The 65,916-nt window shown below is 57.7% G+C and overlaps 6 protein-coding genes across 9 annotated transcripts; 4 read left to right on the top strand and 2 right to left on the bottom strand.

Annotated features, from left to right (window-relative positions):
* Window positions 1–3,357: 3,357 nt before the first annotated feature.
* Window positions 3,358–31,634, bottom strand: Col11a2 (collagen type XI alpha 2 chain). Its single transcript, XM_051153582.1, has 66 exons — window positions 31,354–31,634; window positions 28,892–29,041; window positions 28,589–28,799; window positions 27,541–27,703; window positions 24,802–24,993; window positions 24,009–24,086; window positions 23,331–23,393; window positions 22,565–22,744; window positions 20,107–20,166; window positions 19,975–20,016; window positions 19,279–19,341; window positions 18,900–18,974; window positions 18,413–18,499; window positions 18,126–18,182; window positions 17,934–17,987; window positions 17,800–17,853; window positions 17,662–17,715; window positions 17,468–17,521; window positions 17,246–17,299; window positions 17,119–17,163; window positions 16,937–16,990; window positions 16,498–16,542; window positions 16,246–16,299; window positions 16,042–16,086; window positions 15,862–15,915; window positions 15,598–15,642; window positions 15,351–15,404; window positions 15,224–15,268; window positions 14,870–14,923; window positions 14,428–14,535; window positions 13,541–13,594; window positions 13,243–13,296; window positions 13,093–13,137; window positions 12,716–12,769; window positions 12,574–12,618; window positions 12,430–12,483; window positions 12,273–12,326; window positions 12,057–12,110; window positions 11,611–11,718; window positions 11,400–11,489; window positions 11,190–11,243; window positions 10,899–11,006; window positions 10,668–10,775; window positions 10,483–10,536; window positions 10,337–10,390; window positions 10,090–10,197; window positions 9,563–9,616; window positions 9,266–9,319; window positions 9,048–9,101; window positions 8,872–8,925; window positions 8,501–8,608; window positions 8,117–8,170; window positions 7,910–7,963; window positions 7,746–7,799; window positions 7,179–7,232; window positions 6,949–7,056; window positions 6,684–6,737; window positions 6,518–6,571; window positions 6,233–6,340; window positions 6,049–6,102; window positions 5,836–5,871; window positions 5,578–5,631; window positions 5,200–5,467; window positions 4,630–4,742; window positions 4,230–4,436; window positions 3,358–3,808 (listed from the first exon to the last, which is right to left on the bottom strand). Exons 1-66 carry the CDS (start codon window positions 31,433–31,435, stop codon window positions 3,668–3,670), a joined length of 5,211 nt encoding a protein of 1,736 aa, XP_051009539.1. The 5' UTR covers window positions 31,436–31,634; the 3' UTR covers window positions 3,358–3,667.
* A 1,872-nt stretch (window positions 31,635–33,506) lies between these two features.
* Rxrb (retinoid X receptor beta) lies at window positions 33,507–38,644 on the bottom strand. Of its 4 annotated transcripts, none has more exons than XM_051153584.1 (10): window positions 38,348–38,644; window positions 37,549–37,766; window positions 36,917–37,073; window positions 36,437–36,616; window positions 35,236–35,408; window positions 34,641–34,770; window positions 34,368–34,500; window positions 34,161–34,252; window positions 33,806–33,911; window positions 33,507–33,707 (listed from the first exon to the last, which is right to left on the bottom strand). In XM_051153584.1, exons 1-10 carry the CDS (start codon window positions 38,589–38,591, stop codon window positions 33,560–33,562), a joined length of 1,581 nt encoding a protein of 526 aa, XP_051009541.1. In that variant the 5' UTR covers window positions 38,592–38,644; the 3' UTR covers window positions 33,507–33,559. The 4 variants fall into 4 exon arrangements, with proteins under 4 accessions (XP_051009541.1, XP_051009540.1, XP_051009543.1 ...); XM_051153583.1 differs by having other exon boundaries at window positions 34,161–34,264; XM_051153586.1 differs by lacking the exon at window positions 38,348–38,644 and adding an exon at window positions 38,075–38,181 and having other exon boundaries at window positions 34,161–34,264.
* A 669-nt stretch (window positions 38,645–39,313) lies between these two features.
* Window positions 39,314–41,604, top strand: Slc39a7 (solute carrier family 39 member 7). Its single transcript, XM_051153587.1, has 7 exons — window positions 39,314–39,688; window positions 39,774–39,942; window positions 40,083–40,136; window positions 40,246–40,386; window positions 40,497–40,640; window positions 40,775–40,971; window positions 41,274–41,604. Exons 1-7 carry the CDS (start codon window positions 39,314–39,316, stop codon window positions 41,544–41,546), a joined length of 1,353 nt encoding a protein of 450 aa, XP_051009544.1. The 3' UTR covers window positions 41,547–41,604.
* Window positions 41,605–42,138: 534 nt separating this feature from the next.
* Window positions 42,139–44,157, top strand: Hsd17b8 (hydroxysteroid 17-beta dehydrogenase 8). Its single transcript, XM_051153589.1, has 9 exons — window positions 42,139–42,223; window positions 42,358–42,563; window positions 42,650–42,766; window positions 42,878–42,970; window positions 43,072–43,157; window positions 43,245–43,329; window positions 43,503–43,545; window positions 43,721–43,795; window positions 43,942–44,157. Exons 1-9 carry the CDS (start codon window positions 42,178–42,180, stop codon window positions 43,956–43,958), a joined length of 768 nt encoding a protein of 255 aa, XP_051009546.1. The 5' UTR covers window positions 42,139–42,177; the 3' UTR covers window positions 43,959–44,157.
* A 1,322-nt stretch (window positions 44,158–45,479) lies between these two features.
* Window positions 45,480–49,400, top strand: Ring1 (ring finger protein 1). Its single transcript, XM_051153588.1, has 7 exons — window positions 45,480–45,631; window positions 45,732–45,859; window positions 46,871–47,031; window positions 47,129–47,344; window positions 47,711–48,100; window positions 48,421–48,697; window positions 49,271–49,400. The coding sequence occupies exons 2-7, from the start codon at window positions 45,782–45,784 to the stop codon at window positions 49,370–49,372; spliced, it is 1,224 nt and encodes a 407-aa protein (XP_051009545.1). The 5' UTR covers window positions 45,480–45,631; window positions 45,732–45,781; the 3' UTR covers window positions 49,373–49,400.
* An 8,928-nt stretch (window positions 49,401–58,328) lies between these two features.
* LOC127195093 (H-2 class I histocompatibility antigen, Q10 alpha chain-like) lies at window positions 58,329–63,094 on the top strand. Its single transcript, XM_051152532.1, has 6 exons — window positions 58,329–58,480; window positions 58,683–58,952; window positions 59,302–59,577; window positions 62,273–62,548; window positions 62,674–62,916; window positions 62,982–63,094. The coding sequence occupies exons 1-6, from the start codon at window positions 58,408–58,410 to the stop codon at window positions 63,092–63,094; spliced, it is 1,251 nt and encodes a 416-aa protein (XP_051008489.1). The 5' UTR covers window positions 58,329–58,407.
* Window positions 63,095–65,916: the final 2,822 nt, after the last annotated feature.

Here is a 65,916-nt window from a genome sequence, read left to right on the forward strand (position 1 = left end):
GGGTGTGAAGACGAAGCTGTGAGGGTGTGAAGAAGCAGCTGTGAGGGTGTGAAGAAGCAGCTGTGAGAGTGTGAAGCAGCAGCTGTGAGAGTGTGAAGCAGCAGCTGTGAGGGTGTGAAGACGCAGCTGTGAGGGTGTGAAGCAGCAGCTGTGAGGGTGTGAGGCAGCAGCTGTGAGAGGGTGAAGACGCAGCTGTGAGGGTGTGAAGACGCAGCTGTGAGGGTGTGAAGAAGCAGCTGTGAGGGTGTGAAGCAGCAGCTGTGAGGATGTGAAGCAACAGCTGTGAGGGTGTGAAGACGCAGCTGTGAGGGTGTGAAGAAGCAGCTGTGAGGGTGTGAAGAAGCAGCTGTGAGAGTGTGAAGCAGCAGCTGTGAGGGTGTGAAGACGCAGCTGTGAGGGTGTGAAGACGCAGCTGTGAGGGTGTGAAGCAGCAGCTGTGAGGGTGTGAGGCAGCAGCTGTGAGGAGTGAAGCAGCAGCTGTGAGGGTGACAGGCAGGGGGGGCTTTCCCTGGGCAGGTTCCCTCCCCTCCTTGTCCCCCCTCCTCCTCTAAGCCCACAGGACAGTGGGTTGTGTCGACATCTTCTCCACAATTCTGTCCTATTCTTGCCTGTTCTGGTGACATGGATGCCTCCCTCTAATTTGAGGTTTCTGCTAAACTTGGAGTCTGAAATCTTTCTAGAACCGTCTCCTCCTACAGCAGCTGGTATGTTCTGTCCCAGTCAGACCCATTGTGGGGCCACAAAGCCTTTGATAACTTGCTCCTTTCTTTCCTAGTTCTCCTTCATCACACACACACACAAACACACACACACACACACACACACACACACACACGGAAACTTCTTCTGTCCTAAGCCATCAGAGCCGCCGCCATCACCCACATGCCTACATGCCAGGGCACCCATTCTCCCTGGCTCCACCTCACCTGAGAGCCAGACCCCAGGTTCCTAGAAAGGAGGGAAAGGTGCTGCAGGGCGGGGCTGTGAGCTTGCCACTTGGCTGCCACCTGGCAGGGTGGCTCGTGGACTCTTAGACCGTGTTGGTTGGCACAGTACTTTACTAGGCTGCTGTGGGTTGGCCTGGGGACCTAACTTCCAAATGTAAATATTATTTGAGTAACTGTGCGGCATCGTCTCCATGGAGAAAAGTGGTCTGAGCTGAAAGGAAAAGTGACCTTTGGGGACACTCCCTGTGTGCTCTCAGAGGGTGACCTCTGCAGTTTAGTACCAGCTGCAGAGAGGGCCCTAGCCAAGCCTCAGCCCTGGCCCAACCCTGCTGGGGATAAGTCTGGCTGGGGAGGGTGAATGTCTCTGAGGCCAGGGAGAGGAAGGGGAACTTGGCTAGAGACATGAAAAGGCACAGGGGACCCCCAAAAGTACATCCACTGTGACACTAGGTAGCTGAGATGATACCAGTGCAGGCACGCACACGCGTGCACACACACACACACACACACAGAGGCACACATGCACAGACATGCTTCAGCCCCTTAAAGCTTGAGTGAGGAGCAGGGAATAAGGAATTCCATGAGTAAATAAGGCAAAAAGATTTAGTGATATTGTAACGACTTCACTAGTCCGGGTAGTTGGTTCATTTTTGAGACAAGGTGTCTCTATGTAGCTCTGGATGTCATAGCATTTGTGTAGATCAAGCCGGCCTTGAATTCAGAGACTACTTGTCTTTGCCTCCCAGTGCTAAGATTTTAAAGGCCTGTGCTACCACGTCCCAGCCAGGGACAGGATTATTCCGAGTACTTTGTAATGATGAAGACACCTGCACCGAGTCTCCACCTGCACCGAGTCTCCACCTACACCGAGTCTCTGCCTGAACTGAATCTGCACCTGCACTGGGTCTCCACCTGCATGGAGGAGTCTGCAACTGCACTGAGGTCTTTACCTCCACTGAATCTGCACCTGTGCGGGGGTGGGAGGCTCCTGGGATCAGAAATGAGTGGGGTCCAAAGTCCTGAGGTTTTGCCCTTCAGGAGGAACTGCCTAGATGATCCAGCCTGGAACTCACAGAAGTGTGGGGATGCAGTGAGTGTCGGACACACACATCCATGTCCTCTTGTGGGGTACAGACAGGACTGGACACATAGTAAGGAAGGCGTCCCAGTTGGACAAGGCCCTGGAGTGACTCTCAAACCTCCACTTGACAGACAAGAGCAAGCAATGCTGTGTGAGGATGGGAAGGAAGGCCCCTGGGGTGCCCAAGGACCGCCTGACCAGAGCAGACCTGAGCGACTGCGCAAGCCCCGAGAAGAGCATCATGGGAAGGAAGGAGCCAACAGTCCCTAGACAGAAAAAATGGCGCCTATACACATACAACCCTTACAGAATAAAGATGTGTGCACGCATACGCATATATAAAAAAACGTGCAAATGTAGGCGGTCTGATTTCAGTTCTGGCTTTTGACAACACAGCATTGCAAGCCTGGGGATACAGTGTGTCTTGGAAAAGGTGCAGAAACCAACATCTTGGAAAGGAGTTCAGTTACCCACTTGCACAGAGTTTAGGCTGAACCCCCTCAGAGCTCCTTCTAACTTTGAGCCTGCAGGCAGCTGTATTTAAGCGGGAGATGGGGGCAGACTCGGGACCAGAGCGCTGGCATGACATCACCGAGCCATCCATTCGGGAGTCTGTCCTTGCCACCCTGGCTGTATAAACCATGGGACCCACTGGAGAATCCCTGTGTGCAGGATGGCGCCAGCCTTTTAGGGGACAGGAGCACTGTACGGAGCTTGGAGGAGAAGGAAATAACAACACGAGAACCAGCACGCACCCAGGAGGAGACAATCACATTGTTTAACCGTCAGTCAGGAGGGACTTGGGCACAGGGCTGGAGGGGTCCTGGGAGTCCCTTCTAGCCATAGGTTAGAAACTGGCTTTCTTTCCAGGTTCAGGGAAGGTGACAAGGTGCCCAGGGAGGAGCTGCGTGACCAGGGCAGTGCTGAGCGCCTCGAAGAACTTCAGTAACTCAATAACCAGCAGAGGTGGGTCCTGTATAGCCCTGTCTGGTCTCCCCTCCAGGGGCGGGGGGGGGGGGGCGCGGCCTGGTCTTAAGTGGCAGGACATTTCTGCCAGGGACAGATGGGTCACGGAACCTCCACCCTGGGGGCGGGGGGAGAAAGCTGGAGTCCTGAGGCAGGGGAGACCATGTATTCCAGCATTTGTAGTGCCCTAGGTGGACAGGAGAGGTTCATCCCACAAAGCCATACCCACAGGCACTAAGGAAAACCCTGAGGAGGGATGGGGTGCCAGCCCACCCCTGCAGCACCTGTCCCCAGTATCTGCTGGGGTTTTAGCAGTTCTCTCCTTCTTTGTTACTTTGGTTTTTTTTTTTTTTTTTTTTTTTTTTTTTTTTACTCTTTAAATAATTAATATAATTCTTTTTTTAAATACAAAATACACAGCATCCTTTCTCTTCCACTTATTTGGGGTGACAGGAAGTGTTTTAAATAAAAGTCTCAGCTCTCTAATGGATCATAAGTGGGAGAGCTGGAGGCCCAGGTATCACCCTTCCCCTGGATGTCCCAGCACCCCTGGTCTGCCCCACCCTTGGCTGCTGCCCCTGACTTGAGGCTCGAGGCACCCTGGCTCAGGACTCCCTAGATGACGAGAGGTCCTCGTGGGACCTGGTTTTGGTTGTCAGGGTCAGAGAAGGGCCTAGCCCATGAAGCAGACTGGCCCCAGCAGCACTCCTCCACGCCTTGTGGGGGCCCCCAGGTCCGAGAAAGAAGCGTCCAGCACAGGCAGCTGCTCCAGCACAGGCGTGCGCACCTCCAACACCGTCCGCCCTTGCTGTGTCTTCACAGGGGAACAGGGGAAGAGACACTGTGAGCATGGTGACACGGGCCTCTAACCTGAGCCCCAGGCTTGCCTCTCCTCTCAGAAACTTGACCATACCCAGGTTATTCTGGACGTGTGGACTAGCTAGGTCAGTGTGCGCCCACTCTCAGGGGCATGCGTATGTAATCTCTGTAGGTTATCTGGATGTCCACAGTCACATGAGCCTGTGTAACTCCACGTAACACAGGTGCATGTACACACAGGAGCCTATACCAGTTTGACTCCCATTTTTCCCACCCTCCTCAGTAGCCGGTTGAGCCCCCTCCCCTCAGGTACATCTGACACCAGCACGCTGGACTTTTCCCTGCTGTCCCTAGGCGCCCTGCTGAAAACCTCTTATCTCCTTCCTGCAGCCCAAACCCTGGGACCTGCCACCCACCTGACAGCCATCTCGGAACTCCTTGACGTAAGGGCTGGTCTCAGGGCTCAGTTCATCCTCATTGGCCCCCCGGAGTTTCAGGGGACCATCCTGGGGCACCACAGAGCATGGGTAGGAGATGTCCTGGTGGGCAGAGACGCTGAGCAGGCGCAGGAAGGTGAGCTGGACCACGCCCACTGGGGAGCCTTCAGAGTCCACATAGGAGAACTGGAGAGAGAAAAGAGTCAGGGGGGACACTGACAGCTCTGGGGAGCAGCCACAGGCGGGGTAAGGACCAGCAAGCTTCAGTCCTGGGATTCAAGGACAGATGATAACAGAAGCATCAAAGGTTGAAGGTCACACAATAAGGAAAGGAGGTCAGGATGGACAGAGGTGGGCATGAGAGCCAAACAGCTCACACCTGTGTGACGTCATCCCTGGGTGTGACACAGGTCTCGCCTCCTGCTGTAAAGTTGCAGAACACTCGGAAGGCATCCCGAGCACAGCCCTGGTTGGGGTCGACCCAGTACTCTCCTGTGGGTGAGGAACATGGAGGTCACGGGCACGGAGGCCCTTGGAACCAAGGGCCTTGATCCACACACTTCCTTCCTTCCCTCCACCCCAACGCCCACAGCAGACCCACAGCCCCGTGCTTCCCGACTCACGGCCCTGTCACGTCTCCAGCCTCAGTTTCCCTTATCACCTTGCAGCCCACCCCAATCTGTGGTTGGTGCCTGCATCTCCGTACTGACTCTGGGCTCCCCTGAGTGTGAAGTGCAGCAGTGATGTGTGTGTGAACACGCGTGTATGTGTGTCTACTCTCTTGGACACCAGGGCTAACGGACGGAGCCATGTCAGATGCCGGGACCCTTCTCGCCCAGCTGCGTAAGAGTCCCAGTTACGAACCACTTCATGGTCACCCCACTCCGCCGCCTTCCCTGGGATCCCCACTCCCAGCAGCCACTCTGCCTGCCCCCAGCCTGAGGCTGACCGTCAGGAAGCTCCGGGTGGCACAGCTTCAAGTCCTGGCAGGTGCGAGCAGGGCTGTCCTGGGTCCCGGCCGGCCTCCTCATCTGCTCTATCTCCTCCCGCAGAGAATCCAGTGAGCCGAAGATCTCCTCCAGCCCCCCAGGACTGCCGGGGGCACCCCCAGTGGGCCCAGCCTCATCATCCTGCACCAGCCGGCTTCCGTCCACAGAGCGGCGGGTCTTCTTGGGCATCTGGATGGGCAGCGGCTGGATCACCTCGCCTGGGGGGCCCTGGGTGGAGACAGAGAGGGTGCTGAGGGCATGGTGGGAGCGGAGCAGGGCAGCTCAGCAGGGTGCTGGGCAGCCAGAGCAGTGGGCACTGCCCCTCCGGCCGCACTCACCGGGTGTCCTGGAGGGCCCTGCACGCCCTTCTCCCCCTTGGGTCCAGCTGGGCCCTAAGGAAGGAATTGATGAGGTCAAGGAGGGACCAAGAGATCAAGCACAGGATCAGGTCAAAAAGGATCAAATTGTCAAATTGGTCTCTTGGCAGAAGTGGGGGGGGGTTCCCCACTGAGAAGGGGGACTGTGCAGTTGCCCTGGAGAGGCAGGGTTCCGGCCAGCTCAGGGAGGACAAAAGTCAAGGCTAAGAGATCACTCACTGTGGCTCCTTTGGCTCCTTTGGGGCCAGCGGGTCCCTGTAAATGAACAGAGGGGGTCAGCACAGGAGTGGGGGGACAAAGCCACAAGTCCATGGGACCCAGGGTTTCTATAGAAGCAACATGGAGACACAAGAGAGGGAGAGCTGTGGGGCACAACATGGAACTGGGAGGTCTGCAGGAGGGTTGAGGGATAAGAGGAGATGGGGCACTTACGGGCAGGCCAGGAGGCCCTCCAGGGCCGATGGGGCCCGACGCTCCTGGGATACCCTAGAACAGCACGGGAGAGGCTGGGTCCCTCCGTCCCTCTGTCCCTCCACCCCACGGCCAGTTCCCACCCCCACCTCCAGCATGAATCCCACCCCACGCCCGACCATGCTGAGCTGTGTCCTGTACCCACCGTCTCTCCCTTCTGTCCAGCGGAGCCCTGAGGGCCAGGGAGGCCCCGGTCGCCTTTCTCTCCCTGTTCGCCAGTCGGCCCAATCAGTCCAATGAGACCCGGGTGACCCTGGACCAGGGAAGAGGTGGTCGTAGGGATGCTCACAGAACTTCCACAGATGAAGAAGGGCAGGAAGACAGGGACAGGCAGAGGGTCTGGAGGAAGCCCCAGCTGGGGACCGGGTGATGGAGGCCTGAAGCAGAGCAGGGGGCTGGCCATCCCTGCATGGTCCTGTCTGTCACTCACCTTCTCTCCCTTGGCCCCAGCATCACCCCGGAGGCCAGGAAGTCCTGGGGGTCCCTGTGGGGAGACAGGAAGTCATTCTCCCCAGAGGTGGGTCCAAGTTCACCTGCTTCCTCCCAGCTCTGGCCACTCCAAGGTACCCACCCACCCACATAGTCCAGTCACTTACCACTGGACCTGGGGGCCCAGCCTGGCCTGTGGCTCCAGGACGGCCTTGCTGACCCTATAGATCAGACGGAACCCCGAGGATCAGGATTGTCCCCCCGTCACACACCCCTGGCCTTCACCCTCCTCCCAGGAACCCCGAGGATCAGGATTGTCCCCCGTCACACACCCATGGCCTTCACCCTCCTCCCAGGAACCCCGAGGATCAGGATTGTCCCCCGTCACACACCCATGGCCTTCACCCTCCTCCCAGATCCTTCACAACTCACCACTGAGCCTGGGAGCCCCCGGAGACCATCCGGGCCAGGCTTTCCCGCTGGGCCTGCAGGACCCACAGGGCCTGTCTTTCCTGGGGCCCCCACAGCACCAGGGTCCCCCTGAAACACACAGAAAGAACTTGTCCTCAAAGGCAGGGGAGGGGGGGTCTGAGGGTGGGAGGTGGGCATGGGGGATGCATCTGGAGGGGAGAGCCCCAGCGCCCGGGCGGCCTCTTCGTCACCTTGGCTCCCTTCTCCCCTTGCCGTCCCTCTGGACCAGGCGTGCCAGCAGGTCCCTGAAGAGGAGCAGGGAGGAAACTATAAGGTGGTAGGCAGCCCTATTCAACTCAGTCCTGCCCTCTTGCACATACACACACGTACGCACACACACACAAACGTGCACACATATGCACACGCAGAGAGGACCAGTCACAGATAGTGAAGACAGAAGCAGCCACATCCACAATTAAAACAGAGAACCTCTGTGCATGTGGTGACAAGCCACTGGGCCACTTTCCCTCATCCCACGGCTGCTCCAGCAAGCTAAGAGGTTAAGCCCAAACGGGGCCTGCGGAGAAGTCCCTCATCCTGTATCCATTTTGATAGTTAAGTAACTCAGGCCAAAGCCCAGGGACAAAGTCACCCAAGGTACCAAGCGTACCAAAGATGGACAGCTGCGTGCACCGTGCCCCTCGCCCAACCCCCAAAGATAGCCAGATTAACAGCATCTCCCGCCTATCACCTGCCTCTGCCCAGCCTCCATCCGCCCAACCCAAGCAATGCCAGGCAGCTGAGTCAACATCACTTACCCGCTTTCCAAGGGGTCCAGGGGGCCCATTCTCCCCAGTGGGGCCAGGGGATCCCTAAGCAGGGAAGATATGAGGATAAGTGGGTTCCAGCCAAGAGACCCCTGGGGACAGGTACAGCCCAAAGGGTTAGGCTCAGTAGGAAGAGGTGGGGGGGGGTCACTCACGGGCTGCCCTGGCTCGCCATCTTCTCCATGGTCTCCCTTAGCACCGTCCTGGCCCTGAAGGGGTATGACGAAGTCAGAGGAGGGCCAACCTCTGTCTGCTCACCCTGCCAAACCCCAGCTCCTCGAGACCCAGTCCCACCCGCTACACAGAGGCTAACCAACGAAACGCCACCATCTTGGCTCTACCCCTCCCTGGATAAGACTTACCCGTGGACCAGCTTCTCCAGGGGGGCCGGGGTCCCCAGGAAAGCCAACAGGACCCTAATCCAGAGGAAGAAGAAGCTCAGCACCCCGGAGCCCAAGGCTGGCCAGGGCCCCGTGATGTATGTCACACTCTCCTCAGCCTTAGCAGAGGGTCTCCTGCGCCCTCTTCCCTGCCTCGTCCCTTCATCATCTTTACACACCCTACTGTGGGTGATCTCTCACTTCCCTCGTTCCCAGGAGACCACATTCCACAGCCTCCCTCTGAGGCATCACCCCATCCTTGGGCTCTCCACATTACAAGGTGTTCTTGTCCCCCTATCCCCCGCCCCCGCTTGTGCTCCAGGGTCTCCCGTTCCCAGAGCCCCTCCCTTCACTCCCCAGACTCACAGGGTTCCCCTTGGGGCCGTCGTCGCCTGTGGGGCCTTTAGGCCCTGGTGGTCCAGCCTCCCCTGCTTGCCCAGCCTCCCCTTTCTCACCACGCTCTCCACGTGGACCCTGCAAAGCGAGTGGAGAGAACAGACCTGACAGTCAGGGAGACGGTCCCTTCCCTCAAGACAGCCTCAGCTGCCCCTCAGTCACTTGGTGACAATGGGACCATCAGAGGCAGGGAGTGTCCTGGTCCCTCCACCCTTCAAGGAAATGAAGGCTGGGTTCCTTCAGGACAGAGATAGAGCCAGGGGCAGACAAGAGACAGGAAAGGTGAGAGACTAGTTGAGGGTGAGGGGATTAGAGAGCAGAGCTTCAGGACCACCACTCACCTTGACACCCGGCTCACCCTGGACTCCTGGAGTCCCTGACTCGCCTGGTTCACCCTGGGAAGAGATGAGCATTGATCCCTGCCCCTCCCCCGACCCTGACAATCCCATGTGTCAGTCAAAAACAGGGAGAAATCTAACCCTTCCCCCCCAAGACTGGTGCATCCCTCCCCAGTTACCTTCTCTCCAGGGGGACCCAAGTTCCCAACACCTCCAGGGGGGCCTTGTGGGCCCTGGAAGAGGAAGAGGAAGAGAAGCATTATTAGGGGAGACAGAGGCCTGGCCGGGAGCCCAGCAAGGCGGCAGCGGTCCCAGGGCCATGGGCTGCTCTTGGTACCTGAGATGGGACCAGAGTTTATGGGCTAGGGGCTGGGGGGCAGAGGGCGAGGTGACTCACGTCAGCACCGTTGGGTCCAGCGGGGCCTCGAGGTCCTGGAGGGCCAGGTGGTCCCTGTGTGGGTGAGATATAAAGTTATCAGGATGGGGAAGAAAGAAGGAAGGGACAGAAGGCGCTCTCCTGAGGTCTACAGTGGCCTGTCAGGCTGGGGATGACTGTGTGCGAGCCATGAGGTCTGCGGTGGCCTGTCAGGCTGGAGACGACTGTGTGCAAGCCGTGAGGTCTGCAGTGGCCTGTCAGGCTGGGGCCTGGCTGGGTAGCAGGTGGGCTTGGGCAGGTGAGGGCGGCCACACTCACCATAGGTCCTACGTCTCCTGCTTCTCCCTTCTCCCCAGAAGGTCCTGGCAGGCCCTGTGCAGGTACAGAAAGCACAGACCCAGGTGATCACCTCATCAAACACCCAGCCCACAGCACCCAGCCCTCAGCACTCAGCCCACAGCACCCAGCCCTCAGCACCCAGCCCTCAGCACCCAGCACTCAGCACTCAGCCCTCAGCACCCAGCCCACAGCACCCAGCCTTCAGCACCCAGCCTTCAGCACCCAGCCCACAGCACCCAGCCCTCAGCACCCAGCCCACAGCACCTAGCCCTCAGCACCTAGCCCTCAGCACCCAGCCCACAGCACCCAGCCCACAGCACCCAGCCCTCAGCACCCAGCCCACAGCACCCAGCCCTCAGCACCCAGCCCACAGCACCCAGCCCACAGCACCCAGCCCACAGCAGGGCGCCAGTCCTCAGTTACTGCCTCCCAGTAATCAGCAGCAGGTGACTGGCAGTTGCTCACCCTGAACCTACCTCTCAGGCCCTGCCCCACGCCATGCTCACCTGTAGGCCGATGGGTCCCGGGGGCCCATTGAATCCTCTTGTTCCTTCATCACCTTTGGCTCCAAAGTGTCCCTGGGGCCCCCGAGCTCCAGGCTCCCCATCAGCTCCCTAAGCAGGGACAAGGATGCAATGATCAGGTGCCCTCCATCTATAAACTCACAGACCGGAGCACCAGGCACAAGGGCGGGGGGGAACTGAGGCAGGCTAGAGCCTGTGGGGGCCTCAGTGGAGACCCAGGGACACTCACGGCGGCTCCGGGCTGCCCCACAGGACCGATGGGACCAGGAGGTCCAGGAGGGCCCTAGGGAGGAAAGGAAGGTCAGAGAGACGTCAGGGAAAACAGGTGGGGGGAAGAGATACAGGGTAGGTGAGGGTAAAAGCCAGGAGACTTACATGTTCACCTTTGCTCCCCTTGGCCCCCTTCTGTCCGGGGTCTCCTAACTCACCCTGCAGGGGAAGGTAGTAAGAAGATATGCAAATTAGATAGAGGTCACAAGGTCAGCAGAGAGAGGCCAGGACACACCTGTAGAAGGTCAGCAGAGAGGACAGGACACACCTGTGGGTGCAGGTCCCCTTACCTTGTCTCCATCCTCTCCAGCCACCCCTGGGGGGCCCGCAGGACCGGGAAGCCCCACAGGACCCTGCACCCCATCACGGCCAGTGGGACCAATGGGGCCCTTCTCACCCTGCAGGAAACAAGGGAAGAGGTAACAGCTTGGGCGCAGCCTCACCTTCAAGCCCCTCCACAAAATGCCTCCGTAGTTGGTAGCCACCACCCCTCAGTTCCCAGCCTCCTGCCCCATGCTCACCGGAACGCCTTTCTCTCCGGCTGCTCCAGGGGGCCCCTGTGGGCCTGGACGCCCCGGCGGACCAATGGGGCCCCCTGATCCTGCTGCACCTCGCTCCCCAGGGGAGCCCTGAGAGAGAGAAGCAGTCAGGCCCTCCAGGAAGGAGGACCCCAGGAGCCCTGACCATGGATCTCAGGACAACAGAAAGTGGATGCATCTGGCTTACCCCAAATTCCCTTTGACTAGGCCCAGGGCTCCTCCCTCACCCTTTCCTGGTTCCTGCCCACTGCCTCCTGGGGACCCCAGACTCACAGCAGGGCCTGGAGGGCCGGCTGGGCCTTCATTTCCCTTTAAGCCAGGTCCACCCTGTGAACAAGATTTAGGGTAACAGGTAAGACTCCAGCTGGGAGGTGTGGGTGTTGGGGAGAGAGTAGCTTGGCGAGATGAAACAGAAAGTAATAGTGTCAAGGGGATCAGGAGGTGAGTGACCATAAAGGCCAGTGGCTTTGGGGTCACACTCACAGCAGTGCCCGGGAGGCCTCTCTCTCCTGGGAAGCCCCTCAGACCAGCAGGACCATCCTTCCCTGGGGCCCCAGGAGGACCAGGATCACCCTGAAATAGAAGGAAGGGTGATACACCATAGCTTGAGCAGAGGTCTCTAGCCCCTCGGATCCACACTGGCCCAGTCCTTGCAGCCCCCTCTCCCCCTTCTCTCTGCTGGCCCCTCACTGACCTTGGTCCCTTCCTTTCCAGCTGTTCCAGGCAGTCCTTGCTCTCCAGGAGGTCCTGGCGGGCCAGGGTGACCTCTCTCACCCATGGGACCACTTTCCCCAGCTGATCCCTGGGGAAAGACACAGTCTAAGCTCAGCGTTGTCCACCCTGGGACCACACTCTGCATCTCCTAAAGTGCCAAACTAGAACCCCTTAGTCTCCCCCAAAGCCACAGGGAAATTGCTGACCATTGTGGGGCAGGGGTGGGGGCTGACCATCCTCAGGATGGAGTGACGACCTTATGCCACAGCCAGGACACCTCTCAAAGAAAGAGCCACCCAGGAAGGAGCTGAGATTCGGGATGGCAGCCCAAGGTCCCCAGCCAGGCAAACAGTCCTCAAGGCTGCATTACTGGGGAGGAGGCCCTGACTCCAGGTCTGAGGTGCATCCTCTCCCAGGGGAACCTACCTGAGGTCCTACCACTCCAGGGGGTCCTGGGGGGCCGGTCTTCCCTTGGAATCCCTGGGGAGAAAGTCACAGAGTGAGGTCAGACAAGGAGCGGACAAGGTGGGTGGCAGTGGGGCAGGCCCCAAGTGCCAGACTCCCAGGGGAAGACCAGAGCCAGGGCAGCCGTCTCAGCGGGATCCAAGTCCCTCCTCACCCCACAGCCCTGGGGTCACTTACCACCTCGCCTCTCTGGCCTGGGTGCCCTGGCAGCCCATCCTTCCCTGCCGGGCCCTGGAAGGGGTTTGAGGTCATATGAACTCTTGACAGGAAAGGGGAACGGGGTGGGGGCGGGGAGGAGGAAGTGAGGTGGATCACAAGTCAGTGGTGAACTCACTGGAGGGCCTTTGGGACCAGGAAATCCATTGGGGCCTTGAGGTCCCGGAAGACCCTGGAGACAGAGGTGGGATAAGTGAAGGGCAGGGAATGGACAAGGGGCGACAACAATGCACGGAGACCAGAGCAATCAAGCCATACTCACCCTCTCTCCAGGTGGCCCGTGGGGACCATCACCACCTGATGTTCCCTGTGAGGGAAACCAAGTCAGGGAGTGAGATAGGGAAGGACGGAGAGGCTCGAGGCCCAGCATCGGGAGACAGAGCCAGGCCCAAGAGTCCACTCACCTTGGCTCCAGACTTCCCGGTGGCACCTCGAGGTCCCCGCTGACCCCTTGGGCCCTAGGTAGGCAGAAGGGGAATCTCTCACCGTGTGGCTGAGGATGGCCTTGAACATCTGATCTTCCTGATTCTAGCAGATTCTACATGGCCACACTCAACTGATGCAGCACTGGGGGTGGGACCCGGGGCTTGTGTACACTGTGTAGCACTGGGGGTGGGACCCGGCGCTTGTGCACACCCCAAAGCACTGGGAGTGGGACCCGGCGCTTGTGCACAGGGTGGGACCCGGGGCTTGTGCACGCCATGCACAACTGAGCCACCTGCACAGGCCAGCTCTTGGCTCTTGAGCCACTTGGGAACGGGTGTCTGCCCACAGCACTCACCGTGGGGCCCCGTTCTCCCCGAGGTCCTGATTTCCCAGACAGGCCCTGGTGAAAATAAAGTCAAGCCAACATCGTCCAAGGCGAGACGCCCCCCAGCGGCCCCTCCAACCCGCAGCTCCTCCCTGGGCGCCCTCCCCTCCCCCAGCTTACCCGAGCTCCTTTCTCTCCACTGGCCCCAGGAAAACCAGGAAACCCAAGGGACCCCTGGAGATGATGGAGAAAGAAGAGGGTGAGCGGAGGGGGCTTGGGAAAGGCCAATAGCCTGAAGAGAGGCCATGGAGGCAGCATCGCTGCTTCCTGGCCAACAAGGTAGATCTCCTATCTATAAAATGGAAGTCGTCAGCTAAAATGTCTCTAGGGAACCCCACACTCTGCTAGTCTACGCTTCCAGGGGTCAGAGGTCAAGGAAGGGACAACAAGAAGGGACAGAAGGGGGACATCACAGCACCTTGGGACCCTGGCGTCCGGGGTAGCCAGGCAGACCAGGAACACCTAGCTTGCCCTGTGGAAGGACAGAACGCAGTTAGGAATCACCTAGCAGCAACCCTCCCTGCAGAAGCCTGCGGGCTCCCTGCCTTCTTTGGTGCCCCAGAGCCAGATCTCCCAAACCCATCTCTGTATCTCAGCTCCTCCTCCTCTCACATTAAATCTGCAGCCCCACTGAACCCCTGTGGTCCGGCCACTGCAACCCCATCTTCAGTTCTAGCACCCACTGCTGTACTACCCAGCCTGACCTCTCTCCACACCCGAGGGAGCAGCAGCCCAGCCCCTCCTCTCCTGCTTGGGCCCAGGAGGCTGCAACAAGGGCTCTGGAGCTGGCAGCCTGGCCCTGCCCTTCCTGATGGCCACCTACAGAAAGCTTCATCTGTGAAGCAGGACTTTTATGGGGGATGAGGCCACCGACCTCCCTCCTCCTCCCCCCTTTCCACATTCTCACCCCAACTTGCACCCCATGCTCTCCCTGTGTCTGCCATACCAAACCAAGGATTTTCCCTTGACTTTTCTTCTTTTGTTTGTTTTTGTTGTTGTTGTTGTTTTTGTTTTTTGAGACAAGGTTTCTCTGTGTAGCCTTAACTGTCCTGGACTCGCTTTGTAGACCAGGCTGGCCTTGAACTCACAGCAATCTGCCTGCCTCTGCATCCCAATGCTAGAATTACAGGCATGCGCCACAGCACCTGGCTTTCCCTTGACTTCTTACACACCCACCTCAAGCCATATGCCCAGCATATGCCATGTACAGGCATCTCGGATCGGTCACTGACTTCCACTTGGCACCCAATGTCCAGCCTGCCCCAAAGACCAAGCCGCTAACCCCGTCTTCCTCATCCCCATCACCTTCTCGCCCGTGAGCCCAGTGGGCCCAGGGTCTCCAGTAGGCCCCGTGCGTCCTTTTGGCCCCTCAGGCCCATCTTCTCCCCGGGAACCAGGGACTCCAACCTCGCCCTGAGAGAACATCAGGGAGGTGAGTGGTGGGGACAGAGAGGGGTCTAGGTCCCCAATGGAGAGATAGCAATGGAGAGATAGGCACCACCAAGGCTGGGAGGGATGGGCAGGTGCCTGAGCAGGTGCCACAGGACAGCAGTTCTCACAGGCAGAAAGATGGTGCCTGGAGGGACCAGCGTGGCCGACTGTGTAGTGGCCACCTCACTGGGACCCAGCTCTAAAGTGGGCACAGCAATGGAGGGAAAAAAAAACTTTCCACTTCAAGGGAGCACTCAAAATGGAAGATCAGTAGGACAAGGTTTCGGGAATCGGGTAGGGAGGAACTTCTGCTCACCCTGTCTCCTTTCACACCTATGTCACCTTTGAACCCAGGAAAGCCATCCTCGCCCTGAGAAAGACAGAGGTGAGAGGGTAAAGGGTTGAGAGAGTTGAGTGGGGGATCAGGGAATACAGGTAAAGGGTGGGTTTCAGAAATGATAGGGCAGGTGGAGCACTGAGAAGAGGGCAGCTGGAGCACTGAGAGAGAGGAGGGAAAGTGGAGCACTAAGAGGGCAGGTGGAACACTGAGAGGGCAGCTGGAGCACTGAGAGAGAGGAGTGCAGCTGGAGCACTGAGAGAGAGGAGGGCAGGTGGAGCACTGAGGGAGGGGGGTGCCCAGGTGTGTGAAGGCCAAGAGCACAAGGCTTACCTTTTCACCCTTGTGGCCCTTCAGGCCCCGAATTCCATCCACACCCTAGAATAGAGGGGGGAGCGAGAGAGTGACCCCTAGGCTAGAGTACCCATCTCCCCCCCCTCTTTCCCTGGCAATCAGTTACCTTGACACCTCGCGGGCCTGGGTATCCTAAAGGACCCTGTGGTCCAGAGGGACCCTGGAAGAGGAAAGAGGGAGACATATGCAGGGCCTCAGAGGCGGGAGACCAGAACACAGCAACCACACCAGGTCACAGGGCTTAGGACATTACCAGAGCCGAGGGAAGAATGACCAGGAAGACCAGGGACTGTCAGCCCCACCCCCCAGTTTGAAGCCGCCCTCAGCGTAAGAGAAAGAATGGAGGGTCTCACCTGGTTCCCTTTGGTTCCAGGGGGACCTTCTTTCCCTGGATGACCCTGCAAGGAGGAGGTGGGGAATGTAACTGCTGGCTGTGTCAACTTCCCAGAAGCCCTTGCTCCTTCCTCTTCCACCCAGATGGCCCTATGAGCTAACAACACCAGAACCACAGGCGGCCACCAGGAGTGAGCTCCAGCAAAGAGCACACACTGTACAGGACGGCCACTGAGGAGCTTGCAGGTGGCACACTGGGGAGCGTAGAGGTGAGGGGCACTCACCGGGAGCCCGTCTGACCCAGGCATGCCGGGGAGCCCTGGTTTCCCTCGAGGGCCCTGCAGGATGGTAAGGAAGGTCATGGTCACTGGAGAAATTAGCTCTTCACAGCTAAAGTCCCAGGAGAGAGGGGAGCGCTCCTCGCCCAGCGCTAGAACCCAATGCCCTGAGAATCAGTCACCCACCTTCTCTCCATGGGGACCAATGGCGCCCTGAGGTCCCGGGAGGCCCTGCATGTGGGGAGAGGGGAGTCACGGGAGCCCCAGGCTGAGCCACTCTCTAATCCCCACTAAGTTCAGGAGCGAGAGAGGCCCAGAGTGTGACCCGGGTGAGGCCTCCATGGTAGTCAGTCACTAAGGCTGGGCGGAGGGTTGGGCAGGACCACTCACCTGGGTCCCAGGAGTGCCCTGTTGTCCTGGAGGCCCTGGTTCTCCTTGAGGTCCCTAGAAACAAGCAGCCAGAGAGGGCCACACCAGGCCCAGGCAGGGGTCAGAAGATGGTGACAGAACAGATAGTACAAAATCTTCAAGGCCAGCCAACAGGACAGGGGCAGGAAACAGGAGGGGTTCAAAATGGTGTTGAACAAGGCCTGATAGGGGCCTTGCAGGGAAAGGAGCGGGGCCTTGGTGCCAATCACTCACCAAGCTCCCTTTGGGGCCCTGGGGACCATCCATGCCTCGGACTCCCTGAAACACAAGGTTGGGTTAGCATGCTGGAAGCTGGGGCCAGGCCAGAGCCCTGTGGTTCTGGGAAGTCTGGTCATCCTAGAGGGTGGACAGCGGTTGCCCGATCAGACCATGCGCATTCATGTGAACCCAAGGCCTGCACAGCCAGGACAGATGGGCAGGGCGTGGGCCTGTGGGCCTGTGGGCCTGAGGGTTTTTGGTTTTCTTGGCTACAGTCAGAGCCCTGCACCATGTGGCCTACCAAGTGCTTCTTGGGGGGAGCTAGAGCAGAAATAAGTAGGACCCAGGAATGGAAAGGCTTATGGGTAGGGGAGGAAGAAAGGAAGTAGCTAGGAAGGGTGGGAATTGGAGAGGTCAGGGGTAATGTAGGGCTAGAAGCTGGGGTGTCACTTACCGGGGGCCCAGGAATACCAGGTGGACCTTTGGGGCCAAGAAGTCCTCGGGGGCCCTGGATTCAGTGTTGAGGGGACAGCATGAGTAGGTGACAGGAAAAGCGCTCCCTAGTGTGCCCGCTGCTCCCTGTGGCTTCCCCAGAGCACCCCTGCTCCCTGTGGCTTCCCTGCCCCCCCCACTCACCGACTCTCCCGGCAGCCCCCGGGGCCCAATCTCTCCATCGTCGCCCTGGAGAAGGAAAGCGTATTGGATTAACCTTGCCTTCTAGACTTCTCCTTGGTCTAGTCCCCTCCCTGACCACATCACTTACCCGTTCTCCATCCTCGCCAGGTGGCCCAGGAAGGCCCTGGGCACCCGTATCACCCTGGAAAAGGGGGGAACGGTGAAGAGGGGCCTCAGATCCCCTCATAAGGCAGATACTGCTCCCTTCACTAGGCTGCTGAGCTGCCAGCCTCCTTGACTTACTCTGAGGTCCCTACTCCCCCTCTACAGGTCGGTCCCCATCATGTCAGCCAGCCCCCATCGCACTCACCCTGTGTCCCTTCTCGCCAGGTAGCCCTGGAAGTCCGTCAAAACCTTGGTCACCCTAGGAGGAAGGGGGGAAACCAAACTGAGGGTCCAGCCCGCTCCCACCCCAGCCCTTCCTACTCTGTCCATGAGAAACTGGAGAGCCCCGCCGGGGCAGGAGAGGCAGCTACAGGAGTCACGGGAGGGCAAGCACAGTACCTTCACGCCAGGTTCTCCCGGCATCCCACGGGCTCCATCAGCACCCGCTCGGCCCTGGGGGTGCAAAGCATGTGTGAGAGCAAGTAGGGACACGGTCCTCTATGCTCCAAGCTCCTTCCCCTTCCCTGGAGGACTCACCCTTCGCCCAGCTTTGCCAGGAGGGCCTGTGAGGCCCTGAGGTCCTCTGGGGCCCTAGCAAGGGGAGAGACGGGCACGGTTAACGGGCATAGAGGAGGAACACTGGACTGCAAATCAGATGTAGGGATTATCACCTGTGGGCCCAGGTCTCCAGATTCTCCCTTCAAGCCTGGGCTCCCAGGCTGACCCTGTGAGAGAGAAGATGGTGAAACGAAAAGCCACAACCCCACCACCACCACTGAAGAACCAAAACAACTCTCAACCCGGTTCTCTCACAAAACTATCTACAGATAAAGAAATGCTATATTAACATCCAACTCCCTCACCAGTGGTCCAGGGCGGCCTGTGTATCCCATGGGGCCGGGGGGCCCACGGAGGGCCAGCTAGAAGAGCGAGAGGGACAGAAGACATGAGAGGAATGCGAGAGCCACAGCACACCCCCAGAATTGCCCTTCCTCTATCCATCTTCACCCGTGAGCTTTGCTCTCCATCTCTTAGCCTTCTGGCCCTCCTTTCACACCAGTCCCCCCTGGTGACCCTCACAAGCGTCTCCCCTGACCCCACATGCACCTCCCTCTACCAGGACCACCCTGTCTCCCCCAGCCCTGCTCACCCGAGCCTGCTGCAGGATCGCCTGGGCCTGGGCCTCCTGGGCTGCCACCACGGGGCCCTTGTCACCCCCACTACTGCCAAACCGGAACTGAGGGACAACAGAGGATAGCGTTCCCCTCCAGGAATGCCAAGCACCCGTCAGGACAGGGACGCCACCCAACTCTCAGCTGTGCCCCTGGCTCTCGATAGGCACTCTTGCCCCCTCCATCCCCCTTCCCACTGTAGCCTTCAAGGCTCGCTCTCGCTTGGTTCTTTGCCTCCTAAGAGATGAGATCTTCCTGCCCTGTTTTAGATGGTCCACGTTTGGTTCCAGGTCGAGAGGCTGTCCTCTTCCCACCCCCAAATCACCAACGGCTTCAGCTGATGCCGTGTGCTGAGATTTCAGGCGTGCACCACCATGTCTGTTTCCCTCCACAGCCTTCTGGGTTAGTTCTCGGTGGTACTGCAGCCTCACCCCAACCTGTCTCACAGCCCAGAAGAGAACTCACCGGGAGCATCAGGGACGTGCCAGGAGGACCAGGGGGTCCATCTGATCCAGGGAGCCCTGCCCGGCCAGGGGGGCCCTGAGCGGAAAAGAATAAGAGAAAAGGAGCCGGGAGCATGTTAGGGGTGTGAAATGGTTTTGAAATCCTTCCCTATAGAACAAATACAGACATTCCTAGATCTCTCCTGAATGTTCTTCCCTGTGAAGAAAAATGTAGGGAGATAGCGGTTACTGTCCTCTCTGACCAGAGCGTGCTCCCACACTCTAGGTTACGGGAGCACAATTAAGTCCTTGGCCAGATGATTAGGGATAACTGCACACAGCGCCCACGGGATACAAATGGATCTTCTGCAGCCCCTGCCCCACCAAGAACATTCACTTACCCTCTCCCCGGGGTCTCCAACTGGGCCTGGGTTCCCCTGGATACCAGGGGGTCCAGCTAACCCCTGAGGGACAAAAGAAGGAAAGTCAGATGTGGACAACAGACAGAGGGGCATGTGACTGGGGTGCACATCAGACAGGGGGCATGTGGCTGGGGTACAAATCAGACAGAGGGGGCACGTGGCTTAGGGGTGCACATCAGACAGAGGGGGCATGTGGCTTAGGGGTGCACATCAGACAGAGAGGGCACATGGCTGGGGTGCACATTGAGCAGAGGGGGGCATGTGGCTTGGGGTACACATCAGACAGAGGGGATCATGTGGCTTAGGGGTACATATCAGACAGAGGGGATCATGTGGCTTAGGGGTACATATCAGACAGAGGGGGCACATGGCTTAGGGGTGCACATCAGACAGAGGGGGCACGTGGCATAGGGGTACACATCAGACAGAGGGGGAATGTGGCTTAGGGGTACACATCAGACATAGGGGGCATGTGGTGGGGTGCACATCAGACAGAAGGGAGCACGTGGCTGGGGTGCACATCAGAGGGGGCACGTGGCCGAGGAGTAGTCTCTACCGCAGCAGTTTTGGGAATCGGGAACTTGGACTGAAGAACTCTGCAGAGTGGAGGAGACCTGAACACACCCAGGCCAGGCCCAGAAGCACCTGCAGGAGCTGCTAACATGATACACTCACCGCAGGGCCTTCTGGGCCAGGGGGTCCCTCTACGAACATACCCTGTGGGGTCAGACATCCAAAGTCAGAAGCCTACCTTATTACTTCCTCCTCCCTTGCGCCACCCTCAGCCCTGTGACCAGTGCGACTTACAGGCTCCAGCACTGCAGGCTCCCCCTTTTCCCCCTTTAGCCCCTGGGGTCCATGGGCAACCTGAGGGAGACATACATGTAACCCCCAGTGGGGCCCGTGAACAGCCAGGACAACATGGCTGTCCCATCCCAACTCCAGCCCTCACTCACAGGATCACCTCCAAACTCCAAGCCAGGTCCCTGGGCCACCCAAGCATGCACGCACACATGCACACGCTGCCACCCGGAGAGCCGCTTTCCCCATTCAGGATTCCAAACCTCAGTACTCCTCTTCTGGGGGACCCTGCCCTGTCACAAAGATTCCTTCTGACCCCAGGGACCCCTAGATAACCCCCATCCTCGCCCTTCTGCCAAGTAGTGGGTACGCGTATTTCTTGGGGGTAGGAGTAAGGCAGGGAGTCAGGTGAGAGTCTGATTTTAAAAGCCATGGGGTTTTCTCCAGAGAATTAAAAAGCACAAGCTCTAACGTACAGCCGTTCATCTATGGCTTGCTGTTGTTTGTTTTGAGACACTCGCTGTGTATCCCAGGCTGCCTTACCTCCCATGTTTTAGACCTGTAAGTGCCACCACCACGCTCGTTTCTAGTTCTAATTTCTAATTAGGGGCTCACAGGTTAAAACTGCCCAGAGGGGCTCGAGAGATGGCTCAGCAGTTAAGAGTACTTGTTCTTGCAGAGGACCTGGGTTTGGTTCCCAGCATCCACATGGTGGCTCACACCATCTGTAACTCCAGTTCTAGAGGATGTGACAGTGTGATCTGACCTCCACAGGCATCCTGTGTGTGTGTGTGTGTGTGTGTGTGTGTGTGTGTACAGGCGAAACACACACATCAAGGAGATTAAGAAAGCTGTTGCCACTGATATCTCAAATTCTGGCCTCTCAACTGGATTCTGGAAAAGTACAGCAATTGGGGTCAGTCACTTAAACCTCAGAAGTAACTGGCACAATTCCCCAGCTCCCTTCCCAGCAAGGATGCTGCGCCTCTCCTCCCCTCCCCTGGCCCCTCTAGCTCTAAGTCCACCAGTCCCTCCCTCCCACTCTTCCACCCTAGTTCCCACCCCAAGCTGTAGGCCAGACCAAAGATAGTGACAGAGGGTGAGGATCATTTACTACCACCCCAACACCCCCCAAAAAGATCCTGAGACTCCCCCCTCCACCTCCATCTTGGCCTGTTCAGCACGATCAGTCCCCAGCTCAAGCACAAAGCAAAGGCAGCAAGGGTGGCAGCATCAGACACGCTCGGAGTACAGAGCTAGGCAGCAGCAGCAAGGGGGCAGCCATGACTGCAAAGCACAAAGTAGAGCCAAGGGGAAGGCGGCCAACAGACGGGACATTTGAAGACCTGGGAAGTGACTGAGGAGATGAAACAAAGGGACACCCACTTGGAAGCAAGACTGATGCCAGAGCCAAGAAAAATTAAATATGGCCAGGATGGCTAGAAAACACACCGAACAAACAGGAAGTGGTTAGAGAGACAGGAAGCACTCGAGAAAAAAAGAATCCAGGAAGTGGACCTTCAAAAACAGCATGGCTACCATGGCCAAGAGAGAAAAGAAGTTCACAAAACAGAGAGTGACTCTTGCAAAAAGAATTAAGAGGATAAAAGGCAAGATCCAGAAAAAAAGCACAACATCAAGGCTGGGACACACAGGAAACAGCATGATAAATATCTAGGTCCACAATGGACGTTCTTATGATTTTGATAATCTGAGAGACCCAGGAAGTGTCTTATTGTCAAAGAAAATTGCCACAAGATGGGAAGAAAACCCTAACACAAACAATCCCTTTTAGCCCAGGCTCACACAGTCGCTAAGAGGAACATCAAGGCTAAGAAGATGGGGAAAGGCAGATCAGATGTGGCTAGAAAATGTGACACAGGAAGTTAGAAACTTTGGCATCCACATGGACATAAGGTTGTTTTGAGCAAGAGGCGGCAAGGGAGACAGACCGAAACTGGACACGAAGCAGTTACCTATTGACAAACATTTTTATAACACCCATCTCGATTTAGACAAGACGTAGGCAAAAAAGAAAGGAAGTGGCCCTGGTTGCCACAGACAGAGGATCCACACTACAGGAAGGCAACGAGGTAAGACATTTGGCAGGAGAAAATAAGAAGTGATCTTCTCAAGTAACACAGACATCTCATGTGAAGAGAATGTGACAAACCAACAGGAAGTAGCTCACAGCCAACAAGGATCAAACAGGAAGTAGCTCACAGTCAACAAGGATCAAACAGGAAGTAGCTCACAGCCAACAAGGATCAAACAGGAAGTAGCTCACAGTCAACAAGGATCAAACAGGAAGTAGCTCACAGCCAACAAGGATCAAACAGGAAGTAGCTCACAGCCAACAAGGATCAAACAGGAAGTAGCTCACAGCCAACAAGGATCAAACAGGAAGCAATCCACGTAGCGCCCCCTGATGGCGAAGGATGGACTAGGAGCTGCTTTCACTTACGGCTCCTGGGTGAGCTGTCTCCGCAGAGAGGGCAGGGCCAAGCTCGGTCTCCTCACGATAATCATCCCCATAGCCATAGGTGTAATCGTAGAACCCTGCTGGGGGGTCTGTGCCACCCTCCCCATATTCCTCTGCCTGGAAACTGTCGGCTGTTGGGGGGACCTGAAGATCTGTCTGTTCCTTCCCAAGGACAGGGAAGGAGAAGGGGTAGATGGGGGTGTTAGTCCTAAGAGATGTCCTCTGGACCCCACGGTTTGATGACTTCTAGCCCAAAGATCTGAGGGTGACCGGGACTGGAGTTTCCTCCCTTAAGTGGGCAAGGGGAGGGGCTGAATGGGAAGGAGTGACTAGTGACCACAAAACGGGTGTTTGGAAATGGCTGTGGGTGGGGGAAACAGTGGAGGACAAGGAGGGTGGCCGGAGGGCTGGACGCAGGACAGTAATGATGGTGAGGAATCCAAGTCCAAAGACAGAGAGAGAAGAAAAGAGATAGAGCGTCGGACAGAGGGCGGGTCTGAGAATGGCGTCATGGCACAGAAAGAAGCCCACTGAACACTACACGGAGACTCCACTTTAGTCAAAATGCAGTGAGGAGGCAGTGACACCAGAAGAAACGGCCACATTTAGACAAGCAGGTGGCAGGTCCGGAGTGACCAGAAGAGGCTTAAGTGGGTATTACAAAGAGCCCTCCGGCCAGGGAGAGATGGCTTGTCAAGGTGCTATGAGGGTGGGGGCTCAGCTGGGATGAGGCTGGGGGCAAAGTTACCTCTGCAAGGAATGGCAAGGGACTGGGCTCCAGGGCTCCTTCCTCTTCACCTGGAGTGGGGTACTAGCCCCAAGGGGAGGAGGAAAGGAGTAGGGGTGGCCATGAGAGTTTAGCAGGAAAGAAAGCAAAGCTGCGACCTATGCCCACCGGGATCTGGGATGAGGGGTGGGGGAGATCTCAGATCTTGTGGCCCCTTTGAGGAAGACAGTTTAAGAAGAGTCAGTCTCCCGTGTCTATAAGTTGGGGGCAAAGATCTGGATGCCCCGCTCTACCTGCCGATAACCGCTGCCTCTGGTCCTGGGGGGGGCCCGGGCAGCGGGGGAAGCTGCCCGTCGAGCTGGGTGTCGGGAGGGGGGCGGCTGGCGGAGGGCTTTGCCAGAGCCTCCAGCTGGAGAAGGTCTCCCGGCTGGTGAGAGGGGCGCCTGACTGGCTGCTGACCTCTTGGCAGGAGGGTTAGACTTTCGGGGAGGGGTCCGACGCCCCCTAGGGGAAGGGGGAACCCTGCGGCTGGAGCTTTGAGGACGCTGCAGTGGAGAAATAGGGGGCAGGCAGTGAGCAAGTGAACCTCCTTAGTCTAGTGTCTCTCCCAGAAACTAGGGTGTGATGGGGGCTTAACACAGGAGACAGTGATGGGAGATTCTGGGAGAAAAGGCCGAGGAGGAGGGGCCCTCAGGTTACCTGATAGTCAGGGGCTGTCCCTGTAGTCATCACATCGTAATAGGGGGGCTCGTAGTCATAGTAGAGAGGCTCAGTGGGCTGGGAGCAGGGAGGGGAACAGCCAGGACAGGACAGCCACCGGAGAATCGAAGGCAGGAGGTTCAGGAAGGAGGGCAGAAGGAGATGGTGTGGGGGTGGGAAACAGGTGTGAAGTGGGGAAGGAGAGAGTGGGCGGGGTGAGAAAAGAGGGGGTGGGTTCCCCATGTGGATAGAAGCAGACACGATTAAGAGATTGAGCCTCCTGTCTTCAGACTGCCCCAAGGACACATCTGTCACCCCGACACCCAGGTCCCTCAGCCCAGGTTTTCAACCCTCTTCCCTCCCACCTGGTGAGCCAGAGACCTCCACAGACCTCCACAGACCGCCCACCTTTGCCATCCCCTCTACCCCTAGGCCCTCCCTACCACTCCCGCTGGGTACCACACCTCAGCTTCATTCTCCTGCCCCCTCCTCCTGGGGCTCCCCTGCTTTCTACTGACTCCCAATCTCTTAATTCAAGAAAGTGCTGGGAAACCCGGGGCAGACAGGAAGAAGATACCACACAGCGGGGCGCAGCTCCCGCCAGGCCTTCTCCATAATGACTCTTTTTATTTTTAAATGAAAATAAAAAGGATGATGACTGGGAGGAGGGAGGTATGACTGGGGACTGAGGAAAGGATGGGGTGGAGCAGCGTGGAACGCTGTGGGAACTGCCCTGGAGAAGCCCAGTGTCCACCCCATAACGCTGCGGTTTCAGTTTGCCTGACTCCCTCACCTGCCGCTGGGGCTCCTGGCTCTGTGGCTTATGAAGTCTTGCTGGCTGCTTCTTTGGAGATCTCTGGGCTCTGTGAGGCTTCTGAATCTGAGGTCCGTCGCCCTGTGCCTTCTCACACTCCAGATCCTTCTGTCCACAAGATTGATAGGCAGCTTGGACGCCTGGGACAATCACGAGCTCCTGAACATCACCCTGCAAGGACATGAGGCGAGGGAAAAGATGTGAGATGGACAGAGGAACTCAGAGAGGCGGAGGGAGCAGTCTAGGCCAAGGTGACTTGGCAGATGGTCCGGAAGTCAATGGGTGAGCAGGTAAGACAATGCATGCATCCAGAGGTAGCTCAGGGGCGTCTGGGTGAACGCGCAGCTGGGTGGGTGGACGAATGGGTGGTGGACGCACGTATGAGGCATTGTCTGTGGGTGACTGGATGACTGGGCAGGTGAAGAGTAGACCAACTGGTGCACAAGTGACAAATGAATAAATAGCTACATTCAAAATTGCTATAGATATAGCTATATATGGGTCTAGGACTAAGATGTGTCATGGGAGAAGGTCACGATCAGCTTCCGACAGGGATCTCCGTAACATGGGAACAGTAGCGAGACAAGGACTGTCATCCCTGTATCTCATATCCCAGAGAGTCAATAAAGAGCCCAAGCTCACTCAGAGTGACAGAGGTCATACAGGGACCATTGCCCAGTGGCTTCTAGACACTGGCACAGCCTTGGATGCTTGACCCTACAGCATCAGTGATGGTGGGAGTCCTCCGCGTGAACCGCTAGAAATGAAGAATTCGTTTCCTTCTGAATCTCAGCGGCAGTTACTTGGGTCTACACACGGTGCTTACACACTGGTTCATCACAAAGCAGAACAAAGAACTCCCTGGGGTGACAAAGACCTTATACCATCATTGTTTCCTTCACCAATTAGGTATTCAGAAAATGGTAGCTGGCTGTGTGGGTGGACGGGTGAGTGGATGAACGGAGAAATGGAATGGAAAGGCGGGTGGGTCAATAGGCGTTCAAGTGCAGTGAGCGCGGAAGTGAATGGGTGGGTGGGTGGATGGATGGATGGGTGGATGGATGGATGGGTGGATGGATGGATGGGGTGGGTGGATGGATGGGTGGATGGATGGATGGATGGATGGATGGGTGGATGGATGGATGGGGTGGGTGGATGGATGGGTGGGTGGATGGATGGGTAGGTGGGTGGGTGGGTGGATGGATGGGTAGGTGGGTGGGTGGGTGGGTGGATGGGTGGGTGGGTGGATGGGTGGGTGGATGGATGGGTGGGTGGATGGATGGGTGGATGGATGGGTAGGTGGATGGATGGGGTGGATGGATGGGTGGGTGGATGGGTAGGTGGATGGATGGGTGGATAGATGGGTGGGTGGATGGATGGGTGGATGGATGGATGGGTGGATGGGTGGGGTGGTTGGATGGATGGATGGGTGGGTGGATGGGTGGGGTGGGTGGATGGATGGGTGGGTGGGTGGATAGATGGGTGGGTGGATGGGTGGGTGGGTGGATGGATGGATGGGTGGGTGGATGGATGGATGGGTGGGTGGATGAGTGGGGTGGGTAGATGGATGGATGGGTGGGTGGGTGGATGGATGGGGTGGATGGATGGATGGGTGGGTGGGTGGGTGGATGGATGGGTGGGTGGTGGGTGGGATGGCTGGCTGGTGTGGGTGGTGTGGGTGGCATGGATGGTGGGTGGCTGGGTGGATGGATGGGTCGGTGGGTGGCTGGGTCGGTGGGTGGGTGGGTGGCTGGCTGGGTCGGTGGGTGGCTGGGTGGGTGGGTGATGGTGGGTGGCTGGCTGGGTGGCTGGCTGGCTGGTGGCTGGTGGGTGGGTGATGGATGGGTGGGTGGGTGGCTGCGTGGGGTGGGTAGATGGATGGATGGGTGGGTGGATGGATGGGGTGGATGGATGGATGGGTGGGTGGGTGGGTGGATGGATGGGTGGGTGGATGGGTGGATAGGTGGATGGGCAGACTCACAGGCTAACGAATGAGAGGCACAGAGTAAAGGTTACACACTGCTGCCTAGCTCTAAGGATGGGTTAATATGTGGGCAAAGGGCTTGCTGGCTGGGGAGTGGGTGGCCAGATAAGTGGGTGAGTGGGCAGGGGAGCAGCAGTGCAGTCTGTAAAGGATCTGTGGTTATGCGGGTGTGTGGGCCGCTGCGTGCGTCCGTGTGCGTAGGAGAGTGGATGAGTGAGTAGATGGATGGAAAGGCTTAAGAGGGCAGGTAGATGGACGGACGGGTGGCTTGAAGGAGGAGGAGTTGCGCAGGGGAAGCCGGTGAGTGGGTGAGTATACACGCAGGTGACTGGTTAGCGGGTCAGGCAGGTAAGTGACGGGTGTCCGGGTGAGCGCGCAGTTGGGCGGGCAGATGAGTAGGTGGTGGGTGCACACATGAGGGGTTGTCTGTGGGTGACTGGGCAGGTGAATAAACAAGTCCATCGGCTGAAGGAATCGACTGATTTGGTGAAGAGGTGACTACTGACGGAATAAACAGCCATGAGCCATATCTACATGAGGGACGTCCTGAGGTCCATTGAGATAATCGGCCCTGAAAACAGGAAAAGGAAACCAAAAATAATGGGGAAAAAATAAAAAAGAAATAAAATAAAATAAATTACGGGAAGAAAAATGAAGGCCTAAGCATAGGAAGATGGAAGGCTGGAGTCGAAGTGTGGGCCAGACTCACCCTCCTCTGCCGGCTGTGCGCTTACCTCAAAGACTTCATCATCTAGGATGTGGGCACCGAAGATCACCACACCATTGGTGTCCAACACCGGATGCGCACTCCGGGGAAGGGGCCGGGTAACGCGCTTCTTACAGTCCACAATGAGGGTGACGGACTGACTCTTCACAGCCACTGCCACCTGGTGCCACCTAATCGTGGGGTGAGACGTTCCTTCGTGTGACTGACTAGGGAAAGCAGGGGTCAACAGGGCTGGGGCACAGCCAGCAGGAGCTGACGATGCTAACGAGGTTAAGAATTACAAGGATAGCTGGGCGTGGTGGCACACACCTTTAATCCCAGCACTTGGGAGGCAGAGGCAGGCACATCGCTGTGAGTTCGAGGCCAGCCTGGTCTACAGAGTGAGTCCAGGACAGCCAACGTTACACAGAGAAACCCTGTCTTGAAAAACCAAAAAGAAAAAAAGAAAAAGAAAGAAAGAAAAACTAAAAGAAAGAAAGAAAGAAAAAATTACAAGGATAAAGCAGGAGAAATGGCTGAAGGGTTGTTACGAGCACTTGCTGCTCTTCCAGACAACCTAGGTTCAATTCCCAGCACCCATAGGATGGTTCACAACCACCTGTAACTCTAGTCTCTGGAGCTCTGACGCCCTCTTCTGGCATGTTACGGATACCGGGCACACACACACGGTACATAGACATATGTGCCGGCAAGCCTCCCCCCCCCCCCCACACACACACAGACTAAATTAAAAATTTGAAAGAATGGCCACAGTTCCCGCTGACCGGGTGCATATAGTGCGGGCACCTGTAGGCTTTCTCTAGTTGGGGTGTCATATGTGATGGTCTTTGTCTCGCAGACATAGAAACTGAGGCTCAAAAAAGTCAAGTAACTTTCTCAGTGTGCGAGCAGCAGACAGACTCTGAGACCCAAACCCCGATCAAGAAGTGACAAGTTCAGGCATTGGCCAAGTGTCCCCAAAGGGCCAGTAGAGTCCTCAGTTTAAAGACTGGGGGTTCTGAGGCACTTTCTGCTGACAACGTGGGTCAGGTAGGACAGAGAACAAACTGACTTACTTGCCGTCTGCTAGGCTGAGACCTCGGAAGACCGGCTGAGCTGGAGCTTGTGGCCGCCCCCTCTGGTCCTCGTACAGGAAGCGAACAGGGCGTCCGAGCTCTAGGCCCAGTTGTTGGACTCCCTGGGCACTGTATAGAGTCAAGAGGGGAGCCTGGAGGCCAGGGCGGGTCCGCACGACCGTCAGCAGAGAGAAGTCTTTGGGAAAGCCTCCTGGTACCCCAGAGAAAGAGATCCACAGACAGAGTGAGAGACAGAGAGATCCCAAGCCTCCTGCCACCACCTCCCCATCTCACTGCCCAGACCTGGGAAGAGCTGTCGGGTGGGCGCACTGAGCTGGGCGGGTCGTGACACACGGTAAGCCACATCATTTGGACAGGCCCCTTTTGATTTCCGGACGCCATCAGGAAGGGAGGGGAACCTCAGAGCGCGTAGCACGTCCACGGAGGGTGCACCTGGGAGAAGCAAGGTTAGAGTCAGGGACAGGACATGCCCCAGGGAGGATCTGAATAGGAAACACCCAGCTCTCCAACTCGGTCTCCGTCTCTGTATTCTCCTGAAAGGACCTATATGATGGGAAGCAGTGACCCAGAGGGGAAACGTAGCTAGCCGGGCTGGCACGCAGGTCTGCCACGCCCTCTCAGCCCTCACCCCGCTGCTCCCCACACACAGCTGCTTCTCAAACTCACCAGCTCTGCCTCCCAGCTGGGAACACAACTAAGATTCCTCTTTCCTTCCTCCACCTCTCCCCTCCAGTCTCCGCCTCGGCTCCTGTCTGCACCTGTCGGACCCTCCCACCTGCTCTCCCCAGCTCCCCCACGCCCCACTCATCCTTTTCTTTCCCTCTTTCTTCTTCTTCTCCTCCCTCTCTTTCCGTATCTGCCAATCTCCGTCTTCCTGGCATCTGCTCGTTTCTAGCACAAACAACATCTGGACAATCGATCACCCCGGGCACAGGGAGGCAGCAAGGTGGCTGTACAAGAGAGGTCTTCCAGTGGCTACAGGCAGAGGGTTGAGGTGGGGGCAGGGGCAACTCTGCCTGTGCTAAGGAAGGAGATACTTGAACAAGGTGGCCCAGACGCCTGTGCCCCAAGGCTTGGCGAATGAGTTTGGGGAGGGGGAAGGGGAAGCTGCTGCGGCCACACGGAACAGGGGCAGGTCCAGGGCTCCACGCCACACATCTGTAGATGCCATCAGAGTTCTTGCCCAAACCCCAGGCAAGCTCTCCACACCTGGAACCCCGTCCTGCCCTGCCATCCCCCACCACCTGAATCCAAAGATTCAAGTTGCAGGCCACCAGCCAGGTCTCCTTAGGGTTCGGTTTCCTGGGCCCAAACTCTAGAAAGCGAAGACTGGCCCCCCTAAAGCACACATTTCTCACACTGTCTCCACAGTGGAGAACTCCCACAGAGAGTGCTTGCAAAGTGTCCGTAGAAGCGTGGGGCGGGGCAGAGGCCAGGGCAGTCAGGAGAGCAGAGCCTGGTGGGGTGGGTGAGGTGGGGCAGGCAGGAGAGAAAAGGCCCTTTGAGTCCCAGAGCTGAGGAAACCGCGACCTTCTCCCCACCCCCCACCCCCGCCCCTGAGGAGCCTGGCCCCAAAGTGTGGCAGCCCCACAAACACTGACACACAAGGGCAGCTTTGAGAGACCGTGGTACGGGAGACAGAGACAGAGAGACTCACAGAGACCCCAGGCCAAGGAGACCTCAAGGCCCCCACCCTCTACCAAAGCCCAATGGAGGACAGTCCCCCCCCACACGCTCACTGCCCACAGGCCCGCCCACCTCAAGCCACATACTAACCCCACTGTCTTAGACCCACTGGCATCCCATCTAGTGCCCTGAGCCTCCGAATGCCCTGTCTTCTGTTCTCAGGATTTCTTAGTTTCCCATCTCCCTGGAGTGAGTCCCTCCTCCATCCAGTCAGCTCCCAAATAAGAGACAGTTACCTTGGTCAGCCCCCTGCCTAGACTCTGTAAACACCATGAGCTCCGTTTTTCTGTTTTTTCTTTGGTCTAATCTATATCCTTTGTGCCGTCATTCTGCCTATTTTCTCTGAGCAGAGAAAACATGAATAATGGAGATCGCACTCGCACACACACAAACACACACACTATTCCAGGAGAGCAGAGCTGGCTTTCCAGTCCTGCTTAGATCCAGTTATCAAATCCTCTTTCTGAGGAGCCTTTCCCTTCTGAAGGGGGGGAAAAAAAGGAAAGATTGGCCGTGGACACCAGGGTCCCAGGGGAGTCCGGCTGGCCAGAGGGGGAGGGGAGGGGCAGGAATGCAAAGACTTGGCTCTGGCCTCAGACACCTGATCCTGGCCTGTCCAGCAGCCGTCCTGTTGGCAGCCAGCCCTGCTGCTCCCTAGAGCCAGCCGCGTGGCAGCATCCAGGGCACTGGGAGGGGTTGGGGGGACCTAAAAAGGATGGGACAGTGGAGGTAGACTTCTTTCCTAGCCTCCTAAGCTCTGACCTACAGATGTCACCCCGCTTCCTTTAACCACCGGCCCTGGTACCCACTCCGACATCAGCAAAGCCTGAGAATCCAGCCTAGTCAAGCTCTGGGCTGTTGGCACTACCCGACCTCTGCCAGTCATTTCAAGGAGGGAGAAGACAGTCCTACACTGGCTCCAAGGAACCTGTGTCATGCCTTTTATCCTAAACTCTGGTCACCCCAAATCTTTTAAGACTCAGCGGCTCCTACTCCAGACATCAGAGGTCCTTTCTAGGCAGATGCCACAACACGGAGGGAGGGAGGACTCCTCTTACCTGCCCATCCTGGGGCAGCACTCAGCCCCAGCACCAGAGGTAGGAGCAGAAGGAGGCGGTGGCAGCGGCCGCACCGCTCCATGGCTCAGAAGGCCAGGTCTGAGCTCCAGACAGCCCTGGTGTTGACAGCAGACAGAAGCCAGCTGAGCCTCGGAACCAGGACCCCGGGATGTCAGCAGCTTTCGGCAGCCAGCTCCATACAGCAAGGTGCTGTGGCAGGGGCACCTCTTTTTGCTTGTCACTGCTGCTTGCTCCTCGGTGGCCGCTACTGTGTGCCCCTGGCCACCCTGGCAGCTCAGAGACCCCAGCTTGCCCCCGCCCCCAGGTCCAGCCCCCGCCTCTAGCTGCCCGCCCACAGCTACCAAGGGGAAACCCCACCCCATCTGCACCTGGGCAGGGGAGTGTGGGGGCAGGAAGCCTTCCTCATTCGCTGGCCCTAGAGCCACGCACCCCTACTTCTGGGGGGATTAGGTGACCCATGTGCTCCCTCGGGTTGAATTTGGGGGAACACAATACACCTCTAGCCCCATGTCTTATTAGGATCCTATGGTCCCGTCACACCATGGTCCGCCTTTGGGGGCCTAGAGCCCCTCTACAGAGTCCAGGGAGGGACTCAGGGCACAGTGGGACAGAAGGGGCGGGCCTACGGGGTGACCGCCCCACGCCCACTCGTAATCAGGTCTCCATAATTACCTCCCTCGTCCCGCCCCGTGTAATTACAGAGCAGTCCTGGGTGGGGTGTTTATAGACCCAGCTATAGATAGCGACCCAAAGGTGGGGGACGTGGGGTCGCCTGCAGAGCGGAGGGAGGCCAGAGATGGGAATATTGGCTAATGGCCCAAAAAGAAATACCGGACTAGGTAGAGCAGAGCGAAAGGGGGCAGAGGACTGTGATGAGGGGCAGGAGATTTCTGCTGGAAGGCTCTGGCCAAAGGGGGTCACACAGGGACGGCTGGCCGCTCTAGGAGGGTAACACTGAGACCAGCGCGCCCCCAAAGGCGGGCACGGTGCCGGGTCTGCCCGGAGCCTGCGGCGCAGCCCGGGAGAAAGCTGCAGTGAGCTAGACGCCGCCGCCCGCTGGCGCTGGGAGGGCACCCTCGAACAAGGCGCCTTTGAAAAGCAGCCCCGCCCCCGCCCTGGCACACCCTCTCCCCCTCCCGACAAAGCTCGCCTTGTCCCCCACCCTGCACCGCCTCTGCAGCCCTAGGGAACCTCGGGCTGTGGCAGTATCCAGGGAGCATGTCGGGGTTTCTCACCGGATATCCCCACACCTAGACGCCAGGGTGCCCACCACCCAGTTACTTCAGTCCAGAAAACAAGTATTTTAACTGGAAAGCGATTTTATGTGCGAGTGAAAGGGGGGGAGGGAACCCCCAAAGAGATCCATGGTAAAATCCAGGCAGCTCAGCACCGTCTCTACAGGCTGCCCCCCCACAGCTCCCCCCGTTCCCGGCCAGTGAGCTGAGGACTAGGGAAGGGCCACCCAAGGCAGCCGCCCCCGTCACAGCGCAGACACCTACACCTTAGGATGAGGAAGGTCGAGCAGCAGGGCTCCAGGGACAGGCCACCTGAGGGGCCTCCTTGCCCAAAGCCACCTCCAGCCCTGGCATTTAAGCCACCCTGGGGATGTACAGTACTTCTTTGAGTGTAACTCTCAGCCCCTCCTCGCAGGGAATTAAAAATAGCAGTGGGTTCCCCCATGTCCACTACCCCTTTACCCTTCAGTCTGACTGCAGGGGCTGACAGGACAGAGGCAGGCCCCTCCCCCTGCCCCATCTGACAAGACTGGGAGGATGAAAGGCTGTCAGAGCCCTGCTCCCACACCATTAGCTTGGGGGGCCTGCCCCACAACACTCCTTTCTGGGGGCGCGCCATTCCATTCTCCGAGGCAGGATGAGAAGGGCGTAGGGCCAGGATGAGAAATCACCCACATCATGGTGTAGGTGACCCCAGTAAATTCAGAGACTCAAGGCCACTGAAGGTAGACATGTAGTCCTTCCTCACAGGAGCTGGGGTTCCCTCTGACTTGGAGACCAAGGAAACCCCATTAAGTGTTGCCACATCCCTTGCAGGCTAGGGAAGTCCCTCCTGCGCTGCACCACTCGCCCCGCCCACGGCTCTGGCTGGGCCCTTGGCCCCTCCCACCCCATCCAGTCCTCTTCCACGATGCTCCCCACTGCCGAGAAGCACACGTGTGCGTCTGGGTTCAGGCTAGCTGGTGGGGAGCCTCGAGCATCTCCATGAGGAAGGTGTCAATGGGGGTGTCGCCGATGAGCTTGAAGAAGAACAGGTGCTCCAGACACTTGAGGCCGATGGAGCGCAGGGCAGGAAGCCGGAGCAGCAGCTTGGCAAACCTGAGGTGGGGGCGGGAGTGAGTGAGCCAGCACCCGCCAGGCCCTGGACACACCCGGCCTCACCCTCCGCGGGGTCCACAGCCCCAAGCCCTGCTCACCGGCCCTGCTGCTCAGGGTACTTCTGCTTGCAGTAGGTCTCCAGTGACGCGTACACCTTCTCCCGCAGGACCTCCACCTCTGCAGGGTTGGACAGTCCCTTGGCGTCTGGAATAGCACAGGAGGAAGAGGAAGAGGGAGGCAACAGGTGAATCAAGTCAGTGCAGACAGACATGCACACGGCGGCCCTCAGGGTGCCCCTGAGGGAGATGAGGCCCATTGGGTTTGTGGGTCAGGGTCAGAAGGGAGGGCATCAGTGAAGTGGCTTTTCTGGGCGGAGGGTCTTACTGAGGGGGACCGCTGGAAGAGAAAGCTCCCAGGCTGCCGTGGGCTGCGAGGCGGGCGGCCTCCCCTTACCTGGGTTAAATAGAATGATTGCCCGCAGGCAGCCAAGCTCTGTCTTGTCCATCCTCATGTCCCGCATTTTGGACACTAGCTCTGTCAGCACCCTGGAGAGGGACCTGCAGGTCACTCAAAGGTCACAGCTCAGCCAGCCTTGGACACGGACCAGCCTGTAGCCCCACCCCTTCTAGCTATAGGCCAGCCTGACCGAGGGCCACTGACCGATCAAAGATGGCTCCCACGCCTGCAGAATGGGCTGAGTTTCTGTGCACGTGAAGACCTGTGGCCAGGAGGATGCCATCTCGGACATCAATGGACCGATGGGAGAAGGACGCAATGAGGAGCTCATTCCAGCCTGCGGGCCAGAGGGCACGATGGGTCAGCAGACCAACACCAGCCACGGGAGCCAGAACACAAAGAAGACAGGGACAGGGCAGAGGCCGCAGCTGCGCTCCCTGAGCGCCGGGAGACTAAGGAGGGCCACGTGTCACCGACCTGCCCGCAGCAGTATGACTTGGTCGTCCAGGGGGAGGGAGGAGAAGTGTGGGATCCTCTTGGCCCACTCCACGAGCGTGAACAGCTGTTTGTCAGCTGCCTGGCAGATGTTAGTCACTGGGTCATTTGGCTGCAGAGAGAGGGTAAGGCACCTGTCTGGCGAGGGGCTTTTGATACGCCTTTATACCTTCACGCCCCGTCTAAACCCGCCACCGCAGTTCAGGCTTCTCCCATGGCAGTCACAGAAACCACGGAAACCATTGATGTGGGACTGTCCAGTGGGAGCAGTGGTGGCAGAGCCCTCACTCCACATCAGGATGAGACTTTCTGAGACAGGGTCTCACTACGGAGTCCTGACTGGCCCAGAACTTGCTATGTAGACCAGGCCGGCCTTGAACTCATGGAGATCCACCCAAGTGCTGACATTATAGACACGTGCCACTACGCCTGGCTCGCCTCAGGTTATTGGAAGGCCTTTTGGTTCAGGGCAAGGTGAGGGGGGTGGAAGGAAGGGAGGAGGACAGATCAAGCACACCTGGACTCTCTTTTCCCCCACCCCCATCTTGAGGGAGAAGGGGTCAACCCCATCACTCACGCTGCTGCCGCCACCCCCGGTTCCCCCAGGGCCCTCCACGCCTTGGTCGCTCTTCTGCTCCACAGCAAGCTCTGCCTCCAGGATCCTGTCCACGGGCATCTCCTCAGGGGCTCCCCCAGGCCCATCCACATCCCCATCTTTGTCTTTCCCCCGCTGTCGCTCCTCCTGTACCGCTGTGGGGTGGGTAGAGAAATGCAAAATTAGAAGCCAGCTATGAAGGGTCTAAATCTCACTGGGGCTTCTCAGGGCACGTGTCCCGTGGGAGATGAAGCGACTGGAGAGATAATTAGAAACGCAAGACTAGGACACACTCAAAGCAGAAGGGCTCTCAGCGCAAGAGGGCCTGCCCAGCACACACAGGGCCCCGGGCTCTCTCCCCCATCACCACACGTAACTAAACAGGCAGAATAACAGTTCCGACTGACAACAGAACGTGAAAGAACCAGGGGAGAATCTATGTTTAAATGGGGCGGACGATGAGCTAAAATATATGCCAGCGTGCTCAAACAGTCCCTGCAGCGTCCTAATGGACTTGAGGGTTCCTGCGTCCATTTTAGGGACAAGGAACTTGAGGCTGACGACACTCAATAGCCCCCTCAGCCCGAGCAGTGCGGGCCACGTACACACTGGACCCAGACATGCCTGACAGCAAGCCCTACGCCCTGCTGCTGTGTGACCATGGGAAAGCTGTGATTCGGCTTCTTTAAAGCAGAGATTGGACCAAATTAAGCCCTAAAATGTCTGCTAGAATTCCAGGAATCGGGTTTAGATAGAGACAGAGATGAGGGCACCAAGTCCTGACCTCGTCTGAAATTCTGTGGCTTAACCGGTTAGAGTCTCCGGATCCAAGAAGGGCTGGGAGGGCAGAGGACGGACACAGCCTCGGGGAGAGGAAGGGGCTGTGTGAAGTGGACAGGACAGAGACCCATCGGGGTGACAGGTCATCTCACCCTAAGACTAAACCATGCTGGCTGGCCCACAGCACCACAGGGCTAACTCTCAGGAGCAACCATTAAGATAGAAACTCAGGACAGAAGCAGGGCAAGGTACCAAAGACCAAGCTGAGGAGGACAGGAAAGAGAAATCAAACTTCGCCCCCTGGAGGAGAGAAAGAACCGTCCAGAGCTGTGCCTCCTCCAGGCTCCCCCACGGGGTGGGAGGCGGGCCTGGGGCTTGAGGCCTGACCAGGGCAGGACCTCACCTTCCCGCTTCATGCCAGTGGCCAGGCACTTCTGATAGCGACAGTACTGGCACCTGTTCCGCTGCCGCTTGTCGACCGTGCAGTCTTTGTTATCGCGGCATGAGTAGCTCAGGTCCTTCCGAATGGTGCGTTTGAAGAAGCCCTTGCAGCCCTCACAGCTGTACACCCCGTAGTGCTTGCCTACAAGGGGAGAAGTGCGGCAGTGAGGACTCCTCGTGTTCAGTCCCTTGCCAATCTGCTCACAGAGGAATAAAGTCTAAACCCTTCCTATGTTCCACCCAAAAAGGTGCGGACAACTCAGTCCTCGGTGATCAGAAACCCTGTGCCAGCCGCTCTCCTGCCCCTGCCTGCATCTGACAGGAATCTAAAGGTGCCCCAGGCCTCCTTGCTCTGGCCAGCCTCAGGAGCCTTGGGAACCCCAGAGGCAGTGGTAAACAGCCCAAGTGCTTTCTTCCTCTGCACCTGCGCTGAGGCCCATACCTGAGCTCCGGTCCCCGCAGATTGCACACAGCCGCTTGCCAGCCCCAGGACCACCTGGAGGGGGTGGACAGTGCAGGCCCCGGACCCCTAAGACGGGCGGCTTCACGTCTTCAGGGGGGCCAGACCCACCCCCGGGGAGCGACACTGTGGAGTTAATCTGGGGTGGGGGAAATAGGGAAGTCACAGGAGACCTCTCAGATGTCAGGGAGACCATCCCTACTGTTTCCCCTGGGACTCTGGGCTACCCATCCCAAGGGCACTGGTGATGACCGCGGCCTGACAGAAGGGGCCTTCCTTCCCTGAAGCATGACCCCAAGAAAGGACCTCGTACAACACGTTGTCTTGGGAGGGAACATAGAACCAAAAGGGTAGAGAGTCACTGTGAGCTGAAAAGGACATCAAGAATATTCCCTTTGGTCTTAACGTTTTTGTTTTCAAAATATGGCTGAGAAGCATGCCCCAAAAGACCGTTCATTTCAGGAAGAGCTCTGAGACCACAGGCCTGCTAGGATTGGAGAACCAGAAAGGTCAGTGGGTCATGGGGAAGTTCACGCAAAGATCTGGGGGGAGGAGGCCAGAAGGTGGGGACAAGGAAATGAAGCAGAAGCAATGCGTAGGTCGCGACCTCTCACCTGAGGACTGCTGACAGGCCCGGAGAATCCTGGGGGAGCCGGAGGGGGCAGGCCAGGGGACCCCATGGAAGAACTGATGACTGGGAAGGGCGAGCCCAGTGGAGGGGGTGGCATTGGAGGTGGAGGTGCTGAAGAGGTGGGAGGTGGGCCAGGAGGAGAAGAGGGAGGAATCCCCTGGGAAAGGGGATTCGGGGAGGAGCTGTCTGGGCTTCGGGAATCTTGAGAGGCAGGCACACACAGGAGGACACACAGACAGGAAAGACAAGAAGAGAAAGTGAGTCTTTTGATCATCCAAACCGACACTTTAATTCTCCCTGACCCACCACACCCGACAACCCCAGAGTTGAGAAAACACCAAGTTGCCAAACAACCATTTCACTCCTAATTTCAGCCGCGAGCGGAGGCAGTTCAGGCGGAGGCTACTGGGTCATCCCAGGCTGACCTCTGGGGGAGGGGTGGAGAAGCACGTGGGGGGGATGGACCAGCGACCCCCTCGCCGGGGCAGAGACTGTCCCGAAGATAATACCCGGTTGCCAGCGCGCAAGCTCAGCCTTCGAACGAACGCCCTGAGTCCTCCAGCCAACGGGAAAGGTGTCCTTCCCACGCCCGCCCGCCACCGCGCACGCAGGCCCCGCGCGCCCGCACCTGGAGGGCGGAAGCTCCCCCGCCGCGCCCCGCCCCGGGGGAGGGCGCAGGGCCTGGGACGGAGAGGGCGCGTGTTTACAAACAAGGGGGCGGGGGCGCGGGGACGGGAGGACAGGGGAGGGGGCGCCGCCGGCCGGGCCCACGGGACACTCACCCCGCCCGCGGTCGCCCATCCCGTCCCGGCCAGCCTCCCCCGGCTCCGGCTCCCGCGTGTGCTGCTCTCCGGCCGCCCCCGCCGCCGCCGCCGCCGCCGCCGCCGCCGCGGGATCCAGCCAGGGCCGCCGCCGCCGCCACCGGGACGCGACCCCACAATGCATCTCTTTTCTCACCCCCACCGGCCCACACTGCCCCGCGGCATGGCGCGGCGGGAGGAAGGGCGGACGGGCGGCCCAAGACATGACGCCGGGGCCGAGGGTCGGGGAAGCCGGAGAGGCGGCGGGGACGCGCAGGGGGAGGACGAGGGGAGACTCGGGGACGGGACAGCGGGCTCCGGCCCGTGGCGGCGCCGCTCGTCAGGCGCCGCGCCCGGCTCGGCGCGGGAGTGACGGCCCCGGCGCGGCCGCCATCTTTGTACAGACGGGAAGTCTGGGCTCGAGCTCCCGCCCCCCTCGCCTGGGCTGGGAACGGAGGAGGCGGTCTCCGTCCGTCAGCCGCCTCGCCCGCCGTCCCCTCAGATAACCCCAGCTCTGCGCGTGCGCGCCGGGGCCGCGCCGCCACCGGGGCGCCGCCATGTTGCTGAAGGTAGCGGGGCGCGGGCGGGCGGAAGGGGACTTCCTGGTCTCGCGGGAGCTCGAGGCGTGAGTGCCACGTCCTCCCAGCAAACCGAGAACCGGGAGGACCCCGGAGCCGGTGAGGAGTCCCTGCTGCTCCCTTACGGCGCTTTCCAGGCCCGGTCCCCGGCTAGCGGGCCATAGAGACGAGGGCCCAGAGAGGCCGTGGAGTTGCCGGACCCGAGGCTAGAGCGGTGACCGAAGGCGGAGGCCCTGCATCCGCGAAGGGTGTCGGGGGATAGAGACCGTGTAAGAGGGTTTGAGCAAGCCGTGGGCGCGAGTGGAGTACAGCGGACGCCCGCCCTCCCCCGAGGTAGAGTCAAGTAGAGTCGGCGTCTCTGGCCAGCGTGATGGTTCGGGGCCCACGGGCCCCACACTGGGTGGCTGCGGGACTGCTGACCTGGGCGGCTTTGGGGCTGCTGGTGGCCGGACACGAGGGCCACGATGGCCCGCACCGAGACGTGGAAGAGGACGGCCACGGGCACTCACACGAAGCTTTCCACCATGGCCACAGCCATGCCCATGGTCACGGCCACACTCACGAGAGCATCTGGCACGGGCATGCCCACAGCCACGGCCATGGACACCCACACGGGGATTTGCACCATGGCCACTCCCACGACAGCCACCACCACGGAGGACACAGACATGCCCACGAACATAGCCACGCAGCTCCGGCTCCAGGCACGAAGCACCACCTGGACACTGTCACGCTCTGGGCCTATGTGAGTCCCCCAGGGGGTGTGGGGAGGAGGGACTGGCTCTGAATTGTTGGGGAGCTCCGTGTTTGCTTTCTGACTCTTTGACCAGGCGCTGGGGGCCACCGTGCTGATCTCGGCAGCCCCGTTCTTCGTGCTCTTTCTCATCCCAGTGGAGTCAAACTCTCCCAGGCATCGCTCTCTGCTCCAGATCTTGCTCAGCTTTGCTTCCGGCGGCCTCCTGGGTGATGCCTTCCTGCACCTTATCCCTCATGCTCTGGGTAAGTGACGTCTCTGAACTCAAAAGCTTAAGCTGTTTGGTTCTTTGGAAGGAAAGGGAGCTCTTGCTCATTGGTGATCCCAGATTTCCCAGCTGTCCTCACGTGCACATCTCTCAAGCCCTATTTCCTTATGCCCACAGAGCCTCACTCTCACCACACTCCGGAGCAGCCAGGACACGGACACTCCCACAGTGGTGAGAAAGATGGGGTGCTGGGAAAGGTCTGCCTCCCACTCTTCACCTCCCACACGTGAGAAGGGTCCAGAACCCGCATCCCCTCACGCCTCGCTGTGTCTGTCCTCAGGCCAGGGCCCCATCCTCTCCGTGGGGCTGTGGGTTCTCAGTGGGATTGTCGCCTTCCTCGTGGTGGAGAAATTTGTGAGACATGTGAAAGGAGGACATGGGCACAGTCACGCGCACGGGAGCCATGGACATGGAAGACAGGGTGAGCCCACGCTGAGTGCCACAGAGCACACTCAGGCTCCTGTGGTGGAGCAGGCCTCCTGTGGAGGACACCAACAAGCTGTGCTCTGATCCACTCCCGTCCTCCCTCAGGATCTCCTTCAAAGGAACAGCCCAGCTCAGGGGCAGCAGAAAAGGAAACGGGCTTGCGGAAAAGGAGAGGAGGAGACACAGGGCCCAGAGATGGCCCAGCGAAACCTCAGAACCCTGAGGAGGAAGAAGAAAAGCCAGGCTCAGGTAAGGGTGAGTGGGGTCAGGGAATTCACAGGACAGGTGCTGTAGGTGCCACTGCAGCCCTGGAAAGTCCCGGGGCCACAGGTGGGACTGGAGGTGATGGCGCCTTCAACCATTCTGTCTTGTCTCTGCAAAAGACCTGCGTGTGTCTGGATACCTAAATCTGGCTGCTGACTTGGCACACAACTTCACAGACGGACTGGCCATTGGTGCTTCCTTTCGTGGGGGCCAAGGGCTCGGGATCCTGACCACAATGACAGTCCTGCTACACGAGGTGCCTCATGAGGTCGGCGACTTTGCCATCTTAGTCCAGTCTGGCTGCAGCAAAAAACAGGTTGGTGTCAACTGCCTGTCATCAGGTCCCAGCTTGCCTTAGAAATGGGGTGGCTCCTTTGCCTCTGCATGGTTGCACTGTGACCCTCATGTGTGGACAGCCTGGACAGGACCTCCTTTCTCAGGAGCTGTTCCCTCCTTAACACTTTTTTTTTTTTTTTTTTTTTTTTTTTTTGGACCTGGCTCTTTTGGGGAGCCGGGGCCTGAGGCAGAGACTCGCTGTTAGCTGTCCAGGGGCCCCAGACAGCCACCTGCCTCTGCTTCCTAGTGCTGATAACCTTGTCTCTCTCTTCTGCCCACCAGGCGATGCGTCTGCAACTCCTGACCGCAGTAGGAGCACTGGCCGGCACAGCCTGTGCCCTTCTCACCGAGGGAGGGGCAGTGGGCAGTGACGCAGCAGGTGGTACAGGGCCTGGCTGGGTCTTGCCCTTCACTGCAGGTGGCTTCATCTACGTAGCAACAGTGTCTGTGCTGCCCGAGCTGTTGAGGGAGGCATCCCCACTGCAGTCCCTTCTGGAGGTGCTGGGGCTGCTGGGGGGCGTCCTCATGATGGTGTTGATCGCCCACCTCGAGTGAGGGAGGGGTGGGCCTCAGGTGTGACAGCCACACAGCATGAGAGCCAGCGGGACCAAGTGTGGGACACTACCCAACACTGTTGCGGTCTTGGGGGTAATAAACGGGGCCGTGAGGAAGGCTGGGGTGACAGCAGCCTACCTGGTGGTCTCAGCACCAACATGCCACACAGGGTGCTCTGAGGCCTGTCTCCCTCTGACTGGTTCCATGGCTTCAGCGGAGACCTGGCAGGAGGAACTGGAGCGGGGTAGACATCAATCGTGTGTCCTGATTTGGAAGTAGAGGGTGGGAGTATTCCTTGGTAAAATCTCATGGGCCAGATTTGGTTTTGTTTCTATTCATTTTATATCACTGTTTAAATGGGTGTGGAGGAACAGTAACCAGAAATAAAGTACTTGGATCTCCTGCCCCACATGCAGCCTTTGTCTTTTTGGGTGGAATGGAGTCCCCCTGTCCCCTGGACTCCCTAGGTCCCCAGGGTTGGTGGCGGCCACGCCCCCCGCGATGGGAGGTCCACACTGGCTGCCACAGGCCCGAGGCTGATGGGAGTTCCCGTTGGGCCCCGACCGGGCCTGGCCACGCCCCGCCGTGCTCCGATTGGCTTGGGCTCGGGGCCCGCCCACCCACAGCCGTCATGGCGTCTCAGCTCCGGCTCTGCTCCGCGCTGGCCCTGGTCACAGGTTCAGGGTTCCCCCCAGGGTGGGTTGGGGTGCCCGGGCCATGTCAGCAAGAGCCACCTCTGGGGTCCCGGTTCTCTCAGTTACAGTAACTTTGCGCCCCGTGTTCCCCCGCTGCCGCGGACTCTCCCACTCAGGTGCGGGTAGCGGCATCGGCCGTGCGATCAGCGTGCGCCTCGCGGCTGAGGGCGCCGCCGTGGCCGCCTGCGACCTGGACGGGGCGGCGGCACAGGACACCGTGCGGCTGCTGGGCGGCCCGGGGAGCGAGCACGGGGCGCACGCTGCCTTCCAGGCCGACGTGTCGCAGGGCCCCGCAGCCAGGCGCCTGCTGGAGCAAGTGCAGGTGAAGCAGCGCCGCGCGCGCGCCCCGCAGAGCCCCTGGCCGGCCCTTTGTGGTCTCTGGTGTCAGCCTCCCCCTCCTTCCCATAGGCCTGCTATGCTCGCCCGCCATCTGTCGTTGTGTCCTGTGCGGGCATCACACGCGATGAGTTTCTGCTCCACATGTCAGAAGAAGACTGGGACAGAGTCATAGCTGTCAACCTCAAGGTGGTGATCTCTGAACCTGACTTGTACCCGCCCCCAGCCCGGGATAGGACTTGGAGGAGGGCTGCCTGCACCCCAGCTGATCTTGCTGGCCTTGTTATCCTCTCGTGCCAGGGCACTTTCCTAGTCACCCAGGCTGCAGCCCAGGCTTTGGTGTCCAGTGGCTGTCGCGGCTCCATCATCAACATTAGTAGCATCATTGGAAAGGTCAGGTTGACGTGGGCCGGGCCAGCTAGCCATGTGGGCACTGGGAAGCGAGCGGCTCCCATAGAGACTCCTGACTCACTCCGGTCTCTGACTCACCGTAGGTAGGGAATATTGGACAAACAAATTATGCGTCCTCTAAAGCAGGAGTGATTGGGCTCACACAGACTGCAGCCCGGGAGCTTGGACGGTGGGTCAAGGCGGGGGCACCTTGGGGACCTTGCTGAGGGGAGGGCAGTGTCCTTCCCAGGGTCAGCATCCACTCTTCCTCCAGCAGTCATGGGATCCGATGTAACTCAGTCCTCCCAGGGTTCATTGCAACGCCCATGACCCAGAAAATGCCAGAGAAAGTGAAGGACAAGGTAGGCTGGGGGTGGGGGGGCTGTCTGTCAGAGCAGGTCTCTGAGGGAGATTGCTGGGCACAGCGCAACCAGTAAGTATACCAGACATTTACCATTTACGTAATGAGGGATGAAAAAACAAGGGGGAAAAAAAGTCCATAAAAGAAACTTTTACCCACGTGTTTTCTTAACAGGTAACTGCAATGATTCCATTGGGACACATGGGGGACCCTGAGGGTGAGCACTGGGAGAAGGCTCTGAGGGGGGGACTTGAACGGAACCTTAAATCTGTAGTACCTCTGAAAAGGTCGCACAGGGATTACTGATTGGTGTGGGCTTCGGGGCTTGGGGGAGGGCACAGCCACCCTGGATCTAAGGAAGTGACACTGCCCCTCCCCCACCGCCCCCGTAGCTGTGGCAGATGTGGTTGCATTCTTGGCATCTGAAGACAGTGGATACATCACAGGGGCCTCAGTGGAAGTCACTGGTATGAGACCTTCACGGGGAGGGCGGACAGAAAAGCAGACTGCATGAGAAAGCGAGGGGACCCTGCAGCCTGAAGGGGAGAGAAGTGGGTGCCTGGCCACACATCTCACCACCATGCACCTGTCCCGATGTCTGTCTCTCTCTCAGGAGGTCTTTTCATGTAACTGCCTCGTGGAAGCTGGACTCTGCTCACCCCCCACCCCACTGCCTGGCCTCCTGCTGATGGGGACGCTAAGTTCCCAGGCTACAAAAGGGATGGCAGTGTGTGGTTCAGGCGTGCTGAATGTGGAAGGCAGGGGTGCTTGTGACCCTAATAAATTCCAAATCCTCTTCCCTGCCACCTCCGGTTCTTCTTGTGTCCAAGCCCTCAGACCCTTCCCCGCCTCCCCCTCTCTCCCCTTTGCGAAGAATTGTTCCCTTTCACTGCCTGGTCTCCCAGGGCAACCCCCGCCGCCGGGAGTGAGAGGAAAGAGCGTGTGTCACTGTGTATGCGTGACACTCTGGGTCTTTTCAGAGGGGGGGTGTCTGTCCCCACCCCCCTCTCATTGGTTCTGCAGCACCACTCATGCCCCCCATCCCCCGGGTCCTTATGGCCCCCAGGGGTGATTTGTTCTTGGCCCCATCCTGGTGTCCAGTCTGGCCTTGGAAGGGGGTCTTGGAACAGGTGGCCCTCCCCCCACCCCGCCTTTCTCTCTTCCCCTCCCTTCTCTCCACCTTACAATAGCTGCAGCCGGCCTGGGGTCGGATGGGGGGATTAGGGGAGGGGGCCAGGATTAGGGGAATGGACTAGCCGATGAAAGGGGCTGGAGAAGAGCAGAAAGGAGGGGGCTGGGGGGAAGAGGAGGAGGAAGGGGAGGGGGTCCGTGCTAATCGACTCTGGCTCCCACATAAGGACTGGCCACGGACTGAAGGAGAGAACAGGGAAGTAGGGGGTACCTGAGGTGGGGGGGGCGAGGGGACCTACTGCTAACCTGTCCCAGAGACAGGCCACCCCCTGGCAGCCGCAGCGCAGGCTGGCGGGGGTCGGGCGCGCGTCACGGTCTCTTCCTCCCCTTATTCCCTGCCCTCCGCCGGGATGGCCCTGCTCCTTCCTCCTCTCTCTCCTCCCCGTCCGCCTCCTTCGCTCCGAGTCCTGGAGAGGCTCTGCCCACTTTCCCACGCCAGACATTCACTCGTGTGTTCCCCGACTCCCACACGAGGGGCCCGCCCCTTCTGGTGTCCCACTTCCGCGTGGCGTCTCCATGCCCGGCGCCTCCGGTGCGCCTCCCTCCCTACCCCGGGCCGCGGCTCCTGATTGTCCAAACGCAATTCTCGAGTCTCTGGCTCCGGCCGAGAGTTGCGTCTGGACGTCCCGAGCCGCCGCCCCCAAACCTCGAGGGGGAGAGGCCCGGCGGAGCGCGGGACAGTCCCCGCACACCCGGGACCTGGAGCGTGCGCCCAGCTTTTAGGTGCAGCCGCGGCTGGCTCGCCGGGGACCCCAGGCCCGGCTGGAGAGAAGTTGGGGTGGGGGAGATCATCGCCCGCGCCGCGGAGGGAGCTCCGCCCTCGGGTTCCCCCACGTGCACCGGCACCCACCCGGCCGGCTCCGCGCGCGCCCCGCGGGGGAGGGGGGAACCCGGTTCCACGCGCGCCGCGCCGTGAGGGCGGTGACGTCTCCGTCGCGGGGTGGGATGCAAGGAGGGCGGAAGTGACGTCGGGCCTCAGCGCCCAAGCCATGGCGGCGGCGAGAGTTGCGGCCTGAGTGGCAGCTGCGAACCGAGCGCACCGGGGTGGCCGAGCCCGGGTGTCCCCCGGGAGGGAGAAGCCCGCGGCAGGGCAGCGAGACGGCCGGAGCCCGGTGAGGGGCCGCGGGGCGCGCGCGCTCGGGGGGCCGGGGGCGGGGTCTGCAGAGGGGCGGCCCCGACAGCGTCCCCCCTTCCCCTCCCTCCCCTCCGCAGACTTCTCCCCGGCGTGCCCTGCTTGGAGGGGGGGTCTGCGCCCCGTCACCATGACGACGCCGGCGAATGCCCAGAATGCCAGCAAAACGTGGGAACTGAGTCTCTATGAGCTGCACCGGACCCCGCAGGTGAAGGGACCTCCAGCCTCCGCCCGCCCGCCCTCCCCCCATCCCCCTCCCCCACTGCACTATTCTGCCTTTGATCCAACTTTTATTCAAAGCACTTCTACACTTACCTCACTTAATCCGATTTAGTGCCTCAAATCAGCCGGGCCAGAGAGAGGTACCGCAGATATTACTGTCCTAACCGAAGCACGACAAACAGACACCAGAAGTTACCTTCTCCGGCTCACGCCACCATCCGCTCGTCACTGTCCACACAGTCGTCCTACGAGTTTTGATAGAGCCCGCCCCTCCTCCAGTATTCCGACTCCAGTGCAGTGGGGCCTGGGAATCTGTGTTAACAGGCACCCCGAAATTCTAGTACAGGTAGCCCTGCTCTCAGAGTCTTTAAGAGAGCCTGTGGAGGCCGGGTGCGGTGGCGCTTTAGCCCCAGCACTCCGGAAGCAGAGGCAGGTGGATCTCTGTGAGTTTGAGGTCAGCCCATAGAGGCCCGCCAAGGTTACACTCATAGTGAGACCCTGTCTGGAAAAAAGTAAACCAAAAATAAGGAAGTCTGTTGACTAAACATTCTCCGAGCCATGGGTCTGTGCCGTCCCCAACCCTGGTCCTCTCACCAAACCTCTGGTCCTCTTTCAAAACTCCTTGTAAATGAGCCATCCATCCCTTCTGTTCCCGGGTAACTCCCAAGTCATTGGTCTCGTCCGTCCCAGAATTCCAATCTTCCTCAGTTGCTCAGCGTGGCTGTCCGGGTTCTGCCACCTTACATTTCTCAAGGCTCGATTCTTAAATTTCTTTGTCCCTGAGCCGGGTGCGGTGGCACACACCTGTGATCCCAGCACTCAGGGAGGCAGAGGTAGGCAGATCGCTGTAAGTTCGAGGCCAGCCTGGTCTACAAAGTGAGTCCAGGACAGTCAAGGCTACACAGAGAAACCCTGTCTCAAAAAAACATTAAAAAAAAAAAAAAGTAAGTAAATAATTTCTTTTCCTCCCACCTACTGCCGCCTGCTGCTGACCCAGGAAGCCATCATGGACGGCACAGAGATCGCAGTCTCGCCGCGGTCGCTGCACTCGGAGCTCATGTGCCCCATCTGCCTGGACATGCTGAAGAACACGATGACCACCAAGGAATGCCTCCACCGGTTCTGCTCGGACTGCATCGTCACTGCCCTGCGGAGCGGGTACCAGCAGGGCATGGCTGCGACTGGGCATGGCGGGCCGGCCTGCGCATTGGTGATAGGGACTGACCCGCCAGGGCGCCCTTCCTCCCCATCCCAGGAACAAGGAGTGCCCCACCTGCCGCAAGAAGCTGGTGTCCAAGCGGTCCCTGCGGCCGGACCCCAACTTCGATGCCCTGATCTCCAAAATCTACCCTAGCCGGGAGGAATACGAAGCCCATCAGGACCGGGTGCTCATCCGCCTCAGCCGCCTGCACAACCAGCAGGCGCTGAGCTCCAGCATCGAGGAAGGCCTTCGGATGCAGGCCATGCACAGGTGTGAGGTCCCGCGACCCTGTTCCCTGTTCCCTGTATGTAGGCCTTGTCTGGGGCGGGGGGCCTTCGGATGCAGGCCATGCACAGGTGTGAGGTCCCGCGGCCCTGTTCCCTGTATGCAGACCTTGTCTAGGGCGGAGGGGGGGGGGGGGCGGGGGGGCCTGCCCTCATGCTGCTGGGCATCGGCCATGCAGCTGACGTCGGCTTGATTGAGGCGGAGTGCCTGTGTTCTCAGACAAGTCAACCTCGCGAGCCCTCTTTAAGCCTGTCCAGTCATCAAAGAGAGATAAACCGGCGACGTCTCTGAAGTTTAACGCTAAAGGGCCTGAGTCCCGCCCTTTCTAACCTGGACCGTTCGTTTCCGTAGGGCCCAGCGTGTAAGGCGGCCTATGCCTGGATCGGATCAGACCACCACGATGAGTGGGGGGGAAGGAGAGCCTGGGGAGGCAGAAGGGGATGGGGAGGACGTAAGCTCTGACTCCGCCCCCGACTCTGCTCCGGGCCCCGCCCCCAAGCGACCCCGTGGAGGGGGTGCAGGCGGCAGCAGTGTAGGGACAGGGGTGGGTGCTGCTGGTGGGGCTTGCGGGGGTGCTGGTTCTGAAGACTCTGGCGACCGGGGCGGCACCCTGGGAGGGGGAACTCTGGGCCCCCCAAGCCCTCCTGGGGCTCCCAGCCCTCCAGAGCCAGGCGGAGAGATTGAGCTTGTGTTCCGGCCCCACCCCTTGCTTGTGGAGAAGGGAGAATACTGCCAGACGAGGTGAGGAGCCCTTGCCTTTTGCTAGTAGTCCACCTGGGATCTGAGGGTCAGAAAGGAAAGTTTTCCCTGTTCCAGAAGGGGGCATCAGGCCTGGGGGTATAGTTCAGTTGGTGGACTGTTTGTCAAGGATGTGAGGCCCCGCATTCTCTCCCAGAGAGAATCCCAGAGGCGGGGGGCGATGAGAAGTTGAAGGTCTTCAGGCTACAAGTAAGGTAGAGGCTAGCCTGGGCTACTGAATCCCCAGCCAGGCGTTCTGGAGAAAGTTCTCCATTCGAGGACTCTTCCGTGCTCTCACCCCCACCCCCACCTCCCCGCCCCAGGTACGTGAAGACCACTGGGAACGCCACAGTGGATCACCTCTCCAAGTACTTGGCCCTGCGCATCGCCTTGGAGCGGCGGCAGCAGCAGCAGGAAAGCTCAGAGCCTGGAGGGCCTGGTGGGGGCACCTCGGACACGGGCGGACCTGATGGGGGTGGTGGGGAGAGTGGGGTTGCCACAGGAGGCGAAGGTCCTGAGGAGCCTGCCCTGCCCAGCCTGGAGGGTGTCAGCGAAAAGCAGTACACCATCTACATCGCGCCCGGGGGCGGAGCTTTCACGGTGAGCATGGGCCCCTCTGTGGGCTCCCGCTCCGTGGGGCAGCACCCGGCCCTGCCCTGCTCTGTGCCCCCCCCCCCGTGGGCTCCCCCCGGACAGCACCCGGCTCTGCCCCTCCCCATGGGCTCCCCCCGTGCAGCACCCGGCTCTGCCCTGCTCTGTCCCCCCCCCCCCGTGGGCTCCCCCCGTGCAGCACCCGGCTCTGCCCTGCTCCGTGCCCCCCCCCCGTGGGCTCCCCCCCGTGCAGCACCCGGCTCTGCCCTGCTCTGTGCCCCCCCCGTGGGCTCCCCCCGTGCAGCACCCGGCTCTGTCCCCCCCTCGTGGGCTCCCCCCAGGCAGCACCCGGCCCTGCCCCGTTCTGTGCCCCCCCCCCGCGGCAGCACCCGGCTTTGCCCCGCCCCCGTGTCCTCCCCCCACCCCCAGCAGCAGCCGGCCCTGCCCTGCTCTGTCGCCCTCCCCCCCCTCGGGCAGCCCCCGGCCCTGCCCCGCTCTGTGCCCGCCCCCCCCCCCCGCAGCACCCCTTCGTTTCCCCCCATTCTTTTCTGTTGTCCATTTCCGTCTCCACCTTCCTCCTAGACGCTGAACGGCTCACTGACCTTGGAGCTTGTGAATGAGAAGTTCTGGAAGGTGTCCAGGCCGTTAGAGCTCTGCTATGCCCCGACTAAGGACCCAAAATGACTTCATGAGGGGACAGCCAGAGGATGGGGACCACAGGGTGTCTCTGTGTCCCGGCTCACCCTGCTGGCTTCATCTCCCGATGCCCCAGCCAGGACAGGAGCAAGGACAGCGACTTGATGCAGAGTGTCTGTGTTGGGTGGCTCTCTGTCTGTTGTACAGCACAGGGCCTGTGTCCACACTGCCTGTTCTACTGACCCTAACTGCCCACCGTGCAGGTGCTGGGGAAGGTGAGCAAGGCCCCTTCCCCGTTCTCTTACCAACAACAAATTTGCTTATTTCTTTGAAAACCACAGTTCTCTGTGTTGTGTCTCTGGAGGGGGCAGGGTATGAGAAAAAAAAGAGGGACGCTGGAGAATGGGCTCATGGGTGGAAAGCGCTGCCTGCTTGTCCAAAGGACCTGAGTTTGATTTGAAATTGTAGCGATTTGCCTGCCTCTGCCTCCCAAGTGCTGGGGTTAACTGCGGGTGCCACCACGCCCAGCTCACCTGTAACTCTTAATTCTGGGGTGTCAGGCACCCTTTTCTAGCCTCTGCAGTCACTGGGACACACGTGCACTGACCTGTACAGGCAAAATACCCAAACACAAAACTAAAAGTAAGCCAGGCATGGTGGCGGATGCCTTTAAGTCAGGCATGCAGGAGGCAGAGGCAGGTGGATCTCTGTTGTAAGTTTGAGCACTAGCCTGGTCTACATAGTGAGTTCCAGGCCAGCCTGGGCTACATAGTGAGACCCTGTCTCAAAAAAAAAAAGAAAAAAAAATTCTATTGGGAAGGAAAGTTTAAAACTCAGAGGAAATGTGTTTGAGATAATGAGGTGATGTCAGAGGTTAATTCCCAGGGCATCCCTTCCCCCTCCAAAGCATAACCCAGCCGACCTGCAGAGGGTGCAGTCTCCACTGAGCCTTGACGTCTGAAGGGAAGATTTCTCACCACAGCCGCTGTCTGCAGTGAAAAGAGGGAAGGCTGTGGAAACCAGGTGTGGGCTCAGGGTCTGGAGTCCCAGACAAGCCCAGGGTTGCCGGGACAGGCCTTCAGCAAAATGAATGTGCCCTCTGCCCCCCCCCAAACCCCATCCCCCCATCCTTGGCATCGTGCCCCAGCCTCCCCTCCTCCTTGGGCTCTGTGCAGATAAAGCACCAGGCCCTCAGATGCTGGGTACCCTCCCCTGGGTCTCCTGTCATCCCTGGTGCTGTCAGTTACAGCCCACCCATCCCTCGGTCCCCACGAGTATGGCAGACCTGGCAAAGTGCCACCGTGGTCCCACAGAGGTCAAGATGTTCTCACCCTTTGATGCAGTGACATTCTGCACCGTCCGTCCTTGTTTTCTTTTTCCTGGATGCACCCCGTCTTTTGTTTTTGTTGTTGTTATTGTTGTTGTTGTGTTTTGGATAGGGTCTCACTATGTTACTCCTGTGTAGACCAGGCTGGCTTTGAACTCGCTTCTGCCTCTTGAGTGCTGGTGTTAAAGGCGTGCGTCACCACGCCCAGCACATTTCCCTCAGTTTGTATCCAGCAGTGCACAGGCTGTGGAGCACTGGGCTCTTGCCCCAGGACATCTGAGGTAGAGAGATGCTGAGGTGGAAGCTGGGAACCAGCAGGCCAGCGTTCCCTCCCAGCAGTTCATATTCTGCTGCTGCCTGGCTTCCCTCCCCACGTCCCGCCTCCTCCGCCCCTGTGTAACTGTGAGCTTCGTAGACATAGCTCCCTACTTTGGAGACAGCATGTGTGGGCCTCAGCAGGTCTCCCTGGGTAAGTGTCCCCACCTCTGCCATCCATGCTCACCTCAGTGCTGAGGAGGAGGCAGTTCTCCACTCACCAACCCCATGGGGTGTTTGCTCCCTGCCCTCCCCTGTGGAGGCAGCAAAGAGAGAGATACAAAGTCTACGGGAGAGCAGCTCGACCTTGGAGGATGGAGGGAGGGAGGGAGGGAAGGAAGAGGCGACCATGACGGGATCCTCACTCCACTCCGCCTGCACAGGCCACTGAGCTGTCTGCAAAACGTGGAGACTAGGTGAGGTGGCACGTGCATGAGCTCAGCTCTCAGGAAGCAAGAGCTCCGCTTCCTGTGAATCCACTCAAAATGCCCTTTACGAGTGGGTGTGACAGGCCTGTGACCTCAGCTCAGCTCCTGAGCAGTAGCAGGGTGAGAATCATGAGTTCACCTCCAGCCTGGGCTACACGGGACCTCGTAGCAAACAAGGCTGCGGGCGCACGCGCACACACACACGCACACGCATGCACACGTGCACACACACACCAAGAAGGAAAGAGAGTGAAGCAACCAACAAACTGCTGCATAGAGGCTGGGGAGAGGGAGAGCAAGGTGCAGCAATGGCTCCATTGGCAGATCCAGGGTGTGGTCACAGGATGGTGGGTGAGGAGGAGTGAAGCAGGTCCTTGGGCACAAAGTCACCAAGCTGAAGAGAGGCCAGGTGGGGAATCAGCGAGAAGACAGACAGGCAGGTGCTAGCATCCCCAGATGGAGGGGGGAGGAGGAGGAGGAAGAGAAGGAGGAGGAGGGAGAGGACGAGGAGGACTCAGCAACCAGAAGCAAGGGAAGGACTCTCCCCTGGAAGCAAACAAACACCTCTCACTTCAGAGGCTGAGGAGGAGGAGGGGGAGGGAGTAAGTGTCCCAAAGAGGATACACTTCCGTGGAAGGCAGGCAGGGGAGAGGAGGATCCAAGGCCAGTGAGGGCTGTGAGGGGCTGAGCTCACTAGAGGGCAGGTGGACAGGTTAGGGAAGAAGGAGGCCAGGCTATGGTGGGGCAGAAGGTACAGAGACCGTGTTGGGGAGGCAGTGGGTGGGAGAGCAGGCCGCTCCAGCTCCTGGGTTTGCTGTTGAAGGACACTGGGTAGAAGCCAGGTGCGGTGGTGCACACACACTTGGGAGGCAGAGGCAGGTGGATCCCTGAGGCCAGCCAGGGGCACACAGAGAAACCCTGTCTGAAACAAACAAACAAAGGTGGGAACAGGCTAGATGTCACCCGGTTCCTGTGATGGATGCCATGAAATATGGAGGCTGCTCAGTTCCTGATCCTCTGGGGTGTGAGGAGGGGTCGACCCAGCCTAAAGCTCCTGTGGCCTGGAGCTCTCTGCTGCTGTGGTTTCAATTCTTGGGAGGCTGAGGCAGGAGGAGCTACCGAGTAAATCCAAGGACAGTTTGCGCAGTTCAGTGAGACCTCATCTCCAAGAGAAAATTAGGAAAAGGCGGTCTGGAGAGGAAACTCCACAGTTAAGAGCACTTGCTGCTCTCACAGAGGACCCAGGAGGAGGCTCACAGCCGCCCATGCCTCCAGTTCTGAGGATCCAGCGCCCTCTTCTGGCCTCTGTCAGCATCACACTTGTACAGGCTGGCCAAACACAGATATAAAACAAAACTTTACGTTAAAACCATTAAACAGAGTTCCTGCATGGGCTAGGAGCGCGGCTCTGCAGCGCTCGCCTCTCCGAGCCCGCGGTGCCCGGAGGAAGGTGAACGCGGGCGGAGCGGGGAAGGCGGAGCCAAGCGCTGCCCCGCGTGGCCGTGGACCAAGCCGCCCCTGCCAAGGTGGACACGGAAAAGGCCGCGGGGAAGGATGAACCACCAGACAGAAAAGTGCAAGGAAAAGCAGAGAGGGGAGCAAAGGGCAAACCGGCTGGCCTGGCTGACAGCAAACTGCAGATCTGCCTGCGGAAAATGGAGAGACAGAAAACCAGAGTCCAGCCTCTGAGGGAGAAGAGAAAGAAGCCAGGTCCGATTGACCATGTGTCTGTCAGTGGTCCCTGACTCGCTACTTGTGCAGTACAGAGGAGTATTTTCATCAACTATTTTGTAAACGCGAGTTTTTTTAGTAGCGCTAGAAACATTTTTAAGAGATGGGGAAATTCTACTTCATCCCATTTTTAAAGTGTAAATGATTATTATGATTTATTTTTATTCTTTATTTTTTAGGATTTTGGAGACAAGGTCTCTCTGTAGCCTTGGCTGTCCTGAACTCACTCTGTAGACCAGGCTGGCCTCGAGCTCACAGAGATCCACCTGTCTCTGCGTCCCGAGTGCTGGGATTACAGGTGTGTGCCACCACGCCCTGCTGTAAATGATTTTTTTAAAGAGGTTAAATCATTTGCTTGTTCTTTATTTTTTTGGTACAGCCCAAAAGTAGCAGGATACTGAATCAGGAGAGGCTGTGACTGTCTCGGGGTCACCAAAACATTCCGTAGAGGGGGCTAGTTTTATGTCCTACTGCACAGAGCGTTCTAAACTACAATCTGGAGTCTCAGTCGTGCATTTGTGTCTGGAATATTAATATTTTCAGTTAGATCTGGTCTCCTGGTGCTAGCAGAGCCGCGTCCTAAGGAAACCGCTCCTTGGTCCTTGTCTGTCAGAGCTGTAACGTCTCTGGTCACGGCCGTCCATTTTCCTAAGTCTGTGATAATGTGCTGTGAAAGGAGAAAATTTGAGTACGTTTGTGGCATAAAACTGTGAGTCAGTGGAACTGAGGATTGTGAGCGTTTGGTTGATATGTGAGGTCTCAAGAAAAACCTGTCAGTTCTGCGTCTGGAACGTCACCGGAATAAGTTCAGAGAGAGACAACACACGGCCCCTCACGTGGGTACGTGAACACAGCGTGTGTGTGACTTCAGAGTCTGGGTGCTTGTGTTAAGAATTGAAATGCCGGGCGCTGGAGAGATGGCTCAGAGGTTAAGGGCACCGACTGCTCTTCCAAAGGTCCTGAGCTCAATTCCCGGTAACCGCATGGTGGCTCACAGCCATTGTACTGAGATCTGGTGCCCTCTTCTGGTGAGCAGGTGAACATGCAGGCAAAACACTGCATTAAATAAACCTTAAAAAAAAAAAGAAAGAAAAAGAAAAAAGAATTGAAATGTCCGTGTGCTCCGCTCCTCAGCCAATAAAATCTCAGTTGTAAAAGAAAAACATTATGAAACGCAATGATGGCTCAGTGGTAAAATGCTTAGCTGGGGGGCTCAAGGCACAAGGATCACTCCACAGTAACCTCCATCCTCACCACACACACTCACAATCACACACAATCACATACATAGACACACACAACACACATACACACACTCACAAATACATGTTGTCGCAAACACAACACACATTTATACACTCTTACACACCACAGACTCACATAGTCTCACACACTAACATATACACACACACACACACTTTCACATCCACACACTCACACATACAACCGCACATTCATACACACACACACACCCCAGGCCTGGTGCTTGTGGCTCGGTGTGACGTGACTAGAGGGCATGAGACCCTGGGTTCACTCTCCGGAGTTACTGCATGGTCTGGCGCTTTGTGCTCACATGTTAATCCGCCCTTAGGGCTGTGTGAGCAAACCCGCGGTGTGCCAACACGGCGCCGGGGAACCTTGCCCCAAATTGCCGCCTCCACCTGAGCAGGGCGGAGCCAGGTGGGCGGGGCCAAGGTCCAGGGTGGGAGGACAGGAGGGTCAGGGAAGGGGACGTGAGAGGCCACCGGGGTCAGCGTGGGGAGAAGCGCGTGGCCTGGAGGCGCCTGAGGCTCGCGTGATGGAGAGGAACAGCCCAGACGGGAGCCGTGCGCAAGTGCTTATGGCTTATTGGACGGGAAGAGCCCGGCTAGGAATTACTAGAGCAATTGGCCTGGGGCCGGGAGACAAGGGTAGTTTAGGGGGCTGGGCCCTGCCCGTCCCAGTGTACAGGGATATTAAAAATCCAACAGGCGGCTGTGTCTTGTTGATATGGTAGCGGGTTAAATAAATACCCCCACGATAATTATGGGTTATTAATAGTAAACAGTGATAGCGTTTTATTTTCCACAACACTCCAGTACAGCAAAAGGAAGTGAATGAACAAGATGTAAGAACACAGCACGTGTGTGGGGCTGCAGAGATGGCGCAGAGGGTAAGAGCCCTGGCTGCTCTCCCAGAAAACCCGGTTCCGTTCACAGCACCCTCGCGGACGCTCACAGCTGTTGCTAACTCTAGTTCCGGGGTGCAGCGCCGTCTGTGGCCGCCACAGGAACTGCAGGCATGCGCACATACACACACACACAGCCACATGTAATATGCACAGGACATAATCCTCGACAGTGACAACAGTTGTTAGTAATCTGTGTGCTCATGTCACTGTCTTCCTTATCATTTTATAGCGCACTGCCTATGGAAAAGCCGCTATTATAGCTCTATGATGGCGCCTGAGTCCTGCCATAGCATCCCAGACGCTGAGGGCGGGAGGAGCCTGAGCCACACAGTGGGTTCCAGGTCAGACAGACACAGAGTGAGAACCTGTCTCACAGATCGCACAAGTGTGTGTGCACATACACACACACACACACACACACACACACACAGAGAGAGAGATAGAGAGAGCTGTGACATACACAACACCCTCACACACACCCATGTTACTGAGACTCCTGATGGCACACATGACAGATTCTACACATCACATGCCCACCTGTGTAACATGGGACATACCATGCAGGTTCATATAAGTTCACTGTATAGTGTTTACACAGTGATTTCTGGAACACAGCCAGACGTTAAGTGACACAAGACCACAGCTGGAGGTGCCACAGGAGTGTGCCAATCAATCTTCATGTCAACTGGGTGGGACTTAGTGTCTCCATGGAAACAGCACTCTGGGCTGTCTAGGGTGCATTTCTGCAAGGTTCAACTGAGAGAAGACTCACCCTGGCTGTGGGTGGCACCATCCCAGAGCAAGGGTCTTGGGCAGAATCAAAGGGGAATCCAGGCTGGGCACCGGGCAGCTGACCCTGACTGCAGGCTCAAGGTGACAAGCTCCTGCAGGGGCCTGCCCAGCATGGTGGACTGTGTGCCCTTAATTCATAAACCGAAAGTTCATGGAGGTAAAGCGAAAGTGCGTGGAGCAGGGCGGGCGGCAAGAGCAGGGAACTCCCGCCCTTAGTTTCGGGTCTGAACGCTTTATTTCTCCTTTACCAGCAGTGCCATTTGCTTCCCAAGCACTTCAGCCTCCACCAGTGACCCCTCCAGCTGCACAGCCCGCTCTGCGATCCTTCCCAAAGGGAGAGAACTGAGCGACACTTCCGGGTTTCCTGCTTCACCCACTCTTTGTTTTTCAAACGCCTTCATATCCACTCATAACTTTTCTAGTTGTTCAACTACTTCCAACCTTTTAGAAAAGGACACAGGAAGAAGGCAGAGCTACCTATCAGGCCAGTAAACGCCTTGTCTAGTGTCAGGGTGGCCAGCTCTCTATGTGCCAAGTCCAGGAGTGAAGGAGCCTTCCAAAGAGAAGGTCAAGTCCACTGGTCTCCAGGGACCACCAAGATGGCTCAAGGGTGAAGGCGCTTGCTACCAGGCTTGAGGACCTGACTCTGATCCATGGAGTCACATGACTAAAAGAGGGAACCAACTCCCAAGCCTTATTTCAAGGCCAGCCTGGTCTGCAGAGGTACTTCCAGGAAACCCAGATCTGGGGAGACAGAACTTGTCTCAAAAAAGATAATAAACTAAGAACAATTGAGGGGGATGCTTTCTGGGGAGCAGCCTGAAGCCAGCTGCCTCCTCAGTTGGTCAGGATGAGACCCAAGAGGATGGCGTTTCCAGGGAAAACTCACACAGCGCTTGATATGAACGGCTCATGGAAACAGGTGCTGTAAGCATCACGGTGGGGTCAGGGAGGCCGTGCACAGCAGCATGAGGAGGTCACTGCAGGTTGGAGCCCTGCTCAGGCACACGGTGACACACAGTTTTGTGTGTGACTCTGTGCAGGAGTCCCCACTGACCTCTGCTCTCAATGTTCACTTCAGGTATGTGTGGCTGCAATGTGGACGTATCAAATCAAAATCCCCAGAAACAAAGACATTATGAATTTGTTAATTTTAATTTTAAACACTCCTGACCAGGAATGAGATCTCAAATCCCCAGTGGGCACCTTCTGCCCTGAGAACCGCTCTCTCTCTCTCCAGTGTCCACACGGCTCAGGCCTGAGGAACTCGGGAGCCAACTCGGTAACCAAACCGTGTCCCACACACCTCACCAGCTCACAAGTGTGAGTGAGGATCAGAGAGACAGTGCGAGGGTCACAGACTCCATAACTCTGTCTACCACACTACATCACTGTTCCTTTACAGTTAGTTACAGCTCCTCTCTCACTGTGGTGGGTTCACCAGAGCAAGTGTACAGGGAAGTGTGTGGACACAGGGGCAGTGCAGTGTGACAGGGACCAGCTGCACTTGACTCCACAGGGGTCTCGTCCCAGTGGACAAGGGGGTCTACTGTGCTCAGACAGTGACCCAGGTCCACACAGACAGTCTCAGGACGTGGGGTGAAGATCCTTGTGAAACACAACCGCCGGGAGCCACAGATGCATCATCTGGGAAGACACAGGAGGAGCCTGAGTCCAGCAGGAGGCTGAGAAGAGGGACCCTGAGGGAAGAGGCAAAGTCTCCTCTTCACAGATGAGGCTCCTGCTGTCGGGCTTGGCAGTGTGAGCGCCCACTGCAGGTGGGCAGAGCCGGGTCTCTGTGGGTCTGTGTGGGGCCTGCAGGCCAGCGCCTCTGCTCTGAGGAGAAGCCTCTCTCACCTGCATCCCCAACTGCTTGCTGCTGCCACTGTGTTCCCGGAAGCGGCTTTTCTTCTAGAAGACCCCAGAGTCCGACTTCTGAAGAGAAGGAAGAGGAAGGGTGGAGGGAAGGACAACATGAGCCTGGCCTCGGGTCTCTCCTGGGGTCCAGGCAGCTTCTGGGTGAGAACGCGGAGACGCCATGACAAACAGCGCTCTGTCCCTCAGCACAAGGTCAGGCAAAGTGTCAGTGGCCAGGCGGTGAGGTCCGGGGTGGGGAAGCCCAGGGCTGGGGATTCCCCATCTGCCCAGTTTCACTTCTGCTCCTAACCTGTGTCAGCTCCCTCTGCCCGGACACTGATGACAAGTGCGCGGTTCTCACCCCCATTGGGTGGCGCGATCCTGGGCAACCAACCAGCGCCGCCGCGGGCACCGGTTATAAAGTCCACGCAGCCCGCGGGACTCAGACTCGCCCGGATCCCAGATGGAGGCGATGGCGCCGCGCACGCTGCTCCTGCTGCTGGCGGCCGCCCTGGCCCCGACCCTGACCCACGCGGGTGAGTGCGGGGTCGGGAGGGAAACGGACTCTGCGGGGAGGATGGGGGACACCGGGGAAGCCGCGTCCCCGCGTCGCCCACCAGACCCTCCGCCCCCTGCTCCACCCGCGTCCCGAGCCCCGCGCCCTGCTCCCCTCCCGGCCCGCGCACCTGCCCGGGGTCCCGGGAGGAGGGTCGGGGTCTCACCGCGCGCCGCCCCCAGGCTCACACTCGATGCGGTATTTCCACACCGCCGTGTCCCGGCCCGGCCTCGGGGAGCCCCGGTACATGGAAGTCGGCTACGTGGACGACACTGAGTTCGTGCGCTACGACAGCGACGCGGAGACTCCGAGAATGGAGCCGCGCGCGCAGTGGATGCAGCGGATGGGGCAGGAGTATTGGGAGCGGGAGACAGGGAAAGCCAAGAACACGGAGCAGACTTTCCGAGTGAACCTGAGGACCGCGCTCGGCTACTACAACCAGAGCGAGGGCGGTGAGTGACCGCGGTCAGAGCTCACGTCCCCTCCACGTCCCGACACCGGAGACGCCCGGGTCCCAAGTCCGAGGTTCGGGGGGAAAAACGCGACCCGGGACGGTTTCCCTTTCGGTTTTGAGGAGCCCGCGGGTGGGCGGGGCCGCGGGGCGTGGGCGGCGACGCGGGAACAGGTGGGCGGGGCCGCGGGGCGTGGGCGATGACGTGAGAACATGTGGGCGGGACCTGGGCGATGGCACATGAACTTGTGGGCGGGGCCGCGGGCGATGACGTAGGAACAGGTGGGCGGGGCCGCGGGCGTGGGCGATGACGTAAACAGGCGGGCGGGGCTGACCGCGGGCTCCCGCAGGCTCTCACACGTTCCAGAGTATGTACGGCTGTCACGTGGGGTCGGACGGGCGCCTCCTCCGCGGGTATCTTCAGTTCGCCTACGATGGCCGCGATTACATCGCCCTGAACGAAGACCTGACATCCTGGACGGCGGCGGACGCGGCGGCGCAGATCACACGGCGCAAGTGGGAGCAGGCTGGTCAGGCAGAGATACAGAAGGCCTACCTGGAGGGCACGTGCGTGGAGTGGCTCGGCAGATACCTGGAGGCCGGGAAGGAGACGCTGCTGCGCACAGGTGCAGGGGCCGCGGGCGCCTCCTCCCTCCGCCCTCAGCTCAGCCCTGAGGAAGAAGAACCTCAGCTGGGATGGTGCCCCTGTCTCTAGGGAAACAGTGCCGGAGTCTCCTGATCCAACATGGCAGGCTCCACCAGTGTCGGTTCTCTTCTTCTCCTTCTTTTTCTTTTTTTGTTGTTGTTTTGTTTTTGTTGTTGTTTTGTTTTTCTTTTCGAGACAGAGTTTCTCTGTGGTTACAGGTGTGTGTTACCGCACCCAGGTTAGTTTTTTTCCTTGTTTTTTGTTTTGTTTTGTTGTTTTTTGCTTTGTTGTTGTTGCTGCTGCTGTTGGGATTTTAGGTGGGCTTTTTTTGTTTTGTTTTTTTGGTTTTGTTTTTTTGGTTTGTTTGTTTGTTTTGTAAGACAGGGTTTCTCTGTGTAGCCCTGGCCTCCACAGACCAGGCTGGCCTCGAACTCACAGAGATCTGCCTGCCTCTGCCTGCCTACCGACTGCTGGGACTAAAGGCTTGTGCCACCACAGTCCAGCTAGGTACCCCCAGTTTCTAGAACTTTCCAAAGAATATATTCTCCCAGATCCCTGTGTGTGGGATTTATGTGCCTGCCACACCCCAATTCTATCTAATTCTAGAATGGTCACATGAGCACTTATGGGGCGCCCTTGACAAATATTAAATAGTAGAATTCCTTTTCTTTTTTTTTTTTTTTGTTTGTTTGGTTTGGGTTTTTGAGGCATGGTTTCCCTGTAGACTTGACTGTCCTCGACTTTCTTAGTTGACCAAGCAGGCCACAAACTCACAGAGAGATCCACCTGGCTCTGCCTCTGGAGTGCTGGGATTAAAAGCCTGCACCACCACCTTCAGGCTTGAAGGCATTATTTTGCTTTTAGATTTTCTTCCCCACTGTGGTATTAATGTTTCTTCATCCCCTTGTATTATCTTCTATCAGTGTCCACAGATGCCAGGAGACACTGCTAACCTGGATAATTAGACAAGTCAGTGTTTCCTTAAAGGAGAAAGGTTCCTGTGAGCTTGGACTATTTCCTGCTAGAATTAACCATCCAGCCCCTCCTGCTCCTCCTCTGCCCCAGCAAGCTGCAGTGCTCCCCCTAGTGAGTCAGGAATTGACCTTCCTCAGAGACAGGGCTTCTGCAATGGAGGACTGGAGTGAGAGGGAAGATCCACTCCCCTGTGAGCTGCTGTGTTCCCAGTGGGTGCTGCACTGGGTCCACAGCACACTTCAGGATCCTGTGTGACTTGCCTTGTATCTGTCCCCCCAGAGGCAGGGGCTGGGAGTCATTTTCTCTGGCTGAGTGTGAGAAGTTCACCACGCTTCTGCTGCACACTCTGGAGATGACTGTTCACTAGGACAGACAGTGAATGCTGGTCAGCAAGATGGACACAGTGGTTGTTTTTTTTACAATCATCTGTATCATCTGTAGGCCCAGCTAGCGGTCAATCAAGACCCAGACACTTGTTATATTTTAAAACAGCCTTAGTATCCGGGCGTGGTGGCGCACGCCTTTAATCCCAGCACTCGGGAGGCAGAGGCAGGCGGATTCCTGTGAGTTGAGGCCAGCCTGGTCTACAAAGCGAGTCCAGGACAGTCAAGGCTACACAGAGAAACCCTGTCGCAAAAAAAAAAAAAAAAAAAAAAAAAAACCTTAATTAACCTGGGGCAGGGCAGATATCAATCTTTTTAAATTACTTTTCATAGTGGGCCAGGCATGGGATCCCCATCTCGATTTCATGTCATTTGTTTTTAATAACTTTTATCAAGTTACCTTTTCTTTATAATCTCAAATACTTGTTAATGTTTTTTATTTGGGCCGGATTTTTTTATCCATATCCCCAGACATGTGTTTGGTTTTTGTTTTGTTGTTGTTTGGGTTTTTTTTTTTTTTTTTTTTTTTAATTAGTTAACCCGTGGTGGCCTTTCTCTCTTTAGGTCTCTCTCCTTCTCCCTCCTGGCTGTCTTTTTTTTTTTTAAGGATTTCTCTTTCTGCTAGTCCCACCTATCTCCTCTGTCCCCTCCAGGTGGGATGGCTTTTTATTGAGCAAAAGGTAAGATACAGACAATAAGCAGTAATTAGCATCAAAATACATCAGACCATCCCCCAACACATGTTTGTGCCTCAGTGGTGGCAGCAGCAGTTGGGGACATCCTTTATGTAGCCCCTGACACTAATTTCTTATTTTGATATGAAATCAAACACACATGAAGTTAATTTTTTTTCTGTCCCTTCTTCCATCTTTCCAATACATATACTAAACTACAGGACATCTCATAAAAAAACAAAACAAACAAACCAAAATGTTGACCTGCTGGTTTATTTAGATCCTCTCTTAGCTTCTGAGTCGCCCCAGGAAAATGTGCAGTTCTGTGCTGAGGGGACCAGCTCTGCCTGCAGGTCACCAGTGTGGTGACGACAGTCCAAGTGTTCAAACAGAAACATAGTCCAGTGTCATCACTGATTTAATGTTATTTTTGCAGATTTTAGTTTATCTCCTTAATTGTGGCATTTGTTTTGTTTTTTGAGACAAGCTTTCTCTGTGTAGCCTTGGCTGTTCTGGACTCACTTTGTATATGAGGCTGGCCTCAAACTCACGGTGATCCATCTGCCTCTGCGTGCTGAGTGCAGGGATTAAAGGCATGTGCCACTACACCCATCAATTGTGGATTTCTTAAATCTCCCAACAGATGCCCCAAAGGCACATGTGACCCACCACCCTGGATCTAAAGGTGACATCACCCTGAGGTGCTGGGCCCTGGGCTTCTACCCTGCTGACATTACCCTCACCTGGCAGCTGAATGGGGAGGAACTGACCCAGGACATGGAGCTTGTGGAGACCAGGCCTGGAGGGGACGGAACCTTCCAGAAGTGGGCAGCTGTGGTGGTGCCTTCTGGGAAGGAGCAGGATTACACATGCCATGTGGTGCATGAGGGTCTGCCTGAGCCCCTGTCCCTGAGATGGGGTAAGGAGGGTGTGGGTGCAGAGCTGGGCTCGGAAAGCTGGAGCCTTCTGCAGGCCATGAGCAGGTCAGGGCTGAGAGCTGGGGTCATGACCCTCACCTTCCCTTGCTTTCCCTTCCCTTCCCAGAGCCTCCTGAGTCCATGGTCCCCATCATGGCAATCATTGCTGTTCTGGTTGCCCTTGGAGCTGTGACCATCATTGTGGCTGTGGTGGCTGTTGTGAGGAGGAGGAGAAACAGAGGTAGGAGAGGGCAAGGGTTGGGTTTTCTCTCAGCCCCTTTTAGAAGTGTGCTCTGCCTCATTAATGGGAAACACATGCACACCCTCATGGCTCCTGTCTCTATTGCTCCTGTTTCTAGCTGGGGCTGCTGTCAGTTCTGGAAACTTCCTAGGGTTTGGGTCTTCCCTGGTCTCTCACAGCTTTTCTTCTCACAGGTGGAAAAGCGGGGGACTATGTTCCAGCTCCAGGTAAATGTTGGGGGAGCAGGATTGTCCCTGAGGCTCTTGGGATGAAGCTGGAGATGGTGGGGAGCTCAGCCAACCCATAATAGCCCCTCCAGAAAATATTTTTTTAATATTTGCTTATTCATTATTACGTATACAGTGCTCTGCCTGCATGTACTCCTGCAGGCCAGAAGAGGGCACCAGATCACATTACAGATGGTTGTGAGCCACCATGTGGTTTCTGGGAATTGAACTCAGGACCCTGATAGAGCAGACAGTGCTGTTAACCTCTGAGCCATCTCTCCAGGTCCAGCAAAGTTTTTTGAGCCCTGTTTGTACCTTGTAATTATTTTTTTCCCTAGGGAAGGACAGCAACCGGAGCTCTGATGTGTCTCTCCCAGATTGTAAAGGTGACATTTTGGGGCCTGATTTGGGGAGGGACAAAGGGGAGATGAGTGGGACTCAGGGACTCCCAGAATGTCCCTTGAGTGAGCGGTGGCTGTTGGGATGCTGTCCTCACAGTGGTTGTTCCTGACTCTCCTTCTCTAGCATGAAGACAGCTGCCCGGAGTGGACTGAGGGACAGGCCATGTGTCCAGGTCCCTCCTGGGACGTCCAGAGCCCTCAGTTCTTCTTAGCAACGGTGTCTGATGCTCCCTGTGATCCTATGGGCTCCATGTGAAGAAGTGGGGAGCCCAGCCCTGCACACCAGGACCCTGTCCCTGCACTGCCTGTGCTCCCTTCCACAGCCAACCTTCCTGGTCCAGCAGGCAGGAGGGAACATCTCCATCCTGTCAGCTCCCTGCTGCCCTGAGCTACAGCTCCTCCCGTCCCCACTGAGAATAAAAAGCTGAATGTGGACTTGATTGTTAACTTTCTTGATCTGAAGGGTTGATTGGTGAATAAATTAAAGGATTGAGAATTCTTACAGTTTTATGAAAGAAATAAATGATGGAAAACCTTCCAGAATCTGTGTCACTATGCTGTGTGTATCTGGTGGGACAGGATGAGAATGTGGGAACTGAGTGTGAACAGGCTGTGCCCAGGTGGAGCTGAGTGTGAACCAGCTGTGTCCAGGTGGAGCTGAGTGCGAACGGGCTGTGTGCAAGTGGAGCTGAGTGTGAACAGGCTGTTTACAGGTGGGGCTGAGTGAACCAGCCGTGTCCAGGTAGAGCTGAGTGTGAACAGGCTATGTGCAAGTGGAGCTCAGTCCATTGTCATCTTTGACAGAGTCACTCCTCAGCTCTGTCACCTCCTGGCTCTGTTCTCCTCATCACTGTGAACCACATGCTGAGATCTGTGATCACAGGGACACAGGGGTGACCAGCGCCTTGTCCCAGGATTATGAGCAGCCAGAGCTGGTGTGTTTTTGTTATTGTCTTTTTAGTTTGTATGGAAGACCAGGCTTTCTTGTCCCTGCTAGTGGTGGCTGCCTCATTGTCCTTTGGGGTCCCTCAGTGTCACAGCAGTGGAAGGTGTTTTCCTGTTCATGTCCCCACAAAGTACAACCAGGACCTGCACTCAGGACACTGCGGCTGAGGAGATGAACTTCAGGCTCCTGAGACCTGCCTCCTTCCTGCAGCCTCTCCGGAGGTTCTATCCACCTTTCAGTTTCAAAGCCTGGATTATGGGATGGGCAGAGAGGAGGCATCCACAGGTCTCCTCTTGGGTCAGGCCCTATTGTATCTGTGTTCTGCCCAATGCCCCATCTTCCTCCCTGGTTCTGGGATTTCCTGGTGCTGCCCTCTAGTGGCCGCTCAAGGCTTTGCAGTAGGGTCTAGTTAGAAGTGATGTTCATTTTAAAATACATGGTTCAGGAGCTGGGGAGATGGCTCTGCTCTGCCAGCACCACATGGTTTATCTCGTCCACCCGTGATTCCTTCTGCAAAAGATCCAATGGCCACGGATGCAAGGTGCACACATGGTGCCCATACATACAGCCAAGCAAAACTCAGACACAAAAGTGATGCTTCTTTTAAAAAAGTAATTCTGGCAGCCGGGCGTGGTGGCGCACGCCTTTAATCCCAGCACTCGGGAGGCAGAGGCAGGCGAATCGCTGTGAGCTCGAGGCCAGCCTGGTCTACAAAGTGAGTCCAGGATGGCCAAGGCTACACAGAGAGACCCTGTCTCGAAAAACTAAAAAAAAAAAAAAAAAAAAAAAAAAGTAATTCTGGGAATACAGAGATGGAAATTACTTCATCCCATGTTCTGGCCCTGCAGTTTTCTTTTAAAGGTTTGTGACCTCTAGTCAGGAGCTCCCACAGCCCTTGCTGAAACAAGTAACGCTGACATAAACACCCGGATGCTGCAGCCATCTCTATCTTGTGATGATGACTTCTAGTGCGGGGACCCAGCAAACATTAAACACAATAAAGGTTTCGTCAATGAATGAAAACATAAATTGTACCATGAGTCAAAGACAGACATGCAGGTGGGAGAGGAGGGAGGGCTGTGCTGAGGGGACAGCCCAGGTGACTCTGACCTCAGTGTCAGGGGACAGGGTGCTGCACTTGGACACCAGCATCTGGCTAAGGCTGTGTTCATGAAGGAGCCTCTGCAGAAGAGGGAGGCGGCTGTGGGAGCCTCTCCTCTAGAGGGAGTCGTTCCCTGGGGAGCCCAGAGGAGGCTGTGAGGCTCAGGAGACACAGGAAGCTCCAGGTTCCCTGAGCTCACACAGTGGAGCAGGTCCCTCTCAGGGTGGAACAGCAGCAGGTCCTGAGGGACAGGAGACTGTGGAGTGAGCTGCTGGGAGCTGTGCAGGGGACTGCAGGGATGGGGTGTTGTGAGTGCAGCACACACTGGGGAGGGCTGCTCAGTGGTTATGCCCTGACTCACACACACTCCTAACAGCCAGTTAACATTGTTTTTAAAGATTTTTTTTTGTGAGCCAGGTGTGGTGGTGCACGCCTGTAACCCCAGCACTCGGG

Source organism: Acomys russatus, chromosome 11 (genome assembly GCF_903995435.1).
Source record: "Acomys russatus chromosome 11, mAcoRus1.1, whole genome shotgun sequence".
NCBI lineage: Eukaryota > Metazoa > Chordata > Mammalia > Rodentia > Muridae > Acomys > Acomys russatus.

Excerpts from the sequence above, each read along its gene's own strand:
- Hsd17b8 (XM_051153589.1), top strand. The coding sequence starts at position 42,178 with ATGGCGTCTCAGCTCCGGCTCTGCTCCGCGCTGGCCCTGGTCACAG. Across the intron at positions 42,767-42,877 it reads TCATAGCTGTCAACCTCAAG|GGCACTTTCCTAGTCACCCA; the intron begins GTGGTGATCTCT and ends CTCTCGTGCCAG. Across the intron at positions 43,546-43,720 it reads ACACATGGGGGACCCTGAGG|CTGTGGCAGATGTGGTTGCA; the intron begins GTGAGCACTGGG and ends CCGCCCCCGTAG.
- Ring1 (XM_051153588.1), top strand. The coding sequence starts at position 45,782 with ATGACGACGCCGGCGAATGCCCAGAATGCCAGCAAAACGTGGGAACTG. Across the intron at positions 45,860-46,870 it reads AGCTGCACCGGACCCCGCAG|GAAGCCATCATGGACGGCAC; the intron begins GTGAAGGGACCT and ends CTGCTGACCCAG. Across the intron at positions 47,032-47,128 it reads GTCACTGCCCTGCGGAGCGG|GAACAAGGAGTGCCCCACCT; the intron begins GTACCAGCAGGG and ends TCCCCATCCCAG.
- Rxrb (XM_051153583.1), bottom strand. The coding sequence starts at position 38,591 with ATGTCTTGGGCCGCCCGTCCGCCCTTCCTCCCGCCGCGCCATGCCGCG. Across the intron at positions 37,074-37,548 it reads GGCCTGTCAGCAGTCCTCAG|ATTAACTCCACAGTGTCGCT; the intron begins GTGAGAGGTCGC and ends CCCCCACCCCAG. Across the intron at positions 36,617-36,916 it reads CTGCGGGGACCGGAGCTCAG|GCAAGCACTACGGGGTGTAC; the intron begins GTATGGGCCTCA and ends CTCCCCTTGTAG.
- Slc39a7 (XM_051153587.1), top strand. The coding sequence starts at position 39,314 with ATGGTTCGGGGCCCACGGGCCCCACACTGGGTGGCTGCGGGACTGCTG. Across the intron at positions 39,689-39,773 it reads CTGTCACGCTCTGGGCCTAT|GCGCTGGGGGCCACCGTGCT; the intron begins GTGAGTCCCCCA and ends CTCTTTGACCAG. Across the intron at positions 40,387-40,496 it reads CCATGGACATGGAAGACAGG|GATCTCCTTCAAAGGAACAG; the intron begins GTGAGCCCACGC and ends GTCCTCCCTCAG.
- Col11a2 (XM_051153582.1), bottom strand. The coding sequence starts at position 31,435 with ATGGAGCGGTGCGGCCGCTGCCACCGCCTCCTTCTGCTCCTACCTCTG. Across the intron at positions 16,300-16,497 it reads AGGGCCCCAAAGGGAGCTTG|GGACCTCAAGGAGAACCAGG; the intron begins GTGAGTGATTGG and ends GCTTGTTTCTAG. Across the intron at positions 12,619-12,715 it reads CCGGGAAGTCTGGAGCCAAG|GGAACATCAGGTGGTGATGG; the intron begins GTGAGTGGACTC and ends TTTCCCTCACAG.
- LOC127195093 (XM_051152532.1), top strand. The coding sequence starts at position 58,408 with ATGGAGGCGATGGCGCCGCGCACGCTGCTCCTGCTGCTGGCGGCCGCC. Across the intron at positions 58,481-58,682 it reads CCCGACCCTGACCCACGCGG|GCTCACACTCGATGCGGTAT; the intron begins GTGAGTGCGGGG and ends CGCCGCCCCCAG. Across the intron at positions 62,549-62,673 it reads GCCCCTGTCCCTGAGATGGG|AGCCTCCTGAGTCCATGGTC; the intron begins GTAAGGAGGGTG and ends TTCCCTTCCCAG.